Here is a 72089-nt window from a genome sequence, read left to right as displayed (position 1 = left end):
CCCTTTTCACAGGAAAACAATGTGCTAGGTTATCCTTCTTTTCACACAGATGTTTTTCTGCCTGTTGATACATGTGCTTCTTCAAATGAGGTGAGGATGACTACTTGGAACAAAGAAAGTCAAACGTCTTTTGGGAAAATCGAAGTTATGGGAGGAATTCCTTTCAAAAACGTACTCAATTCTCAGAGTGAAACAGTCTGCCAGATTCTGCAGCTTCTAACATAGACGGTTTTCCTTAGAGTGATCCAAGTGTTTCTTCAAGTGACCTGAACAGGGCAATTGGGAACAAACACAGCCTAACTTAACCATCAATTACCGAAGTAGCAGGAAGCTTTCTTCTCAAAAACTAATTCAATTCTCACTCTGAAACAATGTGCTTGATGATCCTGCTTCTAGCACAGATGATTTTCTTTCGATTGATACATACATTTCTTCAACTATGCTGAATAGGCCTATTTGGAACAACCCGAATCTATCTCCAGAAAGAAAATCCGAAGATGCAGGGAGTATTATATTCACAAATTCACTCAATTCTCACAAGGAGCCAAGTGCTAGATGCACTGGCTTTGAACACAGATGGTACTCTTTGGAGAGATACATGTATTCCATCCACTCTAATCAATAGGCCTACAGGTGAGAAACTAAGCCTACATCTACTTAGAGAAACATAAGTAACAGGAAGTATTCCTTTCTAAACCTAACTCAATTCTCACAGGGAACCAATGTGCTAGATGCTGCAGCTTTCAACATAGATGGTTGTCTTGGAAGTGATATATGTCTTTCTTCAGGTCTGCTCAGTAGGCCTACTGGAAATAAAAAGAGCCTATCACTATCTTGAAATTCCTAAGTAGAAGGAACTTTTACTTTCAAAAAATAGCTCAATTCTCACAGGGAATCAGTGTGATAGATGCCCCTGCTTCTAACACAGATGGTTTCCCTTTGAGAGATACATGTGTTTTTTCAACCCAGCCGAATAGGGATATTTGGAACGAAGAGAGACTAGCTCCAGCTGGAAAAACCTAAGTTGCAGGAAGTATTGCTATCAGAATATAACTGCATTCTCACAGGGAATCAATGTGCTAAATGCTGTAGCTTCTAACACAGATGGCCTTTTTTGCAGGGACATATGTGTTTCTTCCACTGAGCTGAATATGCCTATTTGAACATGCTAAGTAGCAGAAGGTTTTTCTTGGAAAAAATAACTGAAATCTAATAGGGAAACAGTAAGCTCAATGATCCTGCATCTAGGAACGGCGGGTTTTTTTCAATTGATATATGTGTTCTTTCAACTCAGCTGAATAGAGATATTTGGCACAGAGAGAGGTTAACTGCACCTTGAAAAACCTACGTTTCAGGATCGATTAATTTCAGAAATAAACTAAGTTCTCAGACAGAGACAATGTGCTAGGTACTCCTGCCTCTAAGGTGGATTATTTTCTTTTGAGAGATTCATGTGTGTCATCACATCTTCTCAATTGGCATACTGGTAACAAAGTAAGCTCATCTCCACCTTGAGAAACCTAAGCTGCAGGAAGTACTCCTTTCTAAAATTAACTCAATATTCAGAGGGAAACATGGAGCTAGATGCTGCAGCTTCTAACCAAAATGATTTTCTTTGGTATGATACATGTGTTTCTTCACCACAGCTACATAGTCCTCTATGGAACAAAAAGAGCCTATATCCACCTTGAAAAACATAAGTTGTAGGAAGTATTACTTTCAGAAAGTAACTCAGGTCTCATAGGGAAACCATGTGCTTGATGCTGCAGCTTCTAACACAGATGGCTTTCTTTTTTGTTCAACATCCGTTTCTCAACTAAGCTGAACAGGACTACATGGAACAAACAGATCATATCTACTCCTTGAAAATCCTAAGAAGCAGGAGGTTTTCCTTTCAAAAACTAATTCAATTCTGACAGGGAAATTAGGTGCTGGAAGATCCTGCTTCTAACACAGGTGGTTTTCTTTGGAGAGATACATGTGTTTCTTCATCTCATCTAAATAGGAATATTTGGAACAAGAGCTTACCTCCACCTTGAAAAACATAAGTTGCAAGAAGTATCACTTTAAGAAACTCACTCAATTCTACAAGGAAAACAATGTACTAGATGTTGCAACTTCTAATATAGATGATTTTCTTTGCATGATACATGTGGTTCTTCAACTGTGCTTAAGAGGCCTAATTGGAAGAAAGTGAAGCGCCTCCTTGTCAAACCTAATGAGCAGGAAGTATTTCCATCAGAAACTGAATTCTCCTAAGGCAACAATGTGGTATGTGGTACAGCTTCTAACAGAGATGGTTTCTTTGGAGTGATACATGTGTATTTTCAACTGAGCTGAATAGAGCTTCTTGGAACAAACAGAGCCTAGGTCCGCCACGAACATTCCAGGGAGCAGGAGTTTTGCTTTCAATAAGTACATCACTTCTCACTGGGAAACAATGTGCTCCATGATTCTGCTTCTAACACAGATTGTTTTCTTTCGAGAGATACATGTGTTTCTTCAACTCAACAGTATAGGCCTACTTGAAACAAACAGAGCCTATCTCCACCTACAGAAAGCAAAGTTGCAGGAAGTTTACGTTCCTAAACTAACTCATTTCTCACAGGCAAACCATGTGTTAGATACTGCAGCTTGTCACACACGTGTTCTTCTTTTTAGTGATACATGTATTTCTTCAACTGAGATGAATAGGCCTATTTTGAGCAAAGAGAGGCAACATTCACCTTGAAACGCTCAAGTTTCCGGCGCTTTTCCTTTCAAAAACTAACTCGATTCTCACAGGGAGCAGTGTGTCCGATGCTCAAAGAGTTCACACAGATGGTTTTCTTTCGAGAGATACATGTGTTACATCAACTCTGCTGCACACACATACTTCTAACAAAACCAGCCTTTCTACACCTTGAGATACCTATGTTGCAGAAGTATTCCCTTCTAAAAAGAAATCAATTCTCACTGGGAAACAATTTGCTAGTTTTTGCAGCTTCTAACAAACATGGCTTTCTCTGCAGTGATATATGTGTTTCTTCAACCGTGATGAATAGGCCTATTTGGAACAAGAAAGCCAATCCCCACCTTGAGAAACCTAACTTGCAAGAAGGATTGCTTTCAGAAAGAATCTCAGTTCTCACAGGGAAACAATGTGCTAGATGCTGCAGCTTCTAACAGAGATGGTTTCTTTGGAGTGACACATGTGTTTGTTGAACTGAGCTGAACAGCCCAATATGGAACAAAAACAGCCTGTATACACCTTGAAAAACCTAAGTAGCAGGAAGTTTTCCTTTCAAAAATTCATTCGATTCTCACAGGGAAACAATGTGACTTTTGATCTGGCTTCCATGACAGATCGTTTTCTTTCTAGAGAAACATGTGTTCATTCAATTCACGTGAGTAGGCCTATTTGAAACAAAGACAGCCTATCTCCACTTTGAATCATCTAAGTTGAAGGTGGAGTTCCTTTCAAAAATTACTCAATTCTCATAGGGAAACAATGTGCTAGATGATGAAGCTTTTAACACAGATGTTCTTCTTTGCATTGATACATGGGTTTTTCAACTGAGGTGACTATGCCACTTAGGACAACATGAGCTAATCTCCAACGTTCAAAATCTAAGTTGTAGGAGGAACACCTTTCAAAAAGTAACTCAATTTTCACTTGGAAACAAGGTGATAGATGGTACAGTCTGAAACATAGATGGTTTTCTTTAGAGTAGTACAGCTGTTTCTTCAACTCAGCTGAATAGGCCTATTTGGCACAAAGACAGCATATCTCAAGCATGAAAAGCATAAGTTGGAGGAAGGATTACTTTCAGAAACTCATTTAGTTCTCACCGGGAAACAATGTGCTAGATGCTGCAGCTCTCACACATATGGTCTTCTTTGAAGTGATACATGTGTTTCTTCAACTGATCTGAATAGGGCTATTTGGAACAACCAGAGCCTACCTCCACCTCGAAAAGTCTAAGTTGCAAGAGTAATTCCTTTCAAAACTGACTCAATGCCAACAAGCAAACAATGTGCTCAATTCTGCAGCTTCTAACATAGATGGTTATCTTTGCAGTGGTATATGTGTTTCTTCAATCTGCTGAATAGGCCTATTTGGAATAAAGAGCGCCTACCACGACCTTGATATCCTCAAGTAGCATGAAGTTTTCCTTTCAAACAGTAGCTCAATTCTCACACGAATAAAAAACAATGTGATAGATGATCGTGCCTCTAACTCAGATGGTTTTCTGTCAATTGATACCTGTGTTTCTTCACCTCAGCTGAATAGGCTTATTTGGAACAATCAGAGCCATCCTCCATAGCAGGACATTTTCCTTTCAAAATCTAACTCCCTTTTCACAGGAAAACAATGTGCTAGGTTATCCTTCTTCTCACACAGATGTTTTTCTGCCTGTTGATACATGTGCTTCTTCAAATGAGGTGAGGATGAGTACTTGGAACAAAGAAAGTCAAACGTCTTTTGGGAAAATCGAAGTTATGGGAGGAATTCCTTTCAAAAACGTACTCAATTCTCAGAGTGAAACAGTCTGCCAGATTCTGCAGCTTCTAACATAGACGGTTTTCCTTAGAGTGATCCAAGTGTTTCTTCAAGTGACCTGAACAGGGCAATTGGGAACAAACACAGCCTAACTTAACCATCAATTACCGAAGTAGCAGGAAGCTTTCTTCTCAAAAACTAATTCAATTCTCACTCTGAAACAATGTGCTTGATGATCCTGCTTCTAGCACAGATGATTTTCTTTCGATTGATACATACATTTCTTCAACTATGCTGAATAGGCCTATTTGGAACAACCTGAATCTATCTCCAGAAAGAAAATCCGAAGATGTAGGGAGTATTATATTCACAAATTCACTCAATTCTCACAAGGAGCCAAGTGCTAGATGTACTGGTTTTGAACACAGATGGTACTCTTTGGAGAGATACATGTATTCCATCCACTCTAATCAATAGGCCTACAGGTGAGAAACTAAGCCTACATCTACTTAGAGAAACATAAGTAACAGGAAGTATTCCTTTCTAAACCTAACTCAATTCTCACAGGGAACCAATGTGCTAGATGCTGCAGCTTTCAACATAGATGGTTGTCTTGGAAGTGATATATGTCTTTCTTCAGGTCTGCTCAGTAGGCCTACTGGAAATAAAAAGAGCCTATCACTATCTTGAAATTCCTAAGTAGAAGGAACTTTTACTTTCAAAAAATAGCTCAATTCTCACAGGGAATCAGTGTGATAGATGCCCCTGCTTCTAACACAGATGGTTTCCCTTTGAGAGATACATGTGTTTTTTCAACCCAGCCGAATAGGGATATTTGGAACGAAGAGAGACTAGCTCCAGCTGGAAAAACCTAAGTTGCAGGAAGTATTGCTATCAGAATATAACTGCATTCTCACAGGGAATCAATGTGCTAAATGCTGTAGCTTCTAACACAGATGGCCTTTTTTGCAGGGACATATGTGTTTCTTCCACTGAGCTGAATATGCCTATTTGAACATGCTAAGTAGCAGAAGGTTTTTCTTGGAAAAAATAACTGAAATCTAATAGGGAAACAGTAAGCTCAATGATCCTGCATCTAGGAACGGCGGGTTTTTTTCAATTGATATATGTGTTCTTTCAACTCAGCTGAATAGAGATATTTGGCACAGAGAGAGGTTAACTGCACCTTGAAAAACCTACGTTTCAGGATCGATTAATTTCAGAAATAAACTAAGTTCTCAGACAGAGACAATGTGCTAGGTACTCCTGCCTCTAAGGTGGATTATTTTCTTTTGAGAGATTCATGTGTGTCATCACATCTTCTCAATTGGCATACTGGTAACAAAGTAAGCTCATCTCCACCTTGAGAAACCTAAGCTGCAGGAAGTACTCCTTTCTAAAATTAACTCAATATTCAGAGGGAAACATGGAGCTAGATGCTGCAGCTTCTAACCAAAATGATTTTCTTTGGTATGATACATGTGTTTCTTCACCACAGCTACATAGTCCTCTATGGAACAAAAAGAGCCTATATCCACCTTGAAAAACATAAGTTGTAGGAAGTATTACTTTCAGAAAGTAACTCAGGTCTCATAGGGAAACCATGTGCTTGATGCTGCAGCTTCTAACACAGATGGCTTTCTTTTTTGTTCAACATCCGTTTCTCAACTAAGCTGAACAGGACTACATGGAACAAACAGATCATATCTACTCCTTGAAAATCCTAAGAAGCAGGAGGTTTTCCTTTCAAAAACTAATTCAATTCTGACAGGGAAATTAGGTGCTGGAAGATCCTGCTTCTAACACAGGTGGTTTTCTTTGGAGAGATACATGTGTTTCTTCATCTCATCTAAATAGGAATATTTGGAACAAGAGCTTACCTCCACCTTGAAAAACATAAGTTGCAAGAAGTATCACTTTAAGAAACTCACTCAATTCTACAAGGAAAACAATGTACTAGATGTTGCAACTTCTAATATAGATGATTTTCTTTGCATGATACATGTGGTTCTTCAACTGTGCTTAAGAGGCCTAATTGGAAGAAAGTGAAGCGCCTCCTTGTCAAACCTAATGAGCAGGAAGTATTTCCATCAGAAACTGAATTCTCCTAAGGCAACAATGTGGTATGTGGTACAGCTTCTAACAGAGATGGTTTCTTTGGAGTGATACATGTGTATTTTCAACTGAGCTGAATAGAGCTTCTTGGAACAAACAGAGCCTAGGTCCGCCACGAACATTCCAGGGAGCAGGAGTTTTGCTTTCAATAAGTACATCACTTCTCACTGGGAAACAATGTGCTCCATGATTCTGCTTCTAACACAGATTGTTTTCTTTCGAGAGATACATGTGTTTCTTCAACTCAACAGTATAGGCCTACTTGAAACAAACAGAGCCTATCTCCACCTACAGAAAGCAAAGTTGCAGGAAGTTTACGTTCCTAAACTAACTCATTTCTCACAGGCAAACCATGTGTTAGATACTGCAGCTTGTCACACACGTGTTCTTCTTTTTAGTGATACATGTATTTCTTCAACTGAGATGAATAGGCCTATTTTGAGCAAAGAGAGGCAACATTCACCTTGAAACGCTCAAGTTTCCGGCGCTTTTCCTTTCAAAAACTAACTCGATTCTCACAGGGAGCAGTGTGTCCGATGCTCAAATAGTTCACACAGATGGTTTTCTTTCGAGAGATACATGTGTTACATCAACTCTGCTGCACACACATACTTCTAACAAAACCAGCCTTTCTACACCTTGAGATACCTATGTTGCAGAAGTATTCCCTTCTAAAAAGAAATCAATTCTCACTGGGAAACAATTTGCTAGTTTTTGCAGCTTCTAACAAACATGGCTTTCTCTGCAGTGATATATGTGTTTCTTCAACCGTGATGAATAGGCCTATTTGGAACAAGAAAGCCAATCCCCACCTTGAGAAACCTAACTTGCAAGAAGGATTGCTTTCAGAAAGAATCTCAGTTCTCACAGGGAAACAATGTGCTAGATGCTGCAGCTTCTAACAGAGATGGTTTCTTTGGAGTGACACATGTGTTTGTTGAACTGAGCTGAACAGCCCAATATGGAACAAAAACAGCCTGTATACACCTTGAAAAACCTAAGTAGCAGGAAGTTTTCCTTTCAAAAATTCATTCGATTCTCACAGGGAAACAATGTGACTTTTGATCTGGCTTCCATGACAGATCGTTTTCTTTCTAGAGAAACATGTGTTCATTCAATTCACGTGAGTAGGCCTATTTGAAACAAAGACAGCCTATCTCCACTTTGAATCATCTAAGTTGAAGGTGGAGTTCCTTTCAAAAATTACTCAATTCTCATAGGGAAACAATGTGCTAGATGATGAAGCTTTTAACACAGATGTTCTTCTTTGCATTGATACATGGGTTTTTCAACTGAGGTGACTATGCCACTTAGGACAACATGAGCTAATCTCCAACGTTCAAAATCTAAGTTGTAGGAGGAACACCTTTCAAAAAGTAACTCAATTTTCACTTGGAAACAAGGTGATAGATGGTACAGTCTGAAACATAGATGGTTTTCTTTAGAGTAGTACAGCTGTTTCTTCAACTCAGCTGAATAGGCCTATTTGGCACAAAGACAGCATATCTCAAGCATGAAAAGCATAAGTTGGAGGAAGGATTACTTTCAGAAACTCATTTAGTTCTCACCGGGAAACAATGTGCTAGATGCTGCAGCTCTCACACATATGGTCTTCTTTGAAGTGATACATGTGTTTCTTCAACTGATCTGAATAGGGCTATTTGGAACAACCAGAGCCTACCTCCACCTCGAAAAGTCTAAGTTGCAAGAGTAATTCCTTTCAAAACTGACTCAATGCCAACAAGCAAACAATGTGCTCAATTCTGCAGCTTCTAACATAGATGGTTATCTTTGCAGTGGTATATGTGTTTCTTCAATCTGCTGAATAGGCCTATTTGGAATAAAGAGCGCCTACCACGACCTTGATATCCTCAAGTAGCATGAAGTTTTCCTTTCAAACAGTAGCTCAATTCTCACACGAATAAAAAACAATGTGATAGATGATCGTGCCTCTAACTCAGATGGTTTTCTGTCAATTGATACCTGTGTTTCTTCACCTCAGCTGAATAGGCTTATTTGGAACAATCAGAGCCATCCTCCATAGCAGGACATTTTCCTTTCAAAATCTAACTCCCTTTTCACAGGAAAACAATGTGCTAGGTTATCCTTCTTCTCACACAGATGTTTTTCTGCCTGTTGATACATGTGCTTCTTCAAATGAGGTGAGGATGAGTACTTGGAACAAAGAAAGTCAAACGTCTTTTGGGAAAATCGAAGTTATGGGAGGAATTCCTTTCAAAAACGTACTCAATTCTCAGAGTGAAACAGTCTGCCAGATTCTGCAGCTTCTAACATAGACGGTTTTCCTTAGAGTGATCCAAGTGTTTCTTCAAGTGACCTGAACAGGGCAATTGGGAACAAACACAGCCTAACTTAACCATCAATTACCGAAGTAGCAGGAAGCTTTCTTCTCAAAAACTAATTCAATTCTCACTCTGAAACAATGTGCTTGATGATCCTGCTTCTAGCACAGATGATTTTCTTTCGATTGATACATACATTTCTTCAACTATGCTGAATAGGCCTATTTGGAACAACCTGAATCTATCTCCAGAAAGAAAATCCGAAGATGTAGGGAGTATTATATTCACAAATTCACTCAATTCTCACAAGGAGCCAAGTGCTAGATGTACTGGTTTTGAACACAGATGGTACTCTTTGGAGAGATACATGTATTCCATCCACTCTAATCAATAGGCCTACAGGTGAGAAACTAAGCCTACATCTACTTAGAGAAACATAAGTAACAGGAAGTATTCCTTTCTAAACCTAACTCAATTCTCACAGGGAACCAATGTGCTAGATGCTGCAGCTTTCAACATAGATGGTTGTCTTGGAAGTGATATATGTCTTTCTTCAGGTCTGCTCAGTAGGCCTACTGGAAATAAAAAGAGCCTATCACTATCTTGAAATTCCTAAGTAGAAGGAACTTTTACTTTCAAAAAATAGCTCAATTCTCACAGGGAATCAGTGTGATAGATGCCCCTGCTTCTAACACAGATGGTTTCCCTTTGAGAGATACATGTGTTTTTTCAACCCAGCCGAATAGGGATATTTGGAACGAAGAGAGACTAGCTCCAGCTGGAAAAACCTAAGTTGCAGGAAGTATTGCTATCAGAATATAACTGCATTCTCACAGGGAATCAATGTGCTAAATGCTGTAGCTTCTAACACAGATGGCCTTTTTTGCAGGGACATATGTGTTTCTTCCACTGAGCTGAATATGCCTATTTGAACATGCTAAGTAGCAGAAGGTTTTTCTTGGAAAAAATAACTGAAATCTAATAGGGAAACAGTAAGCTCAATGATCCTGCATCTAGGAACGGCGGGTTTTTTTCAATTGATATATGTGTTCTTTCAACTCAGCTGAATAGAGATATTTGGCACAGAGAGAGGTTAACTGCACCTTGAAAAACCTACGTTTCAGGATCGATTAATTTCAGAAATAAACTAAGTTCTCAGACAGAGACAATGTGCTAGGTACTCCTGCCTCTAATGTGGATTATTTTCTTTTGAGAGATTCATGTGTGTCATCACATCTTCTCAATTGGCATACTGGTAACAAAGTAAGCTCATCTCCACCTTGAGAAACCTAAGCTGCAGGAAGTACTCCTTTCTAAAATTAACTCAATATTCAGAGGGAAACATGGAGCTAGATGCTGCAGCTTCTAACCAAAATGATTTTCTTTGGTATGATACATGTGTTTCTTCACCACAGCTACATAGTCCTCTATGGAACAAAAAGAGCCTATATCCACCTTGAAAAACATAAGTTGTAGGAAGTATTACTTTCAGAAAGTAACTCAGGTCTCATAGGGAAACCTTGTGCTTGATGCTGCAGCTTCTAACACAGATGGCTTTCTTTGTTGTTCAACATCCGTTTCTCAACTAAGCTGAACAGGACTACATGGAACAAACAGATCATATCTACTCCTTGAAAATCCTAAGAAGCAGGAGGTTTTCCTTTCAAAAACTAATTCAATTCTGACAGGGAAATTAGGTGCTGGAAGATCCTGCTTCTAACACAGGTGGTTTTCTTTGGAGAGATACATGTGTTTCTTCATCTAATCTAAATAGGAATATTTGGAACAAGAGCTTACCTCCACCTTGAAAAACATAAGTTGCAAGAAGTATCACTTTAAGAAACTCACTCAATTCTACAAGGAAAACAATGTACTAGATGTTGCAACTTCTAATACAGATGATTTTCTTTGCATGATACATGTGGTTCTTCAACTGTGCTTAAGAGGCCTAATTGGAAGAAAGTGAAGCGCCTCCTTGTCAAACCTAATGAGCAGGAAGTATTTCCATCAGAAACTGAATTCTCCTAAGGCAACAATGTGGTATGTGGTACAGCTTCTAACAGAGATGGTTTCTTTGGAGTGATACATGTGTATTTTCAACTGAGCTGAATAGAGCTTCTTGGAACAAACAGAGCCTAGGTCCGCCACGAACATTCCAGGGAGCAGGAGTTTTGCTTTCAATAAGTACATCATTTCTCACTGGGAAACAATGTGCTCCATGATTCTGCTTCTAACACAGATTGTTTTCTTTCGAGAGATACATGTGTTTCTTCAACTCAACAGTATAGGCCTACTTGAAACAAACAGAGCCTATCTCCACCTACAGAAAGCAAAGTTGCAGGAAGTTTACGTTCCTAAACTAACTCATTTCTCACAGGCAAACCATGTGTTAGATACTGCAGCTTGTCACACACGTGTTCTTCTTTTTAGTGATACATGTATTTCTTCAACTGAGATGAATAGGCCTATTTTGAGCAAAGAGAGGCAACATTCACCTTGAAACGCTCAAGTTTCCGGCGCTTTTCCTTTCAAAAACTAACTCGATTCTCACAGGGAGCAGTGTGTCCGATGCTCAAAGAGTTCACACAGATGGTTTTCTTTCGAGAGATACATGTGTTACATCAACTCTGCTGCACACACATACTTCTAACAAAACCAGCCTTTCTACACCTTGAGATACCTATGTTGCAGAAGTATTCCCTTCTAAAAAGAAATCAATTCTCACTGGGAAACAATTTGCTAGTTTTTGCAGCTTCTAACAAACATGGCTTTCTCTGCAGTGATATATGTGTTTCTTCAACTCTGATGAATAGGCCTACTTGGAACAAGAAAGCCAATCCCCACCTTGAGAAACCTAACTTGCAAGAAGTATTGCTTTCAGAAAGAATCTCAGTTCTCACAGGGAAACAATGTGCTAGATGCTGCAGCTTCTAACAGAGATGGTTTCTTTGGAGTGACACATGTGTTTGTTGAACTGAGCTGAACAGCCCAATATGGAACAAACACAGCCTGTATACACCTTGAAAAACCTAAGTAGCAGGAAGTTTTCCTTTCAAAAATTCATTCGATTCTCACAGGGAAACAATGTGACTTTTGATCTGGCTTCCATGACAGATCGTTTTCTTTCTAGAGAAACGTGTTCATTCAATTCAGGTGAGTAGGCCTATTTGAAAGAAAGACAGCCTATCTCCACTTTGAATCATCTAAGTTGAAGGTGGAGTTCCTATCAAAAATTACTCAATTCTCATAGGGAAACAATGTGCTAGATGATGAAGCTTTTAACACAGATGTTCTTCTTTGCATTGATATATGGGTTTTTCAACTGAGGTGACTATGCCACTTAGGACAACATGAGCTAATCTCCAACGTTCAAAATCTAAGTTGTAGGAGGAACACCTTTCAAAAAGTAACTCAATTTTCACTTGGAAACAAGGTGATAGATGGTACAGTCTGAAACATAGATGGTTTTCTTTAGAGTAGTACAGCTGTTTCTTCAACTCAGCTGAATAGGCCTATTTGGCACAAAGACAGCATATCTCAAGCATGAAAAGCATAAGTTGGAGGAAGGATTACTTTCAGAAACTCATTTAGTTCTCACCGGGAAACAATGTGCTAGATGCTGCAGCTCTCACACATATGGTCTTCTTTGAAGTGATACATGTGTTTCTTCAACTGATCTGAATAGGGCTATTTGGAGCAACCAGAGCCTACCTCCACCTCGAAAAGTCTAAGTTGCAAGAGTAATTCCTTTCAAAACTGACTCAATGCCAACAAGCAAACAATGTGCTCAATTCTGCAGCTTCTAACATAGATGGTTATCTTTGCAGTGGTATATGTGTTTCTTCAATCTGCTGAATAGGCCTATTTGGAATAAAGAGCGCCTACCACGACCTTGATATCCTCAAGTAGCATGAAGTTTTCCTTTCAAACAGTAGCTCAATTCTCACACGAATAAAAAACAATGTGATAGATGATCGTGCCTCTAACTCAGATGGTTTTCTGTCAATTGATACCTGTGTTTCTTCACCTCAGCTGAATAGGCTTATTTGGAACAATCAGAGCCATCCTCCATAGCAGGACATTTTCCTTTCAAAATCTAACTCCCTTTTCACAGGAAAACAATGTGCTAGGTTATCCTTCTTTTCACACAGATGTTTTTCTGCCTGTTGATACATGTGCTTCTTCAAATGAGGTGAGGATGACTACTTGGAACAAAGAAAGTCAAACGTCTTTTGGGAAAATCGAAGTTATGGGAGGAATTCCTTTCAAAAACGTACTCAATTCTCAGAGTGAAACAGTCTGCCAGATTCTGCAGCTTCTAACATAGACGGTTTTCCTTAGAGTGATCCAAGTGTTTCTTCAAGTGACCTGAACAGGGCAATTGGGAACAAACACAGCCTAACTTAACCATCAATTACCGAAGTAGCAGGAAGCTTTCTTCTCAAAAACTAATTCAATTCTCACTCTGAAACAATGTGCTTGATGATCCTGCTTCTAGCACAGATGATTTTCTTTCGATTGATACATACATTTCTTCAACTATGCTGAATAGGCCTATTTGGAACAACCCGAATCTATCTCCAGAAAGAAAATCCGAAGATGCAGGGAGTATTATATTCACAAATTCACTCAATTCTCACAAGGAGCCAAGTGCTAGATGCACTGGCTTTGAACACAGATGGTACTCTTTGGAGAGATACATGTATTCCATCCACTCTAATCAATAGGCCTACAGGTGAGAAACTAAGCCTACATCTACTTAGAGAAACATAAGTAACAGGAAGTATTCCTTTCTAAACCTAACTCAATTCTCACAGGGAACCAATGTGCTAGATGCTGCAGCTTTCAACATAGATGGTTGTCTTGGAAGTGATATATGTCTTTCTTCAGGTCTGCTCAGTAGGCCTACTGGAAATAAAAAGAGCCTATCACTATCTTGAAATTCCTAAGTAGAAGGAACTTTTACTTTCAAAAAATAGCTCAATTCTCACAGGGAATCAGTGTGATAGATGCCCCTGCTTCTAACACAGATGGTTTCCCTTTGAGAGATACATGTGTTTTTTCAACCCAGCCGAATAGGGATATTTGGAACGAAGAGAGACTAGCTCCAGCTGGAAAAACCTAAGTTGCAGGAAGTATTGCTATCAGAATATAACTGCATTCTCACAGGGAATCAATGTGCTAAATGCTGTAGCTTCTAACACAGATGGCCTTTTTTGCAGGGACATATGTGTTTCTTCCACTGAGCTGAATATGCCTATTTGAACATGCTAAGTAGCAGAAGGTTTTTCTTGGAAAAAATAACTGAAATCTAATAGGGAAACAGTAAGCTCAATGATCCTGCATCTAGGAACGGCGGGTTTTTTTCAATTGATATATGTGTTCTTTCAACTCAGCTGAATAGAGATATTTGGCACAGAGAGAGGTTAACTGCACCTTGAAAAACCTACGTTTCAGGATCGATTAATTTCAGAAATAAACTAAGTTCTCAGACAGAGACAATGTGCTAGGTACTCCTGCCTCTAATGTGGATTATTTTCTTTTGAGAGATTCATGTGTGTCATCACATCTTCTCAATTGGCATACTGGTAACAAAGTAAGCTCATCTCCACCTTGAGAAACCTAAGCTGCAGGAAGTACTCCTTTCTAAAATTAACTCAATATTCAGAGGGAAACATGGAGCTAGATGCTGCAGCTTCTAACCAAAATGATTTTCTTTGGTATGATACATGTGTTTCTTCACCACAGCTACATAGTCCTCTATGGAACAAAAAGAGCCTATATCCACCTTGAAAAACATAAGTTGTAGGAAGTATTACTTTCAGAAAGTAACTCAGGTCTCATAGGGAAACCTTGTGCTTGATGCTGCAGCTTCTAACACAGATGGCTTTCTTTTTTGTTCAACATCCGTTTCTCAACTAAGCTGAACAGGACTACATGGAACAAACAGATCATATCTACTCCTTGAAAATCCTAAGAAGCAGGAGGTTTTCCTTTCAAAAACTAATTCAATTCTGACAGGGAAATTAGGTGCTGGAAGATCCTGCTTCTAACACAGGTGGTTTTCTTTGGAGAGATACATGTGTTTCTTCATCTCATCTAAATAGGAATATTTGGAACAAGAGCTTACCTCCACCTTGAAAAACATAAGTTGCAAGAAGTATCACTTTAAGAAACTCACTCAATTCTACAAGGAAAACAATGTACTAGATGTTGCAACTTCTAATACAGATGATTTTCTTTGCATGATACATGTGGTTCTTCAACTGTGCTTAAGAGGCCTAATTGGAAGAAAGTGAAGCGCCTCCTTGTCAAACCTAATGAGCAGGAAGTATTTCCATCAGAAACTGAATTCTCCTAAGGCAACAATGTGGTATGTGGTACAGCTTCTAACAGAGATGGTTTCTTTGGAGTGATACATGTGTATTTTCAACTGAGCTGAATAGAGCTTCTTGGAACAAACAGAGCCTAGGTCCGCCACGAACATTCCAGGGAGCAGGAGTTTTGCTTTCAATAAGTACATCATTTCTCACTGGGAAACAATGTGCTCCATGATTCTGCTTCTAACACAGATTGTTTTCTTTCGAGAGATACATGTGTTTCTTCAACTCAACAGTATAGGCCTACTTGAAACAAACAGAGCCTATCTCCACCTACAGAAAGCAAAGTTGCAGGAAGTTTACGTTCCTAAACTAACTCATTTCTCACAGGCAAACCATGTGTTAGATACTGCAGCTTGTCACACACGTGTTCTTCTTTTTAGTGATACATGTATTTCTTCAACTGAGATGAATAGGCCTATTTTGAGCAAAGAGAGGCAACATTCACCTTGAAACGCTCAAGTTTCCGGCGCTTTTCCTTTCAAAAACTAACTCGATTCTCACAGGGAGCAGTGTGTCCGATGCTCAAAGAGTTCACACAGATGGTTTTCTTTCGAGAGATACATGTGTTACATCAACTCTGCTGCACACACATACTTCTAACAAAACCAGCCTTTCTACACCTTGAGATACCTATGTTGCAGAAGTATTCCCTTCTAAAAAGAAATCAATTCTCACTGGGAAACAATTTGCTAGTTTTTGCAGCTTCTAACAAACATGGCTTTCTCTGCAGTGATATATGTGTTTCTTCAACTCTGATGAATAGGCCTATTTGGAACAAGAAAGCCAATCCCCACCTTGAGAAACCTAACTTGCAAGAAGTATTGCTTTCAGAAAGAATCTCAGTTCTCACAGGGAAACAATGTGCTAGATGCTGCAGCTTCTAACAGAGATGGTTTCTTTGGAGTGACACATGTGTTTGTTGAACTGAGCTGAACAGCCCAATATGGAACAAACACAGCCTGTATACACCTTGAAAAACCTAAGTAGCAGGAAGTTTTCCTTTCAAAAATTCATTCGATTCTCACAGGGAAACAATGTGACTTTTGATCTGGCTTCCATGACAGATCGTTTTCTTTCTAGAGAAACGTGTTCATTCAATTCAGGTGAGTAGGCCTATTTGAAAGAAAGACAGCCTATCTCCACTTTGAATCATCTAAGTTGAAGGTGGAGTTCCTATCAAAAATTACTCAATTCTCATAGGGAAACAATGTGCTAGATGATGAAGCTTTTAACACAGATGTTCTTCTTTGCATTGATATATGGGTTTTTCAACTGAGGTGACTATGCCACTTAGGACAACATGAGCTAATCTCCAACGTTCAAAATCTAAGTTGTAGGAGGAACACCTTTCAAAAAGTAACTCAATTTTCACTTGGAAACAAGGTGATAGATGGTACAGTCTGAAACATAGATGGTTTTCTTTAGAGTAGTACAGCTGTTTCTTCAACTCAGCTGAATAGGCCTATTTGGCACAAAGACAGCATATCTCAAGCATGAAAAGCATAAGTTGGAGGAAGGATTACTTTCAGAAACTCATTTAGTTCTCACCGGGAAACAATGTGCTAGATGCTGCAGCTCTCACACATATGGTCTTCTTTGAAGTGATACATGTGTTTCTTCAACTGATCTGAATAGGGCTATTTGGAACAACCAGAGCCTACCTCCACCTCGAAAAGTCTAAGTTGCAAGAGTAATTCCTTTCAAAACTGACTCAATGCCAACAAGCAAACAATGTGCTCAATTCTGCAGCTTCTAACATAGATGGTTATCTTTGCAGTGGTATATGTGTTTCTTCAATCTGCTGAATAGGCCTATTTGGAATAAAGAGCGCCTACCACGACCTTGATATCCTCAAGTAGCATGAAGTTTTCCTTTCAAACAGTAGCTCAATTCTCACACGAATAAAAAACAATGTGATAGATGATCGTGCCTCTAACTCAGATGGTTTTCTGTCAATTGATACCTGTGTTTCTTCACCTCAGCTGAATAGGCTTATTTGGAACAATCAGAGCCATCCTCCATAGCAGGACATTTTCCTTTCAAAATCTAACTCCCTTTTCACAGGAAAACAATGTGCTAGGTTATCCTTCTTTTCACACAGATGTTTTTCTGCCTGTTGATACATGTGCTTCTTCAAATGAGGTGAGGATGACTACTTGGAACAAAGAAAGTCAAACGTCTTTTGGGAAAATCGAAGTTATGGGAGGAATTCCTTTCAAAAACGTACTCAATTCTCAGAGTGAAACAGTCTGCCAGATTCTGCAGCTTCTAACATAGACGGTTTTCCTTAGAGTGATCCAAGTGTTTCTTCAAGTGACCTGAACAGGGCAATTGGGAACAAACACAGCCTAACTTAACCATCAATTACCGAAGTAGCAGGAAGCTTTCTTCTCAAAAACTAATTCAATTCTCACTCTGAAACAATGTGCTTGATGATCCTGCTTCTAGCACAGATGATTTTCTTTCGATTGATACATACATTTCTTCAACTATGCTGAATAGGCCTATTTGGAACAACCCGAATCTATCTCCAGAAAGAAAATCCGAAGATGCAGGGAGTATTATATTCACAAATTCACTCAATTCTCACAAGGAGCCAAGTGCTAGATGCACTGGCTTTGAACACAGATGGTACTCTTTGGAGAGATACATGTATTCCATCCACTCTAATCAATAGGCCTACAGGTGAGAAACTAAGCCTACATCTACTTAGAGAAACATAAGTAACAGGAAGTATTCCTTTCTAAACCTAACTCAATTCTCACAGGGAACCAATGTGCTAGATGCTGCAGCTTTCAACATAGATGGTTGTCTTGGAAGTGATATATGTCTTTCTTCAGGTCTGCTCAGTAGGCCTACTGGAAATAAAAAGAGCCTATCACTATCTTGAAATTCCTAAGTAGAAGGAACTTTTACTTTCAAAAAATAGCTCAATTCTCACAGGGAATCAGTGTGATAGATGCCCCTGCTTCTAACACAGATGGTTTCCCTTTGAGAGATACATGTGTTTTTTCAACCCAGCCGAATAGGGATATTTGGAACGAAGAGAGACTAGCTCCAGCTGGAAAAACCTAAGTTGCAGGAAGTATTGCTATCAGAATATAACTGCATTCTCACAGGGAATCAATGTGCTAAATGCTGTAGCTTCTAACACAGATGGCCTTTTTTGCAGGGACATATGTGTTTCTTCCACTGAGCTGAATATGCCTATTTGAACATGCTAAGTAGCAGAAGGTTTTTCTTGGAAAAAATAACTGAAATCTAATAGGGAAACAGTAAGCTCAATGATCCTGCATCTAGGAACGGCGGGTTTTTTTCAATTGATATATGTGTTCTTTCAACTCAGCTGAATAGAGATATTTGGCACAGAGAGAGGTTAACTGCACCTTGAAAAACCTACGTTTCAGGATCGATTAATTTCAGAAATAAACTAAGTTCTCAGACAGAGACAATGTGCTAGGTACTCCTGCCTCTAATGTGGATTATTTTCTTTTGAGAGATTCATGTGTGTCATCACATCTTCTCAATTGGCATACTGGTAACAAAGTAAGCTCATCTCCACCTTGAGAAACCTAAGCTGCAGGAAGTACTCCTTTCTAAAATTAACTCAATATTCAGAGGGAAACATGGAGCTAGATGCTGCAGCTTCTAACCAAAATGATTTTCTTTGGTATGATACATGTGTTTCTTCACCACAGCTACATAGTCCTCTATGGAACAAAAAGAGCCTATATCCACCTTGAAAAACATAAGTTGTAGGAAGTATTACTTTCAGAAAGTAACTCAGGTCTCATAGGGAAACCTTGTGCTTGATGCTGCAGCTTCTAACACAGATGGCTTTCTTTTTTGTTCAACATCCGTTTCTCAACTAAGCTGAACAGGACTACATGGAACAAACAGATCATATCTACTCCTTGAAAATCCTAAGAAGCAGGAGGTTTTCCTTTCAAAAACTAATTCAATTCTGACAGGGAAATTAGGTGCTGGAAGATCCTGCTTCTAACACAGGTGGTTTTCTTTGGAGAGATACATGTGTTTCTTCATCTCATCTAAATAGGAATATTTGGAACAAGAGCTTACCTCCACCTTGAAAAACATAAGTTGCAAGAAGTATCACTTTAAGAAACTCACTCAATTCTACAAGGAAAACAATGTACTAGATGTTGCAACTTCTAATATAGATGATTTTCTTTGCATGATACATGTGGTTCTTCAACTGTGCTTAAGAGGCCTAATTGGAAGAAAGTGAAGCGCCTCCTTGTCAAACCTAATGAGCAGGAAGTATTTCCATCAGAAACTGAATTCTCCTAAGGCAACAATGTGGTATGTGGTACAGCTTCTAACAGAGATGGTTTCTTTGGAGTGATACATGTGTATTTTCAACTGAGCTGAATAGAGCTTCTTGGAACAAACAGAGCCTAGGTCCGCCACGAACATTCCAGGGAGCAGGAGTTTTGCTTTCAATAAGTACATCACTTCTCACTGGGAAACAATGTGCTCCATGATTCTGCTTCTAACACAGATTGTTTTCTTTCGAGAGATACATGTGTTTCTTCAACTCAACAGTATAGGCCTACTTGAAACAAACAGAGCCTATCTCCACCTACAGAAAGCAAAGTTGCAGGAAGTTTACGTTCCTAAACTAACTCATTTCTCACAGGCAAACCATGTGTTAGATACTGCAGCTTGTCACACACGTGTTCTTCTTTTTAGTGATACATGTATTTCTTCAACTGAGATGAATAGGCCTATTTTGAGCAAAGAGAGGCAACATTCACCTTGAAACGCTTAAGTTTCCGGCGCTTTTCCTTTCAAAAACTAACTCGATTCTCACAGGGAGCAGTGTGTCCGATGCTCAAAGAGTTCACACAGATGGTTTTCTTTCGAGAGATACATGTGTTACATCAACTCTGCTGCACACACATACTTCTAACAAAACCAGCCTTTCTACACCTTGAGATACCTATGTTGCAGAAGTATTCCCTTCTAAAAAGAAATCAATTCTCACTGGGAAACAATTTGCTAGTTTTTGCAGCTTCTAACAAACATGGCTTTCTCTGCAGTGATATATGTGTTTCTTCAACTCTGATGAATAGGCCTATTTGGAACAAGAAAGCCAATCCCCACCTTGAGAAACCTAACTTGCAAGAAGTATTGCTTTCAGAAAGAATCTCAGTTCTCACAGGGAAACAATGTGCTAGATGCTGCAGCTTCTAACAGAGATGGTTTCTTTGGAGTGACACATGTGTTTGTTGAACTGAGCTGAACAGCCCAATATGGAACAAAAACAGCCTGTATACACCTTGAAAAACCTAAGTAGCAGGAAGTTTTCCTTTCAAAAATTCATTCGATTCTCACAGGGAAACAATGTGACTTTTGATCTGGCTTCCATGACAGATCGTTTTCTTTCTAGAGAAACATGTGTTCATTCAATTCAGGTGAGTAGGCCTATTTGAAAGAAAGACAGCCTATCTCCACTTTGAATCATCTAAGTTGAAGGTGGAGTTCCTATCAAAAATTACTCAATTCTCATAGGGAAACAATGTGCTAGATGATGAAGCTTTTAACACAGATGTTCTTCTTTGCATTGATACATGGGTTTTTCAACTGAGGTGACTATGCCACTTAGGACAACATGAGCTAATCTCCAACGTTCAAAATCTAAGTTGTAGGAGGAACACCTTTCAAAAAGTAACTCAATTTTCACTTGGAAACAAGGTGATAGATGGTACAGTCTGAAACATAGATGGTTTTCTTTAGAGTAGTACAGCTGTTTCTTCAACTCAGCTGAATAGGCCTATTTGGCACAAAGACAGCATATCTCAAGCATGAAAAGCATAAGTTGGAGGAAGGATTACTTTCAGAAACTCATTTAGTTCTCACCGGGAAACAATGTGCTAGATGCTGCAGCTCTCACACATATGGTCTTCTTTGAAGTGATACATGTGTTTCTTCAACTGATCTGAATAGGGCTATTTGGAGCAACCAGAGCCTACCTCCACCTCGAAAAGTCTAAGTTGCAAGAGTAATTCCTTTCAAAACTGACTCAATGCCAACAAGCAAACAATGTGCTCAATTCTGCAGCTTCTAACATAGATGGTTATCTTTGCAGTGGTATATGTGTTTCTTCAATCTGCTGAATAGGCCTATTTGGAATAAAGAGCGCCTACCACGACCTTGATATCCTCAAGTAGCATGAAGTTTTCCTTTCAAACAGTAGCTCAATTCTCACACGAATAAAAAACAATGTGATAGATGATCGTGCCTCTAACTCAGATGGTTTTCTGTCAATTGATACCTGTGTTTCTTCACCTCAGCTGAATAGGCTTATTTGGAACAATCAGAGCCATCCTCCATAGCAGGACATTTTCCTTTCAAAATCTAACTCCCTTTTCACAGGAAAACAATGTGCTAGGTTATCCTTCTTTTCACACAGATGTTTTTCTGCCTGTTGATACATGTGCTTCTTCAAATGAGGTGAGGATGACTACTTGGAACAAAGAAAGTCAAACGTCTTTTGGGAAAATCGAAGTTATGGGAGGAATTCCTTTCAAAAACGTACTCAATTCTCAGAGTGAAACAGTCTGCCAGATTCTGCAGCTTCTAACATAGACGGTTTTCCTTAGAGTGATCCAAGTGTTTCTTCAAGTGACCTGAACAGGGCAATTGGGAACAAACACAGCCTAACTTAACCATCAATTACCGAAGTAGCAGGAAGCTTTCTTCTCAAAAACTAATTCAATTCTCACTCTGAAACAATGTGCTTGATGATCCTGCTTCTAGCACAGATGATTTTCTTTCGATTGATACATACATTTCTTCAACTATGCTGAATAGGCCTATTTGGAACAACCCGAATCTATCTCCAGAAAGAAAATCCGAAGATGCAGGGAGTATTATATTCACAAATTCACTCAATTCTCACAAGGAGCCAAGTGCTAGATGCACTGGCTTTGAACACAGATGGTACTCTTTGGAGAGATACATGTATTCCATCCACTCTAATCAATAGGCCTACAGGTGAGAAACTAAGCCTACATCTACTTAGAGAAACATAAGTAACAGGAAGTATTCCTTTCTAAACCTAACTCAATTCTCACAGGGAACCAATGTGCTAGATGCTGCAGCTTTCAACATAGATGGTTGTCTTGGAAGTGATATATGTCTTTCTTCAGGTCTGCTCAGTAGGCCTACTGGAAATAAAAAGAGCCTATCACTATCTTGAAATTCCTAAGTAGAAGGAACTTTTACTTTCAAAAAATAGCTCAATTCTCACAGGGAATCAGTGTGATAGATGCCCCTGCTTCTAACACAGATGGTTTCCCTTTGAGAGATACATGTGTTTTTTCAACCCAGCCGAATAGGGATATTTGGAACGAAGAGAGACTAGCTCCAGCTGGAAAAACCTAAGTTGCAGGAAGTATTGCTATCAGAATATAACTGCATTCTCACAGGGAATCAATGTGCTAAATGCTGTAGCTTCTAACACAGATGGCCTTTTTTGCAGGGACATATGTGTTTCTTCCACTGAGCTGAATATGCCTATTTGAACATGCTAAGTAGCAGAAGGTTTTTCTTGGAAAAAATAACTGAAATCTAATAGGGAAACAGTAAGCTCAATGATCCTGCATCTAGGAACGGCGGGTTTTTTTCAATTGATATATGTGTTCTTTCAACTCAGCTGAATAGAGATATTTGGCACAGAGAGAGGTTAACTGCACCTTGAGAAACCTACGTTTCAGGATCGATTAATTTCAGAAATAAACTAAGTTCTCAGACAGAGACAATGTGCTAGGTACTCCTGCCTCTAATGTGGATTATTTTCTTTTGAGAGATTCATGTGTGTCATCACATCTTCTCAATTGGCATACTGGTAACAAAGTAAGCTCATCTCCACCTTGAGAAACCTAAGCTGCAGGAAGTACTCCTTTCTAAAATTAACTCAATATTCAGAGGGAAACATGGAGCTAGATGCTGCAGCTTCTAACCAAAATGATTTTCTTTGGTATGATACATGTGTTTCTTCACCACAGCTACATAGTCCTCTATGGAACAAAAAGAGCCTATATCCACCTTGAAAAACATAAGTTGTAGGAAGTATTACTTTCAGAAAGTAACTCAGGTCTCATAGGGAAACCTTGTGCTTGATGCTGCAGCTTCTAACACAGATGGCTTTCTTTTTTGTTCAACATCCGTTTCTCAACTAAGCTGAACAGGACTACATGGAACAAACAGATCATATCTACTCCTTGAAAATCCTAAGAAGCAGGAGGTTTTCCTTTCAAAAACTAATTCAATTCTGACAGGGAAATTAGGTGCTGGAAGATCCTGCTTCTAACACAGGTGGTTTTCTTTGGAGAGATACATGTGTTTCTTCATCTCATCTAAATAGGAATATTTGGAACAAGAGCTTACCTCCACCTTGAAAAACATAAGTTGCAAGAAGTATCACTTTAAGAAACTCACTCAATTCTACAAGGAAAACAATGTACTAGATGTTGCAACTTCTAATACAGATGATTTTCTTTGCATGATACATGTGGTTCTTCAACTGTGCTTAAGAGGCCTAATTGGAAGAAAGTGAAGCGCCTCCTTGTCAAACCTAATGAGCAGGAAGTATTTCCATCAGAAACTGAATTCTCCTAAGGCAACAATGTGGTATGTGGTACAGCTTCTAACAGAGATGGTTTCTTTGGAGTGATACATGTGTATTTTCAACTGAGCTGAATAGAGCTTCTTGGAACAAACAGAGCCTAGGTCCGCCACGAACATTCCAGGGAGCAGGAGTTTTGCTTTCAATAAGTACATCATTTCTCACTGGGAAACAATGTGCTCCATGATTCTGCTTCTAACACAGATTGTTTTCTTTCGAGAGATACATGTGTTTCTTCAACTCAACAGTATAGGCCTACTTGAAACAAACAGAGCCTATCTCCACCTACAGAAAGCAAAGTTGCAGGAAGTTTACGTTCCTAAACTAACTCATTTCTCACAGGCAAACCATGTGTTAGATACTGCAGCTTGTCACACACGTGTTCTTCTTTTTAGTGATACATGTATTTCTTCAACTGAGATGAATAGGCCTATTTTGAGCAAAGAGAGGCAACATTCACCTTGAAACGCTCAAGTTTCCGGCGCTTTTCCTTTCAAAAACTAACTCGATTCTCACAGGGAGCAGTGTGTCCGATGCTCAAAGAGTTCACACAGATGGTTTTCTTTCGAGAGATACATGTGTTACATCAACTCTGCTGCACACACATACTTCTAACAAAACCAGCCTTTCTACACCTTGAGATACCTATGTTGCAGAAGTATTCCCTTCTAAAAAGAAATCAATTCTCACTGGGAAACAATTTGCTAGTTTTTGCAGCTTCTAACAAACATGGCTTTCTCTGCAGTGATATATGTGTTTCTTCAACTCTGATGAATAGGCCTATTTGGAACAAGAAAGCCAATCCCCACCTTGAGAAACCTAACTTGCAAGAAGTATTGCTTTCAGAAAGAATCTCAGTTCTCACAGGGAAACAATGTGCTAGATGCTGCAGCTTCTAACAGAGATGGTTTCTTTGGAGTGACACATGTGTTTGTTGAACTGAGCTGAACAGCCCAATATGGAACAAACACAGCCTGTATACACCTTGAAAAACCTAAGTAGCAGGAAGTTTTCCTTTCAAAAATTCATTCGATTCTCACAGGGAAACAATGTGACTTTTGATCTGGCTTCCATGACAGATCGTTTTCTTTCTAGAGAAACGTGTTCATTCAATTCAGGTGAGTAGGCCTATTTGAAAGAAAGACAGCCTATCTCCACTTTGAATCATCTAAGTTGAAGGTGGAGTTCCTATCAAAAATTACTCAATTCTCATAGGGAAACAATGTGCTAGATGATGAAGCTTTTAACACAGATGTTCTTCTTTGCATTGATATATGGGTTTTTCAACTGAGGTGACTATGCCACTTAGGACAACATGAGCTAATCTCCAACGTTCAAAATCTAAGTTGTAGGAGGAACACCTTTCAAAAAGTAACTCAATTTTCACTTGGAAACAAGGTGATAGATGGTACAGTCTGAAACATAGATGGTTTTCTTTAGAGTAGTACAGCTGTTTCTTCAACTCAGCTGAATAGGCCTATTTGGCACAAAGACAGCATATCTCAAGCATGAAAAGCATAAGTTGGAGGAAGGATTACTTTCAGAAACTCATTTAGTTCTCACCGGGAAACAATGTGCTAGATGCTGCAGCTCTCACACATATGGTCTTCTTTGAAGTGATACATGTGTTTCTTCAACTGATCTGAATAGGGCTATTTGGAACAACCAGAGCCTACCTCCACCTCGAAAAGTCTAAGTTGCAAGAGTAATTCCTTTCAAAACTGACTCAATGCCAACAAGCAAACAATGTGCTCAATTCTGCAGCTTCTAACATAGATGGTTATCTTTGCAGTGGTATATGTGTTTCTTCAATCTGCTGAATAGGCCTATTTGGAATAAAGAGCGCCTACCACGACCTTGATATCCTCAAGTAGCATGAAGTTTTCCTTTCAAACAGTAGCTCAATTCTCACACGAATAAAAAACAATGTGATAGATGATCGTGCCTCTAACTCAGATGGTTTTCTGTCAATTGATACCTGTGTTTCTTCACCTCAGCTGAATAGGCTTATTTGGAACAATCAGAGCCATCCTCCATAGCAGGACATTTTCCTTTCAAAATCTAACTCCCTTTTCACAGGAAAACAATGTGCTAGGTTATCCTTCTTTTCACACAGATGTTTTTCTGCCTGTTGATACATGTGCTTCTTCAAATGAGGTGAGGATGACTACTTGGAACAAAGAAAGTCAAACGTCTTTTGGGAAAATCGAAGTTATGGGAGGAATTCCTTTCAAAAACGTACTCAATTCTCAGAGTGAAACAGTCTGCCAGATTCTGCAGCTTCTAACATAGACGGTTTTCCTTAGAGTGATCCAAGTGTTTCTTCAAGTGACCTGAACAGGGCAATTGGGAACAAACACAGCCTAACTTAACCATCAATTACCGAAGTAGCAGGAAGCTTTCTTCTCAAAAACTAATTCAATTCTCACTCTGAAACAATGTGCTTGATGATCCTGCTTCTAGCACAGATGATTTTCTTTCGATTGATACATACATTTCTTCAACTATGCTGAATAGGCCTATTTGGAACAACCCGAATCTATCTCCAGAAAGAAAATCCGAAGATGCAGGGAGTATTATATTCACAAATTCACTCAATTCTCACAAGGAGCCAAGTGCTAGATGCACTGGCTTTGAACACAGATGGTACTCTTTGGAGAGATACATGTATTCCATCCACTCTAATCAATAGGCCTACAGGTGAGAAACTAAGCCTACATCTACTTAGAGAAACATAAGTAACAGGAAGTATTCCTTTCTAAACCTAACTCAATTCTCACAGGGAACCAATGTGCTAGATGCTGCAGCTTTCAACATAGATGGTTGTCTTGGAAGTGATATATGTCTTTCTTCAGGTCTGCTCAGTAGGCCTACTGGAAATAAAAAGAGCCTATCACTATCTTGAAATTCCTAAGTAGAAGGAACTTTTACTTTCAAAAAATAGCTCAATTCTCACAGGGAATCAGTGTGATAGATGCCCCTGCTTCTAACACAGATGGTTTCCCTTTGAGAGATACATGTGTTTTTTCAACCCAGCCGAATAGGGATATTTGGAACGAAGAGAGACTAGCTCCAGCTGGAAAAACCTAAGTTGCAGGAAGTATTGCTATCAGAATATAACTGCATTCTCACAGGGAATCAATGTGCTAAATGCTGTAGCTTCTAACACAGATGGCCTTTTTTGCAGGGACATATGTGTTTCTTCCACTGAGCTGAATATGCCTATTTGAACATGCTAAGTAGCAGAAGGTTTTTCTTGGAAAAAATAACTGAAATCTAATAGGGAAACAGTAAGCTCAATGATCCTGCATCTAGGAACGGCGGGTTTTTTTCAATTGATATATGTGTTCTTTCAACTCAGCTGAATAGAGATATTTGGCACAGAGAGAGGTTAACTGCACCTTGAAAAACCTACGTTTCAGGATCGATTAATTTCAGAAATAAACTAAGTTCTCAGACAGAGACAATGTGCTAGGTACTCCTGCCTCTAATGTGGATTATTTTCTTTTGAGAGATTCATGTGTGTCATCACATCTTCTCAATTGGCATACTGGTAACAAAGTAAGCTCATCTCCACCTTGAGAAACCTAAGCTGCAGGAAGTACTCCTTTCTAAAATTAACTCAATATTCAGAGGGAAACATGGAGCTAGATGCTGCAGCTTCTAACCAAAATGATTTTCTTTGGTATGATACATGTGTTTCTTCACCACAGCTACATAGTCCTCTATGGAACAAAAAGAGCCTATATCCACCTTGAAAAACATAAGTTGTAGGAAGTATTACTTTCAGAAAGTAACTCAGGTCTCATAGGGAAACCATGTGCTTGATGCTGCAGCTTCTAACACAGATGGCTTTCTTTTTTGTTCAACATCCGTTTCTCAACTAAGCTGAACAGGACTACATGGAACAAACAGATCATATCTACTCCTTGAAAATCCTAAGAAGCAGGAGGTTTTCCTTTCAAAAACTAATTCAATTCTGACAGGGAAATTAGGTGCTGGAAGATCCTGCTTCTAACACAGGTGGTTTTCTTTGGAGAGATACATGTGTTTCTTCATCTCATCTAAATAGGAATATTTGGAACAAGAGCTTACCTCCACCTTGAAAAACATAAGTTGCAAGAAGTATCACTTTAAGAAACTCACTCAATTCTACAAGGAAAACAATGTACTAGATGTTGCAACTTCTAATATAGATGATTTTCTTTGCATGATACATGTGGTTCTTCAACTGTGCTTAAGAGGCCTAATTGGAAGAAAGTGAAGCGCCTCCTTGTCAAACCTAATGAGCAGGAAGTATTTCCATCAGAAACTGAATTCTCCTAAGGCAACAATGTGGTATGTGGTACAGCTTCTAACAGAGATGGTTTCTTTGGAGTGATACATGTGTATTTTCAACTGAGCTGAATAGAGCTTCTTGGAACAAACAGAGCCTAGGTCCGCCACGAACATTCCAGGGAGCAGGAGTTTTGCTTTCAATAAGTACATCACTTCTCACTGGGAAACAATGTGCTCCATGATTCTGCTTCTAACACAGATTGTTTTCTTTCGAGAGATACATGTGTTTCTTCAACTCAACAGTATAGGCCTACTTGAAACAAACAGAGCCTATCTCCACCTACAGAAAGCAAAGTTGCAGGAAGTTTACGTTCCTAAACTAACTCATTTCTCACAGGCAAACCATGTGTTAGATACTGCAGCTTGTCACACACGTGTTCTTCTTTTTAGTGATACATGTATTTCTTCAACTGAGATGAATAGGCCTATTTTGAGCAAAGAGAGGCAACATTCACCTTGAAACGCTTAAGTTTCCGGCGCTTTTCCTTTCAAAAACTAACTCGATTCTCACAGGGAGCAGTGTGTCCGATGCTCAAAGAGTTCACACAGATGGTTTTCTTTCGAGAGATACATGTGTTACATCAACTCTGCTGCACACACATACTTCTAACAAAACCAGCCTTTCTACACCTTGAGATACCTATGTTGCAGAAGTATTCCCTTCTAAAAAGAAATCAATTCTCACTGGGAAACAATTTGCTAGTTTTTGCAGCTTCTAACAAACATGGCTTTCTCTGCAGTGATATATGTGTTTCTTCAACTCTGATGAATAGGCCTATTTGGAACAAGAAAGCCAATCCCCACCTTGAGAAACCTAACTTGCAAGAAGTATTGCTTTCAGAAAGAATCTCAGTTCTCACAGGGAAACAATGTGCTAGATGCTGCAGCTTCTAACAGAGATGGTTTCTTTGGAGTGACACATGTGTTTGTTGAACTGAGCTGAACAGCCCAATATGGAACAAAAACAGCCTGTATACACCTTGAAAAACCTAAGTAGCAGGAAGTTTTCCTTTCAAAAATTCATTCGATTCTCACAGGGAAACAATGTGACTTTTGATCTGGCTTCCATGACAGATCGTTTTCTTTCTAGAGAAACATGTGTTCATTCAATTCAGGTGAGTAGGCCTATTTGAAAGAAAGACAGCCTATCTCCACTTTGAATCATCTAAGTTGAAGGTGGAGTTCCTATCAAAAATTACTCAATTCTCATAGGGAAACAATGTGCTAGATGATGAAGCTTTTAACACAGATGTTCTTCTTTGCATTGATACATGGGTTTTTCAACTGAGGTGACTATGCCACTTAGGACAACATGAGCTAATCTCCAACGTTCAAAATCTAAGTTGTAGGAGGAACACCTTTCAAAAAGTAACTCAATTTTCACTTGGAAACAAGGTGATAGATGGTACAGTCTGAAACATAGATGGTTTTCTTTAGAGTAGTACAGCTGTTTCTTCAACTCAGCTGAATAGGCCTATTTGGCACAAAGACAGCATATCTCAAGCATGAAAAGCATAAGTTGGAGGAAGGATTACTTTCAGAAACTCATTTAGTTCTCACCGGGAAACAATGTGCTAGATGCTGCAGCTCTCACACATATGGTCTTCTTTGAAGTGATACATGTGTTTCTTCAACTGATCTGAATAGGGCTATTTGGAGCAACCAGAGCCTACCTCCACCTCGAAAAGTCTAAGTTGCAAGAGTAATTCCTTTCAAAACTGACTCAATGCCAACAAGCAAACAATGTGCTCAATTCTGCAGCTTCTAACATAGATGGTTATCTTTGCAGTGGTATATGTGTTTCTTCAATCTGCTGAATAGGCCTATTTGGAATAAAGAGCGCCTACCACGACCTTGATATCCTCAAGTAGCATGAAGTTTTCCTTTCAAACAGTAGCTCAATTCTCACACGAATAAAAAACAATGTGATAGATGATCGTGCCTCTAACTCAGATGGTTTTCTGTCAATTGATACCTGTGTTTCTTCACCTCAGCTGAATAGGCTTATTTGGAACAATCAGAGCCATCCTCCATAGCAGGACATTTTCCTTTCAAAATCTAACTCCCTTTTCACAGGAAAACAATGTGCTAGGTTATCCTTCTTTTCACACAGATGTTTTTCTGCCTGTTGATACATGTGCTTCTTCAAATGAGGTGAGGATGACTACTTGGAACAAAGAAAGTCAAACGTCTTTTGGGAAAATCGAAGTTATGGGAGGAATTCCTTTCAAAAACGTACTCAATTCTCAGAGTGAAACAGTCTGCCAGATTCTGCAGCTTCTAACATAGACGGTTTTCCTTAGAGTGATCCAAGTGTTTCTTCAAGTGACCTGAACAGGGCAATTGGGAACAAACACAGCCTAACTTAACCATCAATTACCGAAGTAGCAGGAAGCTTTCTTCTCAAAAACTAATTCAATTCTCACTCTGAAACAATGTGCTTGATGATCCTGCTTCTAGCACAGATGATTTTCTTTCGATTGATACATACATTTCTTCAACTATGCTGAATAGGCCTATTTGGAACAACCCGAATCTATCTCCAGAAAGAAAATCCGAAGATGCAGGGAGTATTATATTCACAAATTCACTCAATTCTCACAAGGAGCCAAGTGCTAGATGCACTGGCTTTGAACACAGATGGTACTCTTTGGAGAGATACATGTATTCCATCCACTCTAATCAATAGGCCTACAGGTGAGAAACTAAGCCTACATCTACTTAGAGAAACATAAGTAACAGGAAGTATTCCTTTCTAAACCTAACTCAATTCTCACAGGGAACCAATGTGCTAGATGCTGCAGCTTTCAACATAGATGGTTGTCTTGGAAGTGATATATGTCTTTCTTCAGGTCTGCTCAGTAGGCCTACTGGAAATAAAAAGAGCCTATCACTATCTTGAAATTCCTAAGTAGAAGGAACTTTTACTTTCAAAAAATAGCTCAATTCTCACAGGGAATCAGTGTGATAGATGCCCCTGCTTCTAACACAGATGGTTTCCCTTTGAGAGATACATGTGTTTTTTCAACCCAGCCGAATAGGGATATTTGGAACGAAGAGAGACTAGCTCCAGCTGGAAAAACCTAAGTTGCAGGAAGTATTGCTATCAGAATATAACTGCATTCTCACAGGGAATCAATGTGCTAAATGCTGTAGCTTCTAACACAGATGGCCTTTTTTGCAGGGACATATGTGTTTCTTCCACTGAGCTGAATATGCCTATTTGAACATGCTAAGTAGCAGAAGGTTTTTCTTGGAAAAAATAACTGAAATCTAATAGGGAAACAGTAAGCTCAATGATCCTGCATCTAGGAACGGCGGGTTTTTTTCAATTGATATATGTGTTCTTTCAACTCAGCTGAATAGAGATATTTGGCACAGAGAGAGGTTAACTGCACCTTGAAAAACCTACGTTTCAGGATCGATTAATTTCAGAAATAAACTAAGTTCTCAGACAGAGACAATGTGCTAGGTACTCCTGCCTCTAATGTGGATTATTTTCTTTTGAGAGATTCATGTGTGTCATCACATCTTCTCAATTGGCATACTGGTAACAAAGTAAGCTCATCTCCACCTTGAGAAACCTAAGCTGCAGGAAGTACTCCTTTCTAAAATTAACTCAATATTCAGAGGGAAACATGGAGCTAGATGCTGCAGCTTCTAACCAAAATGATTTTCTTTGGTATGATACATGTGTTTCTTCACCACAGCTACATAGTCCTCTATGGAACAAAAAGAGCCTATATCCACCTTGAAAAACATAAGTTGTAGGAAGTATTACTTTCAGAAAGTAACTCAGGTCTCATAGGGAAACCATGTGCTTGATGCTGCAGCTTCTAACACAGATGGCTTTCTTTTTTGTTCAACATCCGTTTCTCAACTAAGCTGAACAGGACTACATGGAACAAACAGATCATATCTACTCCTTGAAAATCCTAAGAAGCAGGAGGTTTTCCTTTCAAAAACTAATTCAATTCTGACAGGGAAATTAGGTGCTGGAAGATCCTGCTTCTAACACAGGTGGTTTTCTTTGGAGAGATACATGTGTTTCTTCATCTCATCTAAATAGGAATATTTGGAACAAGAGCTTACCTCCACCTTGAAAAACATAAGTTGCAAGAAGTATCACTTTAAGAAACTCACTCAATTCTACAAGGAAAACAATGTACTAGATGTTGCAACTTCTAATATAGATGATTTTCTTTGCATGATACATGTGGTTCTTCAACTGTGCTTAAGAGGCCTAATTGGAAGAAAGTGAAGCGCCTCCTTGTCAAACCTAATGAGCAGGAAGTATTTCCATCAGAAACTGAATTCTCCTAAGGCAACAATGTGGTATGTGGTACAGCTTCTAACAGAGATGGTTTCTTTGGAGTGATACATGTGTATTTTCAACTGAGCTGAATAGAGCTTCTTGGAACAAACAGAGCCTAGGTCCGCCACGAACATTCCAGGGAGCAGGAGTTTTGCTTTCAATAAGTACATCACTTCTCACTGGGAAACAATGTGCTCCATGATTCTGCTTCTAACACAGATTGTTTTCTTTCGAGAGATACATGTGTTTCTTCAACTCAACAGTATAGGCCTACTTGAAACAAACAGAGCCTATCTCCACCTACAGAAAGCAAAGTTGCAGGAAGTTTACGTTCCTAAACTAACTCATTTCTCACAGGCAAACCATGTGTTAGATACTGCAGCTTGTCACACACGTGTTCTTCTTTTTAGTGATACATGTATTTCTTCAACTGAGATGAATAGGCCTATTTTGAGCAAAGAGAGGCAACATTCACCTTGAAACGCTTAAGTTTCCGGCGCTTTTCCTTTCAAAAACTAACTCGATTCTCACAGGGAGCAGTGTGTCCGATGCTCAAAGAGTTCACACAGATGGTTTTCTTTCGAGAGATACATGTGTTACATCAACTCTGCTGCACACACATACTTCTAACAAAACCAGCCTTTCTACACCTTGAGATACCTATGTTGCAGAAGTATTCCCTTCTAAAAAGAAATCAATTCTCACTGGGAAACAATTTGCTAGTTTTTGCAGCTTCTAACAAACATGGCTTTCTCTGCAGTGATATATGTGTTTCTTCAACTCTGATGAATAGGCCTATTTGGAACAAGAAAGCCAATCCCCACCTTGAGAAACCTAACTTGCAAGAAGTATTGCTTTCAGAAAGAATCTCAGTTCTCACAGGGAAACAATGTGCTAGATGCTGCAGCTTCTAACAGAGATGGTTTCTTTGGAGTGACACATGTGTTTGTTGAACTGAGCTGAACAGCCCAATATGGAACAAAAACAGCCTGTATACACCTTGAAAAACCTAAGTAGCAGGAAGTTTTCCTTTCAAAAATTCATTCGATTCTCACAGGGAAACAATGTGACTTTTGATCTGGCTTCCATGACAGATCGTTTTCTTTCTAGAGAAACATGTGTTCATTCAATTCAGGTGAGTAGGCCTATTTGAAAGAAAGACAGCCTATCTCCACTTTGAATCATCTAAGTTGAAGGTGGAGTTCCTATCAAAAATTACTCAATTCTCATAGGGAAACAATGTGCTAGATGATGAAGCTTTTAACACAGATGTTCTTCTTTGCATTGATACATGGGTTTTTCAACTGAGGTGACTATGCCACTTAGGACAACATGAGCTAATCTCCAACGTTCAAAATCTAAGTTGTAGGAGGAACACCTTTCAAAAAGTAACTCAATTTTCACTTGGAAACAAGGTGATAGATGGTACAGTCTGAAACATAGATGGTTTTCTTTAGAGTAGTACAGCTGTTTCTTCAACTCAGCTGAATAGGCCTATTTGGCACAAAGACAGCATATCTCAAGCATGAAAAGCATAAGTTGGAGGAAGGATTACTTTCAGAAACTCATTTAGTTCTCACCGGGAAACAATGTGCTAGATGCTGCAGCTCTCACACATATGGTCTTCTTTGAAGTGATACATGTGTTTCTTCAACTGATCTGAATAGGGCTATTTGGAGCAACCAGAGCCTACCTCCACCTCGAAAAGTCTAAGTTGCAAGAGTAATTCCTTTCAAAACTGACTCAATGCCAACAAGCAAACAATGTGCTCAATTCTGCAGCTTCTAACATAGATGGTTATCTTTGCAGTGGTATATGTGTTTCTTCAATCTGCTGAATAGGCCTATTTGGAATAAAGAGCGCCTACCACGACCTTGATATCCTCAAGTAGCATGAAGTTTTCCTTTCAAACAGTAGCTCAATTCTCACACGAATAAAAAACAATGTGATAGATGATCGTGCCTCTAACTCAGATGGTTTTCTGTCAATTGATACCTGTGTTTCTTCACCTCAGCTGAATAGGCTTATTTGGAACAATCAGAGCCATCCTCCATAGCAGGACATTTTCCTTTCAAAATCTAACTCCCTTTTCACAGGAAAACAATGTGCTAGGTTATCCTTCTTTTCACACAGATGTTTTTCTGCCTGTTGATACATGTGCTTCTTCAAATGAGGTGAGGATGACTACTTGGAACAAAGAAAGTCAAACGTCTTTTGGGAAAATCGAAGTTATGGGAGGAATTCCTTTCAAAAACGTACTCAATTCTCAGAGTGAAACAGTCTGCCAGATTCTGCAGCTTCTAACATAGACGGTTTTCCTTAGAGTGATCCAAGTGTTTCTTCAAGTGACCTGAACAGGGCAATTGGGAACAAACACAGCCTAACTTAACCATCAATTACCGAAGTAGCAGGAAGCTTTCTTCTCAAAAACTAATTCAATTCTCACTCTGAAACAATGTGCTTGATGATCCTGCTTCTAGCACAGATGATTTTCTTTCGATTGATACATACATTTCTTCAACTATGCTGAATAGGCCTATTTGGAACAACCCGAATCTATCTCCAGAAAGAAAATCCGAAGATGCAGGGAGTATTATATTCACAAATTCACTCAATTCTCACAAGGAGCCAAGTGCTAGATGCACTGGCTTTGAACACAGATGGTACTCTTTGGAGAGATACATGTATTCCATCCACTCTAATCAATAGGCCTACAGGTGAGAAACTAAGCCTACATCTACTTAGAGAAACATAAGTAACAGGAAGTATTCCTTTCTAAACCTAACTCAATTCTCACAGGGAACCAATGTGCTAGATGCTGCAGCTTTCAACATAGATGGTTGTCTTGGAAGTGATATATGTCTTTCTTCAGGTCTGCTCAGTAGGCCTACTGGAAATAAAAAGAGCCTATCACTATCTTGAAATTCCTAAGTAGAAGGAACTTTTACTTTCAAAAAATAGCTCAATTCTCACAGGGAATCAGTGTGATAGATGCCCCTGCTTCTAACACAGATGGTTTCCCTTTGAGAGATACATGTGTTTTTTTCAACCCAGCCGAATAGGGATATTTGGAACGAAGAGAGACTAGCTCCAGCTGGAAAAACCTAAGTTGCAGGAAGTATTGCTATCAGAATATAACTGCATTCTCACAGGGAATCAATGTGCTAAATGCTGTAGCTTCTAACACAGATGGCCTTTTTTGCAGGGACATATGTGTTTCTTCCACTGAGCTGAATATGCCTATTTGAACATGCTAAGTAGCAGAAGGTTTTTCTTGGAAAAAATAACTGAAATCTAATAGGGAAACAGTAAGCTCAATGATCCTGCATCTAGGAACGGCGGGTTTTTTTCAATTGATATATGTGTTCTTTCAACTCAGCTGAATAGAGATATTTGGCACAGAGAGAGGTTAACTGCACCTTGAGAAACCTACGTTTCAGGATCGATTAATTTCAGAAATAAACTAAGTTCTCAGACAGAGACAATGTGCTAGGTACTCCTGCCTCTAATGTGGATTATTTTCTTTTGAGAGATTCATGTGTGTCATCACATCTTCTCAATTGGCATACTGGTAACAAAGTAAGCTCATCTCCACCTTGAGAAACCTAAGCTGCAGGAAGTACTCCTTTCTAAAATTAACTCAATATTCAGAGGGAAACATGGAGCTAGATGCTGCAGCTTCTAACCAAAATGATTTTCTTTGGTATGATACATGTGTTTCTTCACCACAGCTACATAGTCCTCTATGGAACAAAAAGAGCCTATATCCACCTTGAAAAACATAAGTTGTAGGAAGTATTACTTTCAGAAAGTAACTCAGGTCTCATAGGGAAACCTTGTGCTTGATGCTGCAGCTTCTAACACAGATGGCTTTCTTTTTTGTTCAACATCTGTTTCTCAACTAAGCTGAACAGGACTACATGGAACAAACAGATCATATCTACTCCTTGAAAATCCTAAGAAGCAGGAGGTTTTCCTTTCAAAAACTAATGCAATTCTGACAGGGAAATTAGGTGCTGGAAGATCCTGCTTCTAACACAGGTGGTTTTCTTTGGAGAGATACATGTGTTTCTTCATCTCATCTAAATAGGAATATTTGGAACAAGAGCTTACCTCCACCTTGGAAAACATAAGTTGCAAGAAGTATCACTTTAAGAAACTCACTCAATTCTACAAGGAAAACAATGTACTAGATGTTGCAACTTCTAATATAGATGATTTTCTTTGCATGATACATGTGGTTCTTCAACTGTGCTTAAGAGGCCTAATTGGAAGAAAGTGAAGCGCCTCCTTGTCAAACCTAATGAGCAGGAAGTATTTCCATCAGAAACTGAATTCTCCTAAGGCAACAATGTGGTATGTGGTACAGCTTCTAACAGAGATGGTTTCTTTGGAGTGATACATGTGTATTTTCAACTGAGCTGAATAGAGCTTCTTGGAACAAACAGAGCCTAGGTCCGCCACGAACATTCCAGGGAGCAGGAGTTTTGCTTTCAATAAGTACATCACTTCTCACTGGGAAACAATGTGCTCCATGATTCTGCTTCTAACACAGATTGTTTTCTTTCGAGAGATACATGTGTTTCTTCAACTCAACAGTATAGGCCTACTTGAAACAAACAGAGCCTATCTCCACCTACAGAAAGCAAAGTTGCAGGAAGTTTACGTTCCTAAACTAACTCATTTCTCACAGGCAAACCATGTGTTAGATACTGCAGCTTGTCACACACGTGTTCTTCTTTTTAGTGATACATGTATTTCTTCAACTGAGATGAATAGGCCTATTTTGAGCAAAGAGAGGCAACATTCACCTTGAAACGCTCAAGTTTCCGGCGCTTTACCTTTCAAAAACTAACTCGATTCTCACAGGGAGCAGTGTGTCCGATGCTCAAATAGTTCACACAGATGGTTTTCTTTCGAGAGATACATGTGTTACATCAACTCTGCTGCACACACATACTTCTAACAAAACCAGCCTTTCTACACCTTGAGATACCTATGTTGCAGAAGTATTCCCTTCTAAAAAGAAATCAATTCTCACTGGGAAACAATTTGCTAGTTTTTGCAGCTTCTAACAAACATGGCTTTCTCTGCAGTGATATATGTGTTTCTTCAACTCTGATGAATAGGCCTATTTGGAACAAGAAAGCCAATCCCCACCTTGAGAAACCTAACTTGCAAGAAGTATTGCTTTCAGAAAGAATCTCAGTTCTCACAGGGAAACAATGTGCTAGATGCTGCAGCTTCTAACAGAGATGGTTTCTTTGGAGTGACACATGTGTTTGTTGAACTGAGCTGAACAGCCCAATATGGAACAAAAACAGCCTGTATACACCTTGAAAAACCTAAGTAGCAGGAAGTTTTCCTTTCAAAAATTCATTCGATTCTCACAGGGAAACAATGTGACTTTTGATCTGGCTTCCATGACAGATCGTTTTCTTTCTAGAGAAACATGTGTTCATTCAATTCACGTGAGTAGGCCTATTTGAAAGAAAGACAGCCTATCTCCACTTTGAATCATCTAAGTTGAAGGTGGAGTTCCTATCAAAAATTACTCAATTCTCATAGGGAAACAATGTGCTAGATGATGAAGCTTTTAACACAGATGTTCTTTGCATTGATACATGGGTTTTTCAACTGAGCTGACTATGCCACTTAGGACAACATGAGCTAATCTCCAACGTTCAAAATCTAAGTTGTAGGAGGAACACCTTTCAAAAAGTAACTCAATTTTCACTTGGAAACAAGGTGATAGATGGTACAGTCTGAAACATAGATGGTTTTCTTTAGAGTAGTACAGCTGTTTCTTCAACTCAGCTGAATAGGCCTATTTGGCACAAAGACAGCATATCTCAAGCATGAAAAGCATAAGTTGGAGGAAGGATTACTTTCAGAAACTCATTTAGTTCTCACCGGGAAACAATGTGCTAGATGCTGCAGCTCTCACACATATGGTCTTCTTTGAAGTGATACATGTGTTTCTTCAACTGATCTGAATAGGGCTATTTGGAACAACCAGAGCCTACCTCCACCTCGAAAAGTCTAAGTTGCAAGAGTAATTCCTTTCAAAACTGACTCAATGCCAACAAGCAAACAATGTGCTCAATTCTGCAGCTTCTAACATAGATGGTTATCTTTGCAGTGGTATATGTGTTTCTTCAATCTGCTGAATAGGCCTATTTGGAATAAAGAGCGCCTACCACGACCTTGATATCCTCAAGTAGCATGAAGTTTTCCTTTCAAACAGTAGCTCAATTCTCACACGAATAAAAAACAATGTGATAGATGATCGTGCCTCTAACTCAGATGGTTTTCTGTCAATTGATACCTGTGTTTCTTCACCTCAGCTGAATAGGCTTATTTGGAACAATCAGAGCCATCCTCCATAGCAGGACATTTTCCTTTCAAAATCTAACTCCCTTTTCACAGGAAAACAATGTGCTAGGTTATCCTTCTTTTCACACAGATGTTTTTCTGCCTGTTGATACATGTGCTTCTTCAAATGAGGTGAGGATGACTACTTGGAACAAAGAAAGTCAAACGTCTTTTGGGAAAATCGAAGTTATGGGAGGAATTCCTTTCAAAAACGTACTCAATTCTCAGAGTGAAACAGTCTGCCAGATTCTGCAGCTTCTAACATAGACGGTTTTCCTTAGAGTGATCCAAGTGTTTCTTCAAGTGACCTGAACAGGGCAATTGGGAACAAACACAGCCTAACTTAACCATCAATTACCGAAGTAGCAGGAAGCTTTCTTCTCAAAAACTAATTCAATTCTCACTCTGAAACAATGTGCTTGATGATCCTGCTTCTAGCACAGATGATTTTCTTTCGATTGATACATACATTTCTTCAACTATGCTGAATAGGCCTATTTGGAACAACCCGAATCTATCTCCAGAAAGAAAATCCGAAGATGCAGGGAGTATTATATTCACAAATTCACTCAATTCTCACAAGGAGCCAAGTGCTAGATGCACTGGCTTTGAACACAGATGGTACTCTTTGGAGAGATACATGTATTCCATCCACTCTAATCAATAGGCCTACAGGTGAGAAACTAAGCCTACATCTACTTAGAGAAACATAAGTAACAGGAAGTACTCCTTTCTAAACCTAACTCAATTCTCACAGGGAACCAATGTGCTAGATGCTGCAGCTTTCAACATAGATGGTTGTCTTGGAAGTGATATATGTCTTTCTTCAGGTCTGCTCAGTAGGCCTACTGGAAATAAAAAGAGCCTATCACTATCTTGAAATTCCTAAGTAGAAGGAACTTTTACTTTCAAAAAATAGCTCAATTCTCACAGGGAATCAGTGTGATAGATGCCCCTGCTTCTAACACAGATGGTTTCCCTTTGAGAGATACATGTGTTTTTTCAACCCAGCCGAATAGGGATATTTGGAACGAAGAGAGACTAGCTCCAGCTGGAAAAACCTAAGTTGCAGGAAGTATTGCTATCAGAATATAACTGCATTCTCACAGGGAATCAATGTGCTAAATGCTGTAGCTTCTAACACAGATGGCCTTTTTTGCAGGGACATATGTGTTTCTTCCACTGAGCTGAATATGCCTATTTGAACATGCTAAGTAGCAGAAGGTTTTTCTTGGAAAAAATAACTGAAATCTAATAGGGAAACAGTAAGCTCAATGATCCTGCATCTAGGAACGGCGGGTTTTTTTCAATTGATATATGTGTTCTTTCAACTCAGCTGAATAGAGATATTTGGCACAGAGAGAGGTTAACTGCACCTTGAAAAACCTACGTTTCAGGATCGATTAATTTCAGAAATAAACTAAGTTCTCAGACAGAGACAATGTGCTAGGTACTCCTGCCTCTAATGTGGATTATTTTCTTTTGAGAGATTCATGTGTGTCATCACATCTTCTCAATTGGCATACTGGTAACAAAGTAAGCTCATCTCCACCTTGAGAAACCTAAGCTGCAGGAAGTACTCCTTTCTAAAATTAACTCAATATTCAGAGGGAAACATGGAGCTAGATGCTGCAGCTTCTAACCAAAATGATTTTCTTTGGTATGATACATGTGTTTCTTCACCACAGCTACATAGTCCTCTATGGAACAAAAAGAGCCTATATCCACCTTGAAAAACATAAGTTGTAGGAAGTATTACTTTCAGAAAGTAACTCAGGTCTCATAGGGAAACCATGTGCTTGATGCTGCAGCTTCTAACACAGATGGCTTTCTTTTTTGTTCAACATCCGTTTCTCAACTAAGCTGAACAGGACTACATGGAACAAACAGATCATATCTACTCCTTGAAAATCCTAAGAAGCAGGAGGTTTTCCTTTCAAAAACTAATTCAATTCTGACAGGGAAATTAGGTGCTGGAAGATCCTGCTTCTAACACAGGTGGTTTTCTTTGGAGAGATACATGTGTTTCTTCATCTCATCTAAATAGGAATATTTGGAACAAGAGCTTACCTCCACCTTGGAAAACATAAGTTGCAAGAAGTATCACTTTAAGAAACTCACTCAATTCTACAAGGAAAACAATGTACTAGATGTTGCAACTTCTAATATAGATGATTTTCTTTGCATGATACATGTGGTTCTTCAACTGTGCTTAAGAGGCCTAATTGGAAGAAAGTGAAGCGCCTCCTTGTCAAACCTAATGAGCAGGAAGTATTTCCATCAGAAACTGAATTCTCCTAAGGCAACAATGTGGTATGTGGTACAGCTTCTAACAGAGATGGTTTCTTTGGAGTGATACATGTGTATTTTCAACTGAGCTGAATAGAGCTTCTTGGAACAAACAGAGCCTAGGTCCACCACGAACATTCCAGGGAGCAGGAGTTTTGCTTTCAATAAGTACATCACTTCTCACTGGGAAACAATGTGCTCCATGATTCTGCTTCTAACACAGATTGTTTTCTTTCGAGAGATACATGTGTTTCTTCAACTCAACAGTATAGGCCTACTTGAAACAAACAGAGCCTATCTCCACCTACAGAAAGCAAAGTTGCAGGAAGTTTACGTTCCTAAACTAACTGATTTCTCACAGGCAAACCATGTGTTAGATACTGCAGCTTGTCACACACGTGTTCTTCTTTTTAGTGATACATGTATTTCTTCAACTGAGATGAATAGGCCTATTTTGAGCAAAGAGAGGCAACATTCACCTTGAAACGCTCAAGTTTCCGGCGCTTTTCCTTTCAAAAACTAACTCGATTCTCACAGGGAGCAGTGTGTCCGATGCTCAAATAGTTCACACAGATGGTTTTCTTTCGAGAGATACATGTGTTACATCAACTCTGCTGCACACACATACTTCTAACAAAACCAGCCTTTCTACACCTTGAGATACCTATGTTGCAGAAGTATTCCCTTCTAAAAAGAAATCAATTCTCACTGGGAAACAATTTGCTAGTTTTTGCAGCTTCTAACAAACATGGCTTTCTCTGCAGTGATATATGTGTTTCTTCAACTCTGATGAATAGGCCTATTTGGAACAAGAAAGCCAATCCCCACCTTGAGAAACCTAACTTGCAAGAAGTATTGCTTTCAGAAAGAATCTCAGTTCTCACAGGGAAACAATGTGCTAGATGCTGCAGCTTCTAACAGAGATGGTTTCTTTGGAGTGACACATGTGTTTGTTGAACTGAGCTGAACAGCCCAATATGGAACAAAAACAGCCTGTATACACCTTGAAAAACCTAAGTAGCAGGAAGTTTTCCTTTCAAAAATTCATTCGATTCTCACAGGGAAACAATGTGACTTTTGATCTGGCTTCCATGACAGATCGTTTTCTTTCTAGAGAAACATGTGTTCATTCAATTCAGGTGAGTAGGCCTATTTGAAAGAAAGACAGCCTATCTCCACTTTGAATCATCTAAGTTGAAGGTGGAGTTCCTATCAAAAATTACTCAATTCTCATAGGGAAACAATGTGCTAGATGATGAAGCTTTTAACACAGATGTTCTTCTTTGCATTGATACATGGGTTTTTCAACTGAGCTGACTATGCCACTTAGGACAACATGAGCTAATCTCCAACGTTCAAAATCTAAGTTGTAGGAGGAACACCTTTCAAAAAGTAACTCAATTTTCACTTGGAAACAAGGTGATAGATGGTACAGTCTGAAACATAGATGGTTTTCTTTAGAGTAGTACAGCTGTTTCTTCAACTCAGCTGAATAGGCCTATTTGGCACAAAGACAGCATATCTCAAGCATGAAAAGCATAAGTTGGAGGAAGGATTACTTTCAGAAACTCATTTAGTTCTCACCGGGAAACAATTTGCTAGATGCTGCAGCTCTCACACATATGGTCTTCTTTGAAGTGATACATGTGTTTCTTCAACTGATCTGAATAGGGCTATTTGGAACAACCAGAGCCTACCTCCACCTCGAAAAGTCTAAGTTGCAAGAGTAATTCCTTTCAAAACTGACTCAATGCCAACAAGCAAACAATGTGCTCAATTCTGCAGCTTCTAACATAGATGGTTATCTTTGCAGTGGTATATGTGTTTCTTCAATCTGCTGAATAGGCCTATTTGGAATAAAGAGCGCCTACCACGACCTTGATATCCTCAAGTAGCATGAAGTTTTCCTTTCAAACAGTAGCTCAATTCTCACACGAATAAAAAACAATGTGATAGATGATCGTGCCTCTAACTCAGATGGTTTTCTGTCAATTGATACCTGTGTTTCTTCACCTCAGCTGAATAGGCTTATTTGGAACAATCAGAGCCATCCTCCATAGCAGGACATTTTCCTTTCAAAATCTAACTCCCTTTTCACAGGAAAACAATGTGCTAGGTTATCCTTCTTCTCACACAGATGTTTTTCTGCCTGTTGATACATGTGCTTCTTCAAATGAGGTGAGGATGACTACTTGGAACAAAGAAAGTCAAACGTCTTTTGGGAAAATCGAAGTTATGGGAGGAATTCCTTTCAAAAACGTACTCAATTCTCAGAGTGAAACAGTCTGCCAGATTCTGCAGCTTCTAACATAGACGGTTTTCCTTAGAGTGATCCAAGTGTTTCTTCAAGTGACCTGAACAGGGCAATTGGGAACAAACACAGCCTAACTTAACCATCAATTACCGAAGTAGCAGGAAGCTTTCTTCTCAAAAACTAATTCAATTCTCACTCTGAAACAATGTGCTTGATGATCCTGCTTCTAGCACAGATGATTTTCTTTCGATTGATACATACATTTCTTCAACTATGCTGAATAGGCCTATTTGGAACAACCCGAATCTATCTCCAGAAAGAAAATCCGAAGATGCAGGGAGTATTATATTCACAAATTCACTCAATTCTCACAAGGAGCCAAGTGCTAGATGCACTGGCTTTGAACACAGATGGTACTCTTTGGAGAGATACATGTATTCCATCCACTCTAATCAATAGGCCTACAGGTGAGAAACTAAGCCTACATCTACTTAGAGAAACATAAGTAACAGGAAGTATTCCTTTCTAAACCTAACTCAATTCTCACAGGGAACCAATGTGCTAGATGCTGCAGCTTTCAACATAGATGGTTGTCTTGGAAGTGATATATGTCTTTCTTCAGGTCTGCTCAGTAGGCCTACTGGAAATAAAAAGAGCCTATCACTATCTTGAAATTCCTAAGTAGAAGGAACTTTTACTTTCAAAAAATAGCTCAATTCTCACAGGGAATCAGTGTGATAGATGCCCCTGCTTCTAACACAGATGGTTTCCCTTTGAGAGATACATGTGTTTTTTCAACCCAGCCGAATAGGGATATTTGGAACGAAGAGAGACTAGCTCCAGCTGGAAAAACCTAAGTTGCAGGAAGTATTGCTATCAGAATATAACTGCATTCTCACAGGGAATCAATGTGCTAAATGCTGTAGCTTCTAACACAGATGGCCTTTTTTGCAGGGACATATGTGTTTCTTCCACTGAGCTGAATATGCCTATTTGAACATGCTAAGTAGCAGAAGGTTTTTCTTGGAAAAAATAACTGAAATCTAATAGGGAAACAGTAAGCTCAATGATCCTGCATCTAGGAACGGCGGGTTTTTTTCAATTGATATATGTGTTCTTTCAACTCAGCTGAATAGAGATATTTGGCACAGAGAGAGGTTAACTGCACCTTGAAAAACCTACGTTTCAGGATCGATTAATTTCAGAAATAAACTAAGTTCTCAGACAGAGACAATGTGCTAGGTACTCCTGCCTCTAATGTGGATTATTTTCTTTTGAGAGATTCATGTGTGTCATCACATCTTCTCAATTGGCATACTGGTAACAAAGTAAGCTCATCTCCACCTTGAGAAACCTAAGCTGCAGGAAGTACTCCTTTCTAAAATTAACTCAATATTCAGAGGGAAACATGGAGCTAGATGCTGCAGCTTCTAACCAAAATGATTTTCTTTGGTATGATACATGTGTTTCTTCACCACAGCTACATAGTCCTCTATGGAACAAAAAGAGCCTATATCCACCTTGAAAAACATAAGTTGTAGGAAGTATTACTTTCAGAAAGTAACTCAGGTCTCATAGGGAAACCATGTGCTTGATGCTGCAGCTTCTAACACAGATGGCTTTCTTTTTTGTTCAACATCCGTTTCTCAACTAAGCTGAACAGGACTACATGGAACAAACAGATCATATCTACTCCTTGAAAATCCTAAGAAGCAGGAGGTTTTCCTTTCAAAAACTAATTCAATTCTGACAGGGAAATTAGGTGCTGGAAGATCCTGCTTCTAACACAGGTGGTTTTCTTTGGAGAGATACATGTGTTTCTTCATCTCATCTAAATAGGAATATTTGGAACAAGAGCTTACCTCCACCTTGGAAAACATAAGTTGCAAGAAGTATCACTTTAAGAAACTCACTCAATTCTACAAGGAAAACAATGTACTAGATGTTGCAACTTCTAATATAGATGATTTTCTTTGCATGATACATGTGGTTCTTCAACTGTGCTTAAGAGGCCTAATTGGAAGAAAGTGAAGCGCCTCCTTGTCAAACCTAATGAGCAGGAAGTATTTCCATCAGAAACTGAATTCTCCTAAGGCAACAATGTGGTATGTGGTACAGCTTCTAACAGAGATGGTTTCTTTGGAGTGATACATGTGTATTTTCAACTGAGCTGAATAGAGCTTCTTGGAACAAACAGAGCCTAGGTCCGCCACGAACATTCCAGGGAGCAGGAGTTTTGCTTTCAATAAGTACATCACTTCTCACTGGGAAACAATGTGCTCCATGATTCTGCTTCTAACACAGATTGTTTTCTTTCGAGAGATACATGTGTTTCTTCAACTCAACAGTATAGGCCTACTTGAAACAAACAGAGCCTATCTCCACCTACAGAAAGCAAAGTTGCAGGAAGTTTACGTTCCTAAACTAACTCATTTCTCACAGGCAAACCATGTGTTAGATACTGCAGCTTGTCACACACGTGTTCTTCTTTTTAGTGATACATGTATTTCTTCAACTGAGATGAATAGGCCTATTTTGAGCAAAGAGAGGCAACATTCACCTTGAAACGCTCAAGTTTCCGGCGCTTTTCCTTTCAAAAACTAACTCGATTCTCACAGGGAGCAGTGTGTCCGATGCTCAAATAGTTCACACAGATGGTTTTCTTTCGAGAGATACATGTGTTACATCAACTCTGCTGCACACACATACTTCTAACAAAACCAGCCTTTCTACACCTTGAGATACCTATGTTGCAGAAGTATTCCCTTCTAAAAAGAAATCAATTCTCACTGGGAAACAATTTGCTAGTTTTTGCAGCTTCTAACAAACATGGCTTTCTCTGCAGTGATATATGTGTTTCTTCAACTCTGATGAATAGGCCTATTTGGAACAAGAAAGCCAATCCCCACCTTGAGAAACCTAACTTGCAAGAAGTATTGCTTTCAGAAAGAATCTCAGTTCTCACAGGGAAACAATGTGCTAGATGCTGCAGCTTCTAACAGAGATGGTTTCTTTGGAGTGACACATGTGTTTGTTGAACTGAGCTGAACAGCCCAATATGGAACAAAAACAGCCTGTATACACCTTGAAAAACCTAAGTAGCAGGAAGTTTTCCTTTCAAAAATTCATTCGATTCTCACAGGGAAACAATGTGACTTTTGATCTGGCTTCCATGACAGATCGTTTTCTTTCTAGAGAAACATGTGTTCATTCAATTCACGTGAGTAGGCCTATTTGAAAGAAAGACAGCCTATCTCCACTTTGAATCATCTAAGTTGAAGGTGGAGTTCCTATCAAAAATTACTCAATTCTCATAGGGAAACAATGTGCTAGATGATGAAGCTTTTAACACAGATGTTCTTCTTTGCATTGATACATGGGTTTTTCAACTGAGCTGACTATGCCACTTAGGACAACATGAGCTAATCTCCAACGTTCAAAATCTAAGTTGTAGGAGGAACACCTTTCAAAAAGTAACTCAATTTTCACTTGGAAACAAGGTGATAGATGGTACAGTCTGAAACATAGATGGTTTTCTTTAGAGTAGTACAGCTGTTTCTTCAACTCAGCTGAATAGGCCTATTTGGCACAAAGACAGCATATCTCAAGCATGAAAAGCATAAGTTGGAGGAAGGATTACTTTCAGAAACTCATTTAGTTCTCACCGGGAAACAATGTGCTAGATGCTGCAGCTCTCACACATATGGTCTTCTTTGAAGTGATACATGTGTTTCTTCAACTGATCTGAATAGGGCTATTTGGAACAACCAGAGCCTACCTCCACCTCGAAAAGTCTAAGTTGCAAGAGTAATTCCTTTCAAAACTGACTCAATGCCAACAAGCAAACAATGTGCTCAATTCTGCAGCTTCTAACATAGATGGTTATCTTTGCAGTGGTATATGTGTTTCTTCAATCTGCTGAATAGGCCTATTTGGAATAAAGAGCGCCTACCACGACCTTGATATCCTCAAGTAGCATGAAGTTTTCCTTTCAAACAGTAGCTCAATTCTCACACGAATAAAAAACAATGTGATAGATGATCGTGCCTCTAACTCAGATGGTTTTCTGTCAATTGATACCTGTGTTTCTTCACCTCAGCTGAATAGGCTTATTTGGAACAATCAGAGCCATCCTCCATAGCAGGACATTTTCCTTTCAAAATCTAACTCCCTTTTCACAGGAAAACAATGTGCTAGGTTATCCTTCTTTTCACACAGATGTTTTTCTGCCTGTTGATACATGTGCTTCTTCAAATGAGGTGAGGATGACTACTTGGAACAAAGAAAGTCAAACGTCTTTTGGGAAAATCGAAGTTATGGGAGGAATTCCTTTCAAAAACGTACTCAATTCTCAGAGTGAAACAGTCTGCCAGATTCTGCAGCTTCTAACATAGACGGTTTTCCTTAGAGTGATCCAAGTGTTTCTTCAAGTGACCTGAACAGGGCAATTGGGAACAAACACAGCCTAACTTAACCATCAATTACCGAAGTAGCAGGAAGCTTTCTTCTCAAAAACTAATTCAATTCTCACTCTGAAACAATGTGCTTGATGATCCTGCTTCTAGCACAGATGATTTTCTTTCGATTGATACATACATTTCTTCAACTATGCTGAATAGGCCTATTTGGAACAACCCGAATCTATCTCCAGAAAGAAAATCCGAAGATGCAGGGAGTATTATATTCACAAATTCACTCAATTCTCACAAGGAGCCAAGTGCTAGATGCACTGGCTTTGAACACAGATGGTACTCTTTGGAGAGATACATGTATTCCATCCACTCTAATCAATAGGCCTACAGGTGAGAAACTAAGCCTACATCTACTTAGAGAAACATAAGTAACAGGAAGTATTCCTTTCTAAACCTAACTCAATTCTCACAGGGAACCAATGTGCTAGATGCTGCAGCTTTCAACATAGATGGTTGTCTTGGAAGTGATATATGTCTTTCTTCAGGTCTGCTCAGTAGGCCTACTGGAAATAAAAAGAGCCTATCACTATCTTGAAATTCCTAAGTAGAAGGAACTTTTACTTTCAAAAAATAGCTCAATTCTCACAGGGAATCAGTGTGATAGATGCCCCTGCTTCTAACACAGATGGTTTCCCTTTGAGAGATACATGTGTTTTTTCAACCCAGCCGAATAGGGATATTTGGAACGAAGAGAGACTAGCTCCAGCTGGAAAAACCTAAGTTGCAGGAAGTATTGCTATCAGAATATAACTGCATTCTCACAGGGAATCAATGTGCTAAATGCTGTAGCTTCTAACACAGATGGCCTTTTTTGCAGGGACATATGTGTTTCTTCCACTGAGCTGAATATGCCTATTTGAACATGCTAAGTAGCAGAAGGTTTTTCTTGGAAAAAATAACTGAAATCTAATAGGGAAACAGTAAGCTCAATGATCCTGCATCTAGGAACGGCGGGTTTTTTTCAATTGATATATGTGTTCTTTCAACTCAGCTGAATAGAGATATTTGGCACAGAGAGAGGTTAACTGCACCTTGAAAAACCTACGTTTCAGGATCGATTAATTTCAGAAATAAACTAAGTTCTCAGACAGAGACAATGTGCTAGGTACTCCTGCCTCTAATGTGGATTATTTTCTTTTGAGAGATTCATGTGTGTCATCACATCTTCTCAATTGGCATACTGGTAACAAAGTAAGCTCATCTCCACCTTGAGAAACCTAAGCTGCAGGAAGTACTCCTTTCTAAAATTAACTCAATATTCAGAGGGAAACATGGAGCTAGATGCTGCAGCTTCTAACCAAAATGATTTTCTTTGGTATGATACATGTGTTTCTTCACCACAGCTACATAGTCCTCTATGGAACAAAAAGAGCCTATATCCACCTTGAAAAACATAAGTTGTAGGAAGTATTACTTTCAGAAAGTAACTCAGGTCTCATAGGGAAACCATGTGCTTGATGCTGCAGCTTCTAACACAGATGGCTTTCTTTTTTGTTCAACATCCGTTTCTCAACTAAGCTGAACAGGACTACATGGAACAAACAGATCATATCTACTCCTTGAAAATCCTAAGAAGCAGGAGGTTTTCCTTTCAAAAACTAATTCAATTCTGACAGGGAAATTAGGTGCTGGAAGATCCTGCTTCTAACACAGGTGGTTTTCTTTGGAGAGATACATGTGTTTCTTCATCTCATCTAAATAGGAATATTTGGAACAAGAGCTTACCTCCACCTTGGAAAACATAAGTTGCAAGAAGTATCACTTTAAGAAACTCACTCAATTCTACAAGGAAAACAATGTACTAGATGTTGCAACTTCTAATATAGATGATTTTCTTTGCATGATACATGTGGTTCTTCAACTGTGCTTAAGAGGCCTAATTGGAAGAAAGTGAAGCGCCTCCTTGTCAAACCTAATGAGCAGGAAGTATTTCCATCAGAAACTGAATTCTCCTAAGGCAACAATGTGGTATGTGGTACAGCTTCTAACAGAGATGGTTTCTTTGGAGTGATACATGTGTATTTTCAACTGAGCTGAATAGAGCTTCTTGGAACAAACAGAGCCTAGGTCCACCACGAACATTCCAGGGAGCAGGAGTTTTGCTTTCAATAAGTACATCACTTCTCACTGGGAAACAATGTGCTCCATGATTCTGCTTCTAACACAGATTGTTTTCTTTCGAGAGATACATGTGTTTCTTCAACTCAACAGTATAGGCCTACTTGAAACAAACAGAGCCTATCTCCACCTACAGAAAGCAAAGTTGCAGGAAGTTTACGTTCCTAAACTAACTGATTTCTCACAGGCAAACCATGTGTTAGATACTGCAGCTTGTCACACACGTGTTCTTCTTTTTAGTGATACATGTATTTCTTCAACTGAGATGAATAGGCCTATTTTGAGCAAAGAGAGGCAACATTCACCTTGAAACGCTCAAGTTTCCGGCGCTTTTCCTTTCAAAAACTAACTCGATTCTCACAGGGAGCAGTGTGTCCGATGCTCAAATAGTTCACACAGATGGTTTTCTTTCGAGAGATACATGTGTTACATCAACTCTGCTGCACACACATACTTCTAACAAAACCAGCCTTTCTACACCTTGAGATACCTATGTTGCAGAAGTATTCCCTTCTAAAAAGAAATCAATTCTCACTGGGAAACAATTTGCTAGTTTTTGCAGCTTCTAACAAACATGGCTTTCTCTGCAGTGATATATGTGTTTCTTCAACTCTGATGAATAGGCCTATTTGGAACAAGAAAGCCAATCCCCACCTTGAGAAACCTAACTTGCAAGAAGTATTGCTTTCAGAAAGAATCTCAGTTCTCACAGGGAAACAATGTGCTAGATGCTGCAGCTTCTAACAGAGATGGTTTCTTTGGAGTGACACATGTGTTTGTTGAACTGAGCTGAACAGCCCAATATGGAACAAAAACAGCCTGTATACACCTTGAAAAACCTAAGTAGCAGGAAGTTTTCCTTTCAAAAATTCATTCGATTCTCACAGGGAAACAATGTGACTTTTGATCTGGCTTCCATGACAGATCGTTTTCTTTCTAGAGAAACATGTGTTCATTCAATTCAGGTGAGTAGGCCTATTTGAAAGAAAGACAGCCTATCTCCACTTTGAATCATCTAAGTTGAAGGTGGAGTTCCTATCAAAAATTACTCAATTCTCATAGGGAAACAATGTGCTAGATGATGAAGCTTTTAACACAGATGTTCTTCTTTGCATTGATACATGGGTTTTTCAACTGAGCTGACTATGCCACTTAGGACAACATGAGCTAATCTCCAACGTTCAAAATCTAAGTTGTAGGAGGAACACCTTTCAAAAAGTAACTCAATTTTCACTTGGAAACAAGGTGATAGATGGTACAGTCTGAAACATAGATGGTTTTCTTTAGAGTAGTACAGCTGTTTCTTCAACTCAGCTGAATAGGCCTATTTGGCACAAAGACAGCATATCTCAAGCATGAAAAGCATAAGTTGGAGGAAGGATTACTTTCAGAAACTCATTTAGTTCTCACCGGGAAACAATTTGCTAGATGCTGCAGCTCTCACACATATGGTCTTCTTTGAAGTGATACATGTGTTTCTTCAACTGATCTGAATAGGGCTATTTGGAACAACCAGAGCCTACCTCCACCTCGAAAAGTCTAAGTTGCAAGAGTAATTCCTTTCAAAACTGACTCAATGCCAACAAGCAAACAATGTGCTCAATTCTGCAGCTTCTAACATAGATGGTTATCTTTGCAGTGGTATATGTGTTTCTTCAATCTGCTGAATAGGCCTATTTGGAATAAAGAGCGCCTACCACGACCTTGATATCCTCAAGTAGCATGAAGTTTTCCTTTCAAACAGTAGCTCAATTCTCACACGAATAAAAAACAATGTGATAGATGATCGTGCCTCTAACTCAGATGGTTTTCTGTCAATTGATACCTGTGTTTCTTCACCTCAGCTGAATAGGCTTATTTGGAACAATCAGAGCCATCCTCCATAGCAGGACATTTTCCTTTCAAAATCTAACTCCCTTTTCACAGGAAAACAATGTGCTAGGTTATCCTTCTTCTCACACAGATGTTTTTCTGCCTGTTGATACATGTGCTTCTTCAAATGAGGTGAGGATGACTACTTGGAACAAAGAAAGTCAAACGTCTTTTGGGAAAATCGAAGTTATGGGAGGAATTCCTTTCAAAAACGTACTCAATTCTCAGAGTGAAACAGTCTGCCAGATTCTGCAGCTTCTAACATAGACGGTTTTCCTTAGAGTGATCCAAGTGTTTCTTCAAGTGACCTGAACAGGGCAATTGGGAACAAACACAGCCTAACTTAACCATCAATTACCGAAGTAGCAGGAAGCTTTCTTCTCAAAAACTAATTCAATTCTCACTCTGAAACAATGTGCTTGATGATCCTGCTTCTAGCACAGATGATTTTCTTTCGATTGATACATACATTTCTTCAACTATGCTGAATAGGCCTATTTGGAACAACCCGAATCTATCTCCAGAAAGAAAATCCGAAGATGCAGGGAGTATTATATTCACAAATTCACTCAATTCTCACAAGGAGCCAAGTGCTAGATGCACTGGCTTTGAACACAGATGGTACTCTTTGGAGAGATACATGTATTCCATCCACTCTAATCAATAGGCCTACAGGTGAGAAACTAAGCCTACATCTACTTAGAGAAACATAAGTAACAGGAAGTATTCCTTTCTAAACCTAACTCAATTCTCACAGGGAACCAATGTGCTAGATGCTGCAGCTTTCAACATAGATGGTTGTCTTGGAAGTGATATATGTCTTTCTTCAGGTCTGCTCAGTAGGCCTACTGGAAATAAAAAGAGCCTATCACTATCTTGAAATTCCTAAGTAGAAGGAACTTTTACTTTCAAAAAATAGCTCAATTCTCACAGGGAATCAGTGTGATAGATGCCCCTGCTTCTAACACAGATGGTTTCCCTTTGAGAGATACATGTGTTTTTTCAACCCAGCCGAATAGGGATATTTGGAACGAAGAGAGACTAGCTCCAGCTGGAAAAACCTAAGTTGCAGGAAGTATTGCTATCAGAATATAACTGCATTCTCACAGGGAATCAATGTGCTAAATGCTGTAGCTTCTAACACAGATGGCCTTTTTTGCAGGGACATATGTGTTTCTTCCACTGAGCTGAATATGCCTATTTGAACATGCTAAGTAGCAGAAGGTTTTTCTTGGAAAAAATAACTGAAATCTAATAGGGAAACAGTAAGCTCAATGATCCTGCATCTAGGAACGGCGGGTTTTTTTCAATTGATATATGTGTTCTTTCAACTCAGCTGAATAGAGATATTTGGCACAGAGAGAGGTTAACTGCACCTTGAAAAACCTACGTTTCAGGATCGATTAATTTCAGAAATAAACTAAGTTCTCAGACAGAGACAATGTGCTAGGTACTCCTGCCTCTAATGTGGATTATTTTCTTTTGAGAGATTCATGTGTGTCATCACATCTTCTCAATTGGCATACTGGTAACAAAGTAAGCTCATCTCCACCTTGAGAAACCTAAGCTGCAGGAAGTACTCCTTTCTAAAATTAACTCAATATTCAGAGGGAAACATGGAGCTAGATGCTGCAGCTTCTAACCAAAATGATTTTCTTTGGTATGATACATGTGTTTCTTCACCACAGCTACATAGTCCTCTATGGAACAAAAAGAGCCTATATCCACCTTGAAAAACATAAGTTGTAGGAAGTATTACTTTCAGAAAGTAACTCAGGTCTCATAGGGAAACCATGTGCTTGATGCTGCAGCTTCTAACACAGATGGCTTTCTTTTTTGTTCAACATCCGTTTCTCAACTAAGCTGAACAGGACTACATGGAACAAACAGATCATATCTACTCCTTGAAAATCCTAAGAAGCAGGAGGTTTTCCTTTCAAAAACTAATTCAATTCTGACAGGGAAATTAGGTGCTGGAAGATCCTGCTTCTAACACAGGTGGTTTTCTTTGGAGAGATACATGTGTTTCTTCATCTCATCTAAATAGGAATATTTGGAACAAGAGCTTACCTCCACCTTGGAAAACATAAGTTGCAAGAAGTATCACTTTAAGAAACTCACTCAATTCTACAAGGAAAACAATGTACTAGATGTTGCAACTTCTAATATAGATGATTTTCTTTGCATGATACATGTGGTTCTTCAACTGTGCTTAAGAGGCCTAATTGGAAGAAAGTGAAGCGCCTCCTTGTCAAACCTAATGAGCAGGAAGTATTTCCATCAGAAACTGAATTCTCCTAAGGCAACAATGTGGTATGTGGTACAGCTTCTAACAGAGATGGTTTCTTTGGAGTGATACATGTGTATTTTCAACTGAGCTGAATAGAGCTTCTTGGAACAAACAGAGCCTAGGTCCGCCACGAACATTCCAGGGAGCAGGAGTTTTGCTTTCAATAAGTACATCACTTCTCACTGGGAAACAATGTGCTCCATGATTCTGCTTCTAACACAGATTGTTTTCTTTCGAGAGATACATGTGTTTCTTCAACTCAACAGTATAGGCCTACTTGAAACAAACAGAGCCTATCTCCACCTACAGAAAGCAAAGTTGCAGGAAGTTTACGTTCCTAAACTAACTCATTTCTCACAGGCAAACCATGTGTTAGATACTGCAGCTTGTCACACACGTGTTCTTCTTTTTAGTGATACATGTATTTCTTCAACTGAGATGAATAGGCCTATTTTGAGCAAAGAGAGGCAACATTCACCTTGAAACGCTCAAGTTTCCGGCGCTTTTCCTTTCAAAAACTAACTCGATTCTCACAGGGAGCAGTGTGTCCGATGCTCAAATAGTTCACACAGATGGTTTTCTTTCGAGAGATACATGTGTTACATCAACTCTGCTGCACACACATACTTCTAACAAAACCAGCCTTTCTACACCTTGAGATACCTATGTTGCAGAAGTATTCCCTTCTAAAAAGAAATCAATTCTCACTGGGAAACAATTTGCTAGTTTTTGCAGCTTCTAACAAACATGGCTTTCTCTGCAGTGATATATGTGTTTCTTCAACTCTGATGAATAGGCCTATTTGGAACAAGAAAGCCTATCCCCACCTTGAGAAACCTAACTTGCAAGAAGTATTGCTTTCAGAAAGAATCTCAGTTCTCACAGGGAAACAATGTGCTAGATGCTGCAGCTTCTAACAGAGATGGTTTCTTTGGAGTGACACATGTGTTTGTTGAACTGAGCTGAACAGCCCAATATGGAACAAAAACAGCCTGTATACACCTTGAAAAACCTAAGTAGCAGGAAGTTTTCCTTTCAAAAATTCATTCGATTCTCACAGGGAAACAATGTGACTTTTGATCTGGCTTCCATGACAGATCGTTTTCTTTCTAGAGAAACATGTGTTCATTCAATTCAGGTGAGTAGGCCTATTTGAAAGAAAGACAGCCTATCTCCACTTTGAATCATCTAAGTTGAAGGTGGAGTTCCTATCAAAAATTACTCAATTCTCATAGGGAAACAATGTGCTAGATGATGAAGCTTTAAACACAGATGTTCTTCTTTGCATTGATACATGGGTTTTTCAACTGAGCTGACTATGCCACTTAGGACAACATGAGCTAATCTCCAACGTTCAAAATCTAAGTTGTAGGAGGAACACCTTTCAAAAAGTAACTCAATTTTCACTTGGAAACAAGGTGATAGATGGTACAGTCTGAAACATAGATGGTTTTCTTTAGAGTAGTACAGCTGTTTCTTCAACTCAGCTGAATAGGCCTATTTGGCACAAAGACAGCATATCTCAAGCATGAAAAGCATAAGTTGGAGGAAGGATTACTTTCAGAAACTCATTTAGTTCTCACCGGGAAACAATGTGCTAGATGCTGCAGCTCTCACACATATGGTCTTCTTTGAAGTGATACATGTGTTTCTTCAACTGATCTGAATAGGGCTATTTGGAACAACCAGAGCCTACCTCCACCTCGAAAAGTCTAAGTTGCAAGAGTAATTCCTTTCAAAACTGACTCAATGCCAACAAGCAAACAATGTGCTCAATTCTGCAGCTTCTAACATAGATGGTTATCTTTGCAGTGGTATATGTGTTTCTTCAATCTGCTGAATAGGCCTATTTGGAATAAAGAGCACCTACCATGACATTGATATCCTCAAGTAGCATGAAGTTTTCCTTTCAAACAGTAGCTCAATTCTCACACGGATAAAATACAATGAGATAGATGATCGTGCCTCTAACTCAGATGGTTTTCTGTCAATTGATACCTGTGTTTCTTCACCTCAGCTGAATAGGCTTATTTGGAACAATCAGAGCCATCCTCCATAGCAGGACATTTTCCTTTCAAAATCTAACTCCCTTTTCACAGGAAAACAATGTGCTAGGTTATCCTTCTTCTCACACAGATGTTTTTCTGCCTGTTGATACATGTGCTTCTTCAAATGAGGTGAGGATGACTACTTGGAACAAAGAAAGTCAAACGTCTTTTGGGAAAATCGAAGTTATGGGAGGAATTCCTTTCAAAAACGTACTCAATTCTCAGAGTGAAACAGTCTGCCAGATTCTGCAGCTTCTAACATAGACGGTTTTCCTTAGAGTGATCCAAGTGTTTCTTCAAGTGACCTGAACAGGGCAATTGGGAACAAACACAGCCTAACTTAACCATCAATTACCGAAGTAGCAGGAAGCTTTCTTCTCAAAAACTAATTCAATTCTCACTCTGAAACAATGTGCTTGATGATCCTGCTTCTAGCACAGATGATTTTCTTTCGATTGATACATACATTTCTTCAACTATGCTGAATAGGCCTATTTGGAACAACCCGAATCTATCTCCAGAAAGAAAATCCGAAGATGCAGGGAGTATTATATTCACAAATTCACTCAATTCTCACAAGGAGCCAAGTGCTAGATGCACTGGCTTTGAACACAGATGGTACTCTTTGGAGAGATACATGTATTCCATCCACTCTAATCAATAGGCCTACAGGTGAGAAACTAAGCCTACATCTACTTAGAGAAACATAAGTAACAGGAAGTATTCCTTTCTAAACCTAACTCAATTCTCACAGGGAACCAATGTGCTAGATGCTGCAGCTTTCAACATAGATGGTTGTCTTGGAAGTGATATATGTCTTTCTTCAGGTCTGCTCAGTAGGCCTACTGGAAATAAAAAGAGCCTATCACTATCTTGAAATTCCTAAGTAGAAGGAACTTTTACTTTCAAAAAATAGCTCAATTCTCACAGGGAATCAGTGTGATAGATGCCCCTGCTTCTAACACAGATGGTTTCCCTTTGAGAGATACATGTGTTTTTTCAACCCAGCCGAATAGGGATATTTGGAACGAAGAGAGACTAGCTCCAGCTGGAAAAACCTAAGTTGCAGGAAGTATTGCTATCAGAATATAACTGCATTCTCACAGGGAATCAATGTGCTAAATGCTGTAGCTTCTAACACAGATGGCCTTTTTTGCAGGGACATATGTGTTTCTTCCACTGAGCTGAATATGCCTATTTGAACATGCTAAGTAGCAGAAGGTTTTTCTTGGAAAAAATAACTGAAATCTAATAGGGAAACAGTAAGCTCAATGATCCTGCATCTAGGAACGGCGGGTTTTTTTCAATTGATATATGTGTTCTTTCAACTCAGCTGAATAGAGATATTTGGCACAGAGAGAGGTTAACTGCACCTTGAAAAACCTACGTTTCAGGATCGATTAATTTCAGAAATAAACTAAGTTCTCAGACAGAGACAATGTGCTAGGTACTCCTGCCTCTAATGTGGATTATTTTCTTTTGAGAGATTCATGTGTGTCATCACATCTTCTCAATTGGCATACTGGTAACAAAGTAAGCTCATCTCCACCTTGAGAAACCTAAGCTGCAGGAAGTACTCCTTTCTAAAATTAACTCAATATTCAGAGGGAAACATGGAGCTAGATGCTGCAGCTTCTAACCAAAATGATTTTCTTTGGTATGATACATGTGTTTCTTCACCACAGCTACATAGTCCTCTATGGAACAAAAAGAGCCTATATCCACCTTGAAAAACATAAGTTGTAGGAAGTATTACTTTCAGAAAGTAACTCAGGTCTCATAGGGAAACCTTGTGCTTGATGCTGCAGCTTCTAACACAGATGGCTTTCTTTTTTGTTCAACATCCGTTTCTCAACTAAGCTGAACAGGACTACATGGAACAAACAGATCATATCTACTCCTTGAAAATCCTAAGAAGCAGGAGGTTTTCCTTTCAAAAACTAATTCAATTCTGACAGGGAAATTAGGTGCTGGAAGATCCTGCTTCTAACACAGGTGGTTTTCTTTGGAGAGATACATGTGTTTCTTCATCTCATCTAAATAGGAATATTTGGAACAAGAGCTTACCTCCACCTTGGAAAACATAAGTTGCAAGAAGTATCACTTTAAGAAACTCACTCAATTCTACAAGGAAAACAATGTACTAGATGTTGCAACTTCTAATATAGATGATTTTCTTTGCATGATACATGTGGTTCTTCAACTGTGCTTAAGAGGCCTAATTGGAAGAAAGTGAAGCGCCTCCTTGTCAAACCTAATGAGCAGGAAGTATTTCCATCAGAAACTGAATTCTCCTAAGGCAACAATGTGGTATGTGGTACAGCTTCTAACAGAGATGGTTTCTTTGGAGTGATACATGTGTATTTTCAACTGAGCTGAATAGAGCTTCTTGGAACAAACAGAGCCTAGGTCCGCCACGAACATTCCAGGGAGCAGGAGTTTTGCTTTCAATAAGTACATCACTTCTCACTGGGAAACAATGTGCTCCATGATTCTGCTTCTAACACAGATTGTTTTCTTTCGAGAGATACATGTGTTTCTTCAACTCAACAGTATAGGCCTACTTGAAACAAACAGAGCCTATCTCCACCTACAGAAAGCAAAGTTGCAGGAAGTTTACGTTCCTAAACTAACTCATTTCTCACAGGCAAACCATGTGTTAGATACTGCAGCTTGTCACACACGTGTTCTTCTTTTTAGTGATACATGTATTTCTTCAACTGAGATGAATAGGCCTATTTTGAGCAAAGAGAGGCAACATTCACCTTGAAACGCTCAAGTTTCCGGCGCTTTTCCTTTCAAAAACTAACTCGATTCTCACAGGGAGCAGTGTGTCCGATGCTCAAAGAGTTCACACAGATGGTTTTCTTTCGAGAGATACATGTGTTACATCAACTCTGCTGCACACACATACTTCTAACAAAACCAGCCTTTCTACACCTTGAGATACCTATGTTGCAGAAGTATTCCCTTCTAAAAAGAAATCAATTCTCACTGGGAAACAATTTGCTAGTTTTTGCAGCTTCTAACAAACATGGCTTTCTCTGCAGTGATATATGTGTTTCTTCAACTCTGATGAATAGGCCTATTTGGAACAAGAAAGCCAATCCCCACCTTGAGAAACCTAACTTGCAAGAAGTATTGCTTTCAGAAAGAATCTCAGTTCTCACAGGGAAACAATGTGCTAGATGCTGCAGCTTCTAACAGAGATGGTTTCTTTGGAGTGACACATGTGTTTGTTGAACTGAGCTGAACAGCCCAATATGGAACAAAAACAGCCTGTATACACCTTGAAAAACCTAAGTAGCAGGAAGTTTTCCTTTCAAAAATTCATTCGATTCTCACAGGGAAACAATGTGACTTTTGATCTGGCTTCCATGACAGATCGTTTTCTTTCTAGAGAAACATGTGTTCATTCAATTCAGGTGAGTAGGCCTATTTGAAAGAAAGACAGCCTATCTCCACTTTGAATCATCTAAGTTGAAGGTGGAGTTCCTATCAAAAATTACTCAATTCTCATAGGGAAACAATGTGCTAGATGATGAAGCTTTTAACACAGATGTTCTTCTTTGCATTGATACATGGGTTTTTCAACTGAGCTGACTATGCCACTTAGGACAACATGAGCTAATCTCCAACGTTCAAAATCTAAGTTGTAGGAGGAACACCTTTCAAAAAGTAACTCAATTTTCACTTGGAAACAAGGTGATAGATGGTACAGTCTGAAACATAGATGGTTTTCTTTAGAGTAGTACAGCTGTTTCTTCAACTCAGCTGAATAGGCCTATTTGGCACAAAGACAGCATATCTCAAGCATGAAAAGCATAAGTTGGAGGAAGGATTACTTTCAGAAACTCATTTAGTTCTCACCGGGAAACAATGTGCTAGATGCTGCAGCTCTCACACATATGGTCTTCTTTGAAGTGATACATGTGTTTCTTCAACTGATCTGAATAGGGCTATTTGGAACAACCAGAGCCTACCTCCACCTCGAAAAGTCTAAGTTGCAAGAGTAATTCCTTTCAAAACTGACTCAATGCCAACAAGCAAACAATGTGCTCAATTCTGCAGCTTCTAACATAGATGGTTATCTTTGCAGTGGTATATGTGTTTCTTCAATCTGCTGAATAGGCCTATTTGGAATAAAGAGCGCCTACCACGACCTTGATATCCTCAAGTAGCATGAAGTTTTCCTTTCAAACAGTAGCTCAATTCTCACGCGAATAAAAAACAATGTGATAGATGATCGTGCCTCTAACTCAGATGGTTTTCTGTCAATTGATACCTGTGTTTCTTCACCTCAGCTGAATAGGCTTATTTGGAACAATCAGAGCCATCCTCCATAGCAGGACATTTTCCTTTCAAAATCTAACTCCCTTTTCACAGGAAAACAATGTGCTAGGTTATCCTTCTTCTCACACAGATGTTTTTCTGCCTGTTGATACATGTGCTTCTTCAAATGAGGTGAGGATGACTACTTGGAACAAAGAAAGTCAAACGTCTTTTGGGAAAATCAAAGTTATGGGAGGAATTCCTTTCAAAAACGTACTCAATTCTCAGAGTGAAACAGTCTGCCAGATTCTGCAGCTTCTAACATAGACGGTTTTCCTTAGAGTGATCCAAGTGTTTCTTCAAGTGACCTGAACAGGGCAATTGGGAACAAACACAGCCTAACTTAACCATCAATTACCGAAGTAGCAGGAAGCTTTCTTCTCAAAAACTAATTCAATTCTCACTCTGAAACAATGTGCTTGATGATCCTGCTTCTAGCACAGATGATTTTCTTTCGATTGATACATACATTTCTTCAACTATGCTGAATAGGCCTATTTGGAACAACCCGAATCTATCTCCAGAAAGAAAATCCGAAGATGCAGGGAGTATTATATTCACAAATTCACTCAATTCTCACAAGGAGCCAAGTGCTAGATGCACTGGCTTTGAACACAGATGGTACTCTTTGGAGAGATACATGTATTCCATCCACTCTAATCAATAGGCCTACAGGTGAGAAACTAAGCCTACATCTACTTAGAGAAACATAAGTAACAGGAAGTATTCCTTTCTAAACCTAACTCAATTCTCACAGGGAACCAATGTGCTAGATGCTGCAGCTTTCAACATAGATGGTTGTCTTGGAAGTGATATATGTCTTTCTTCATGTCTGCTCAGTAGGCCTACTGGAAATAAAAAGAGCCTATCACTATCTTGAAATTCCTAAGTAGAAGGAACTTTTACTTTCAAAAAATAGCTCAATTCTCACAGGGAATCAGTGTGATAGATGCCCCTGCTTCTAACACAGATGGTTTCCCTTTGAGAGATACATGTGTTTTTTCAACCCAGCCGAATAGGGATATTTGGAACGAAGAGAGACTAGCTCCAGCTGGAAAAACCTAAGTTGCAGGAAGTATTGCTATCAGAATATAACTGCATTCTCACAGGGAATCAATGTGCTAAATGCTGTAGCTTCTAACACAGATGGCCTTTTTTGCAGGGACATATGTGTTTCTTCCACTGAGCTGAATATGCCTATTTGAACATGCTAAGTAGCAGAAGGTTTTTCTTGGAAAAAATAACTGAAATCTAATAGGGAAACAGTAAGCTCAATGATCCTGCATCTAGGAACGGCGGGTTTTTTTCAATTGATATATGTGTTCTTTCAACTCAGCTGAATAGAGATATTTGGCACAGAGAGAGGTTAACTGCACCTTGAAAAACCTACGTTTCAGGATCGATTAATTTCAGAAATAAACTAAGTTCTCAGACAGAGACAATGTGCTAGGTACTCCTGCCTCTAATGTGGATTATTTTCTTTTGAGAGATTCATGTGTGTCATCACATCTTCTCAATTGGCATACTGGTAACAAAGTAAGCTCATCTCCACCTTGAGAAACCTAAGCTGCAGGAAGTACTCCTTTCTAAAATTAACTCAATATTCAGAGGGAAACATGGAGCTAGATGCTGCAGCTTCTAACCAAAATGATTTTCTTTGGTATGATACATGTGTTTCTTCACCACAGCTACATAGTCCTCTATGGAACAAAAAGAGCCTATATCCACCTTGAAAAACATAAGTTGTAGGAAGTATTACTTTCAGAAAGTAACTCAGGTCTCATAGGGAAACCATGTGCTTGATGCTGCAGCTTCTAACACAGATGGCTTTCTTTTTTGTTCAACATCCGTTTCTCAACTAAGCTGAACAGGACTACATGGAACAAACAGATCATATCTACTCCTTGAAAATCCTAAGAAGCAGGAGGTTTTCCTTTCAAAAACTAATTCAATTCTGACAGGGAAATTAGGTGCTGGAAGATCCTGCTTCTAACACAGGTGGTTTTCTTTGGAGAGATACATGTGTTTCTTCATCTCATCTAAATAGGAATATTTGGAACAAGAGCTTACCTCCACCTTGAAAAACATAAGTTGCAAGAAGTATCACTTTAAGAAACTCACTCAATTCTACAAGGAAAACAATGTACTAGATGTTGCAACTTCTAATATAGATGATTTTCTTTGCATGATACATGTGGTTCTTCAACTGTGCTTAAGAGGCCTAATTGGAAGAAAGTGAAGCGCCTCCTTGTCAAACCTAATGAGCAGGAAGTATTTCCATCAGAAACTGAATTCTCCTAAGGCAACAATGTGGTATGTGGTATAGCTTCTAACAGAGATGGTTTCTTTGGAGTGATACATGTGTATTTTCAACTGAGCTGAATAGAGCTTCTTGGAACAAACAGAGCCTAGGTCCGCCACGAACATTCCAGGGAGCAGGAGTTTTGCTTTCAATAAGTACATCACTTCTCACTGGGAAACAATGTGCTCCATGATTCTGCTTCTAACACAGATTGTTTTCTTTCGAGAGATACATGTGTTTCTTCAACTCAACAGTATAGGCCTACTTGAAACAAACAGAGCCTATCTCCACCTACAGAAAGCAAAGTTGCAGGAAGTTTACGTTCCTAAACTAACTCATTTCTCACAGGCAAACCATGTGTTAGATACTGCAGCTTGTCACACACGTGTTCTTCTTTTTAGTGATACATGTATTTCTTCAACTGAGATGAATAGGCCTATTTTGAGCAAAGAGAGGCAACATTCACCTTGAAACGCTCAAGTTTCCGGCGCTTTTCCTTTCAAAAACTAACTCGATTCTCACAGGGAGCAGTGTGTCCGATGCTCAAAGAGTTCACACAGATGGTTTTCTTTCGAGAGATACATGTGTTACATCAACTCTGCTGCACACACATACTTCTAACAAAACCAGCCTTTCTACACCTTGAGATACCTATGTTGCAGAAGTATTCCCTTCTAAAAAGAAATCAATTCTCACTGGGAAACAATTTGCTAGTTTTTGCAGCTTCTAACAAACATGGCTTTCTCTGCAGTGATATATGTGTTTCTTCAACTCTGATGAATAGGCCTATTTGGAACAAGAAAGCCAATCCCCACCTTGAGAAACCTAACTTGCAAGAAGTATTGCTTTCAGAAAGAATCTCAGTTCTCACAGGGAAACAATGTGCTAGATGCTGCAGCTTCTAACAGAGATGGTTTCTTTGGAGTGACACATGTGTTTGTTGAACTGAGCTGAACAGCCCAATATGGAACAAAAACAGCCTGTATACACCTTGAAAAACCTAAGTAGCAGGAAGTTTTCCTTTCAAAAATTCATTCGATTCTCACAGGGAAACAATGTGACTTTTGATCTGGCTTCCATGACAGATCGTTTTCTTTCTAGAGAAACATGTGTTCATTCAATTCAGGTGAGTAGGCCTATTTGAAAGAAAGACAGCCTATCTCCACTTTGAATCATCTAAGTTGAAGGTGGAGTTCCTATCAAAAATTACTCAATTCTCATAGGGAAACAATGTGCTAGATGATGAAGCTTTTAACACAGATGTTCTTCTTTGCATTGATACATGGGTTTTTCAACTGAGCTGACTATGCCACTTAGGACAACATGAGCTAATCTCCAACGTTCAAAATCTAAGTTGTAGGAGGAACACCTTTCAAAAAGTAACTCAATTTTCACTTGGAAACAAGGTGATAGATGGTACAGTCTGAAACATAGATGGTTTTCTTTAGAGTAGTACAGCTGTTTCTTCAACTCAGCTGAATAGGCCTATTTGGCACAAAGACAGCATATCTCAAGCATGAAAAGCATAAGTTGGAGGAAGGATTACTTTCAGAAACTCATTTAGTTCTCACCGGGAAACAATGTGCTAGATGCTGCAGCTCTCACACATATGGTCTTCTTTGAAGTGATACATGTGTTTCTTCAACTGATCTGAATAGGGCTATTTGGAACAACCAGAGCCTACCTCCACCTCGAAAAGTCTAAGTTGCAAGAGTAATTCCTTTCAAAACTGACTCAATGCCAACAAGCAAACAATGTGCTCAATTCTGCAGCTTCTAACATAGATGGTTATCTTTGCAGTGGTATATGTGTTTCTTCAATCTGCTGAATAGGCCTATTTGGAATAAAGAGCGCCTACCACGACCTTGATATCCTCAAGTAGCATGAAGTTTTCCTTTCAAACAGTAGCTCAATTCTCACGCGAATAAAAAACAATGTGATAGATGATCGTGCCTCTAACTCAGATGGTTTTCTGTCAATTGATACCTGTGTTTCTTCACCTCAGCTGAATAGGCTTATTTGGAACAATCAGAGCCATCCTCCATAGCAGGACATTTTCCTTTCAAAATCTAACTCCCTTTTCACAGGAAAACAATGTGCTAGGTTATCCTTCTTCTCACACAGATGTTTTTCTGCCTGTTGATACATGTGCTTCTTCAAATGAGGTGAGGATGACTACTTGGAACAAAGAAAGTCAAACGTCTTTTGGGAAAATCAAAGTTATGGGAGGAATTCCTTTCAAAAACGTACTCAATTCTCAGAGTGAAACAGTCTGCCAGATTCTGCAGCTTCTAACATAGACGGTTTTCCTTAGAGTGATCCAAGTGTTTCTTCAAGTGACCTGAACAGGGCAATTGGGAACAAACACAGCCTAACTTAACCATCAATTACCGAAGTAGCAGGAAGCTTTCTTCTCAAAAACTAATTCAATTCTCACTCTGAAACAATGTGCTTGATGATCCTGCTTCTAGCACAGATGATTTTCTTTCGATTGATACATACATTTCTTCAACTATGCTGAATAGGCCTATTTGGAACAACCCGAATCTATCTCCAGAAAGAAAATCCGAAGATGCAGGGAGTATTATATTCACAAATTCACTCAATTCTCACAAGGAGCCAAGTGCTAGATGCACTGGCTTTGAACACAGATGGTACTCTTTGGAGAGATACATGTATTCCATCCACTCTAATCAATAGGCCTACAGGTGAGAAACTAAGCCTACATCTACTTAGAGAAACATAAGTAACAGGAAGTATTCCTTTCTAAACCTAACTCAATTCTCACAGGGAACCAATGTGCTAGATGCTGCAGCTTTCAACATAGATGGTTGTCTTGGAAGTGATATATGTCTTTCTTCATGTCTGCTCAGTAGGCCTACTGGAAATAAAAAGAGCCTATCACTATCTTGAAATTCCTAAGTAGAAGGAACTTTTACTTTCAAAAAATAGCTCAATTCTCACAGGGAATCAGTGTGATAGATGCCCCTACTTCTAACACAGATGGTTTCCCTTTGAGAGATACATGTGTTTTTTCAACCCAGCCGAATAGGGATATTTGGAACGAAGAGAGACTAGCTCCAGCTGGAAAAACCTAAGTTGCAGGAAGTATTGCTATCAGAATATAACTGCATTCTCACAGGGAATCAATGTGCTAAATGCTGTAGCTTCTAACACAGATGGCCTTTTTTGCAGGGACATATGTGTTTCTTCCACTGAGCTGAATATGCCTATTTGAACATGCTAAGTAGCAGAAGGTTTTTCTTGGAAAAAATAACTGAAATCTAATAGGGAAACAGTAAGCTCAATGATCCTGCATCTAGGAACGGCGGGTTTTTTTCAATTGATATATGTGTTCTTTCAACTCAGCTGAATAGAGATATTTGGCACAGAGAGAGGTTAACTGCACCTTGAAAAACCTACGTTTCAGGATCGATTAATTTCAGAAATAAACTAAGTTCTCAGACAGAGACAATGTGCTAGGTACTCCTGCCTCTAATGTGGATTATTTTCTTTTGAGAGATTCATGTGTGTCATCACATCTTCTCAATTGGCATACTGGTAACAAAGTAAGCTCATCTCCACCTTGAGAAACCTAAGCTGCAGGAAGTACTCCTTTCTAAAATTAACTCAATATTCAGAGGGAAACATGGAGCTAGATGCTGCAGCTTCTAACCAAAATGATTTTCTTTGGTATGATACATGTGTTTCTTCACCACAGCTACATAGTCCTCTATGGAACAAAAAGAGCCTATATCCACCTTGAAAAACATAAGTTGTAGGAAGTATTACTTTCAGAAAGTAACTCAGGTCTCATAGGGAAACCATGTGCTTGATGCTGCAGCTTCTAACACAGATGGCTTTCTTTTTTGTTCAACATCCGTTTCTCAACTAAGCTGAACAGGACTACATGGAACAAACAGATCATATCTACTCCTTGAAAATCCTAAGAAGCAGGAGGTTTTCCTTTCAAAAACTAATTCAATTCTGACAGGGAAATTAGGTGCTGGAAGATCCTGCTTCTAACACAGGTGGTTTTCTTTGGAGAGATACATGTGTTTCTTCATCTCATCTAAATAGGAATATTTGGAACAAGAGCTTACCTCCACCTTGAAAAACATAAGTTGCAAGAAGTATCACTTTAAGAAACTCACTCAATTCTACAAGGAAAACAATGTACTAGATGTTGCAACTTCTAATATAGATGATTTTCTTTGCATGATACATGTGGTTCTTCAACTGTGCTTAAGAGGCCTAATTGGAAGAAAGTGAAGCGCCTCCTTGTCAAACCTAATGAGCAGGAAGTATTTCCATCAGAAACTGAATTCTCCTAAGGCAACAATGTGGTATGTGGTACAGCTTCTAACAGAGATGGTTTCTTTGGAGTGATACATGTGTATTTTCAACTGAGCTGAATAGAGCTTCTTGGAACAAACAGAGCCTAGGTCCGCCACGAACATTCCAGGGAGCAGGAGTTTTGCTTTCAATAAGTACATCACTTCTCACTGGGAAACAATGTGCTCCATGATTCTGCTTCTAACACAGATTGTTTTCTTTCGAGAGATACATGTGTTTCTTCAACTCAACAGTATAGGCCTACTTGAAACAAACAGAGCCTATCTCCACCTACAGAAAGCAAAGTTGCAGGAAGTTTACGTTCCTAAACTAACTCATTTCTCACAGGCAAACCATGTGTTAGATACTGCAGCTTGTCACACACGTGTTCTTCTTTTTAGTGATACATGTATTTCTTCAACTGAGATGAATAGGCCTATTTTGAGCAAAGAGAGGCAACATTCACCTTGAAACGCTCAAGTTTCCGGCGCTTTTCCTTTCAAAAACTAACTCGATTCTCACAGGGAGCAGTGTGTCCGATGCTCAAAGAGTTCACACAGATGGTTTTCTTTCGAGAGATACATGTGTTACATCAACTCTGCTGCACACACATACTTCTAACAAAACCAGCCTTTCTACACCTTGAGATACCTATGTTGCAGAAGTATTCCCTTCTAAAAAGAAATCAATTCTCACTGGGAAACAATTTGCTAGTTTTTGCAGCTTCTAACAAACATGGCTTTCTCTGCAGTGATATATGTGTTTCTTCAACTCTGATGAATAGGCCTATTTGGAACAAGAAAGCCAATCCCCACCTTGAGAAACCTAACTTGCAAGAAGTATTGCTTTCAGAAAGAATCTCAGTTCTCACAGGGAAACAATGTGCTAGATGCTGCAGCTTCTAACAGAGATGGTTTCTTTGGAGTGACACATGTGTTTGTTGAACTGAGCTGAACAGCCCAATATGGAACAAAAACAGCCTGTATACACCTTGAAAAACCTAAGTAGCAGGAAGTTTTCCTTTCAAAAATTCATTCGATTCTCACAGGGAAACAATGTGACTTTTGATCCGGCTTCCATGACAGATCGTTTTCTTTCTAGAGAAACATGTGTTCATTCAATTCAGGTGAGTAGGCCTATTTGAAAGAAAGACAGCCTATCTCCACTTTGAATCATCTAAGTTGAAGGTGGAGTTCCTATCAAAAATTACTCAATTCTCATAGGGAAACAATGTGCTAGATGATGAAGCTTTTAACACAGATGTTCTTCTTTGCATTGATACATGGGTTTTTCAACTGAGGTGACTATGCCACTTAGGACAACATGAGCTAATCTCCAACGTTCAAAATCTAAGTTGTAGGAGGAACACCTTTCAAAAAGTAACTCAATTTTCACTTGGAAACAAGGTGATAGATGGTACAGTCTGAAACATAGATGGTTTTCTTTAGAGTAGTACAGCTGTTTCTTCAACTCAGCTGAATAGGCCTATTTGGCACAAAGACAGCATATCTCAAGCATGAAAAGCATAAGTTGGAGGAAGGATTACTTTCAGAAACTCATTTAGTTCTCACCGGGAAACAATGTGCTAGATGCTGCAGCTCTCACACATATGGTCTTCTTTGAAGTGATACATGTGTTTCTTCAACTGATCTGAATAGGGCTATTTGGAACAACCAGAGCCTACCTCCACCTCGAAAAGTCTAAGTTGCAAGAGTAATTCCTTTCAAAACTGACTCAATGCCAACAAGCAAACAATGTGCTCAATTCTGCAGCTTCTAACATAGATGGTTATCTTTGCAGTGGTATATGTGTTTCTTCAATCTGCTGAATAGGCCTATTTGGAATAAAGAGCGCCTACCACGACCTTGATATCCTCAAGTAGCATGAAGTTTTCCTTTCAAACAGTAGCTCAATTCTCACACGAATAAAAAACAATGTGATAGATGATCGTGCCTCTAACTCAGATGGTTTTCTGTCAATTGATACCTGTGTTTCTTCACCTCAGCTGAATAGGCTTATTTGGAACAATCAGAGCCATCCTCCATAGCAGGACATTTTCCTTTCAAAATCTAACTCCCTTTTCACAGGAAAACAATGTGCTAGGTTATCCTTCTTTTCACACAGATGTTTTTCTGCCTGTTGATACATGTGCTTCTTCAAATGAGGTGAGGATGACTACTTGGAACAAAGAAAGTCAAACGTCTTTTGGGAAAATCGAAGTTATGGGAGGAATTCCTTTCAAAAACGTACTCAATTCTCAGAGTGAAACAGTCTGCCAGATTCTGCAGCTTCTAACATAGACGGTTTTCCTTAGAGTGATCCAAGTGTTTCTTCAAGTGACCTGAACAGGGCAATTGGGAACAAACACAGCCTAACTTAACCATCAATTACCGAAGTAGCAGGAAGCTTTCTTCTCAAAAACTAATTCAATTCTCACTCTGAAACAATGTGCTTGATGATCCTGCTTCTAGCACAGATGATTTTCTTTCGATTGATACATACATTTCTTCAACTATGCTGAATAGGCCTATTTGGAACAACCCGAATCTATCTCCAGAAAGAAAATCCGAAGATGCAGGGAGTATTATATTCACAAATTCACTCAATTCTCACAAGGAGCCAAGTGCTAGATGCACTGGCTTTGAACACAGATGGTACTCTTTGGAGTGATACATGTATTCCATCCACTCTAATCAATAGGCCTACAGGTGAGAAACTAAGCCTACATCTACTTAGAGAAACATAAGTAACAGGAAGTATTCCTTTCTAAACCTAACTCAATTCTCACAGGGAACCAATGTGCTAGATGCTGCAGCTTTCAACATAGATGGTTGTCTTGGAAGTGATATATGTCTTTCTTCATGTCTGCTCAGTAGGCCTACTGGAAATAAAAAGAGCCTATCACTATCTTGAAATTCCTAAGTAGAAGGAACTTTTACTTTCAAAAAATAGCTCAATTCTCACAGGGAATCAGTGTGATAGATGCCCCTGCTTCTAACACAGATGGTTTCCCTTTGAGAGATACATGTGTTTTTTCAACCCAGCCGAATAGGGATATTTGGAACGAAGAGAGACTAGCTCCAGCTGGAAAAACCTAAGTTGCAGGAAGTATTGCTATCAGAATATAACTGCATTCTCACAGGGAATCAATGTGCTAAATGCTGTAGCTTCTAACACAGATGGCCTTTTTTGCAGGGACATATGTGTTTCTTCCACTGAGCTGAATATGCCTATTTGAACATGCTAAGTAGCAGAAGGTTTTTCTTGGAAAAAATAACTGAAATCTAATAGGGAAACAGTAAGCTCAATGATCCTGCATCTAGGAACGGCGGGTTTTTTTCAATTGATATATGTGTTCTTTCAACTCAGCTGAATAGAGATATTTGGCACAGAGAGAGGTTAACTGCACCTTGAAAAACCTACGTTTCAGGATCGATTAATTTCAGAAATAAACTAAGTTCTCAGACAGAGACAATGTGCTAGGTACTCCTGCCTCTAATGTGGATTATTTTCTTTTGAGAGATTCATGTGTGTCATCACATCTTCTCAATTGGCATACTGGTAACAAAGTAAGCTCATCTCCACCTTGAGAAACCTAAGCTGCAGGAAGTACTCCTTTCTAAAATTAACTCAATATTCAGAGGGAAACATGGAGCTAGATGCTGCAGCTTCTAACCAAAATGATTTTCTTTGGTATGATACATGTGTTTCTTCACCACAGCTACATAGTCCTCTATGGAACAAAAAGAGCCTATATCCACCTTGAAAAACATAAGTTGTAGGAAGTATTACTTTCAGAAAGTAACTCAGGTCTCATAGGGAAACCATGTGCTTGATGCTGCAGCTTCTAACACAGATGGCTTTCTTTTTTGTTCAACATCCGTTTCTCAACTAAGCTGAACAGGACTACATGGAACAAACAGATCATATCTACTCCTTGAAAATCCTAAGAAGCAGGAGGTTTTCCTTTCAAAAACTAATTCAATTCTGACAGGGAAATTAGGTGCTGGAAGATCCTGCTTCTAACACAGGTGGTTTTCTTTGGAGAGATACATGTGTTTCTTCATCTCATCTAAATAGGAATATTTGGAACAAGAGCTTACCTCCACCTTGAAAAACATAAGTTGCAAGAAGTATCACTTTAAGAAACTCACTCAATTCTACAAGGAAAACAATGTACTAGATGTTGCAACTTCTAATATAGATGATTTTCTTTGCATGATACATGTGGTTCTTCAACTGTGCTTAAGAGGCCTAATTGGAAGAAAGTGAAGCGCCTCCTTGTCAAACCTAATGAGCAGGAAGTATTTCCATCAGAAACTGAATTCTCCTAAGGCAACAATGTGGTATGTGGTACAGCTTCTAACAGAGATGGTTTCTTTGGAGTGATACATGTGTATTTTCAACTGAGCTGAATAGAGCTTCTTGGAACAAACAGAGCCTAGGTCCGCCACGAACATTCCAGGGAGCAGGAGTTTTGCTTTCAATAAGTACATCACTTCTCACTGGGAAACAATGTGCTCCATGATTCTGCTTCTAACACAGATTGTTTTCTTTCGAGAGATACATGTGTTTCTTCAACTCAACAGTATAGGCCTACTTGAAACAAACAGAGCCTATCTCCACCTACAGAAAGCAAAGTTGCAGGAAGTTTACGTTCCTAAACTAACTCATTTCTCACAGGCAAACCATGTGTTAGATACTGCAGCTTGTCACACACGTGTTCTTCTTTTTAGTGATACATGTATTTCTTCAACTGAGATGAATAGGCCTATTTTGAACAAAGAGAGGCAACATTCACCTTGAAACGCT

The sequence above is a fragment of the Castor canadensis genome, chromosome 6, assembly GCF_047511655.1.
Source record: "Castor canadensis chromosome 6, mCasCan1.hap1v2, whole genome shotgun sequence".
NCBI classification, from domain to species: domain Eukaryota; kingdom Metazoa; phylum Chordata; class Mammalia; order Rodentia; family Castoridae; genus Castor; species Castor canadensis.
This window is presented reverse-complemented; position numbering follows the sequence as displayed.